This window comes from Euleptes europaea, chromosome 4, assembly GCF_029931775.1.
Source record: "Euleptes europaea isolate rEulEur1 chromosome 4, rEulEur1.hap1, whole genome shotgun sequence".
Lineage (NCBI taxonomy): Eukaryota > Metazoa > Chordata > Lepidosauria > Squamata > Sphaerodactylidae > Euleptes > Euleptes europaea.
In genome coordinates this window covers 64,531,195-64,603,283 of record NC_079315.1, presented here as the reverse complement: position 1 = coordinate 64,603,283, position 72,089 = coordinate 64,531,195, and the positions used below count along the sequence as shown (strand labels likewise).

General features: G+C 42.3%; 2 protein-coding genes across 2 annotated transcripts; both read left to right on the top strand.

Moving 5' to 3' along the window:
- The first annotated feature begins 1,622 nt into the window (after window positions 1-1,622).
- On the top strand, window positions 1,623-4,072 carry SPMIP10 (sperm microtubule inner protein 10). The gene is made up of 2 exons (XM_056848997.1): window positions 1,623-1,751; window positions 3,866-4,072. Exons 1-2 carry the CDS (start codon window positions 1,623-1,625, stop codon window positions 4,070-4,072), a joined length of 336 nt encoding a protein of 111 aa, XP_056704975.1.
- Window positions 4,073-38,218: 34,146 nt separating this feature from the next.
- Window positions 38,219-67,687, top strand: LMNB1 (lamin B1). The gene is made up of 11 exons (XM_056848076.1): window positions 38,219-38,597; window positions 56,495-56,651; window positions 56,865-56,990; window positions 57,352-57,522; window positions 58,946-59,071; window positions 59,842-60,062; window positions 63,041-63,266; window positions 63,578-63,682; window positions 64,564-64,683; window positions 66,021-66,137; window positions 67,018-67,687. The coding sequence occupies exons 1-11, from the start codon at window positions 38,233-38,235 to the stop codon at window positions 67,057-67,059; spliced, it is 1,776 nt and encodes a 591-aa protein (XP_056704054.1). The 5' UTR covers window positions 38,219-38,232; the 3' UTR covers window positions 67,060-67,687.
- Window positions 67,688-72,089: the final 4,402 nt, after the last annotated feature.

Below are 72,089 nucleotides of genomic sequence, written 5' to 3'. Positions count from 1 at the left end.
CTGAGATAGTATTTTCCACTTGGGACTTTCCTGCACGCTCAACTTACTCCTGATTTTCTTGGGACTCGATCCACAAGCATTGGAATTGGTCTGGGCACTGTTCTTCTGCATGTCTGCTCTCCCTGTTCATTTTCACAGTCATGGAGTCCATTTATCTTCTGTACATGCCTTTAATAATAGGATTTTCAAGGGACGGCGCTGTTATCATTGGTGGTGGCCCTGGTGACGTCACAGCACACACACACCTTTTTTAAAAGGAACGCTCAAATTATGAACCAGTGATTAGAGTTTCAGATTAGGATCTGGAAGATCCAGGTTTGAATCCCGACTCTAACATGGAACTCACTTGATGACCTTGGGGCAGTCACATACACCCAGCCTAACCTACCTCACAAGGTTGTTGTGAGGATAAAATGGTGGCGAGGAGAATTATGTAAGATGCTTTGGGTTTCTATCGTGAACAAATGTGGATAATAAACTAAATAAATAATAAATAAACTGAGGGAGGCAGATAAAAAGTTGGTGGATTGGTGTGAAGGAAAAAAAGGAAGCATGGAAAGGTGAGGATATGGGGGTTCCCAGGAAGAGGAAAAGGGGAAGAGGATACAGGAGAAAGTGAAGTGCCCCCCCACACACAAGTCCTTGCAGGTTCCATATTACACTACTGGTTCTGGTGGCCAGCAGCTGGAACTGAGCAGAGTTGTCCCAGGAAGAGGCCATCAGGGACAGAGAAGAAGGGAAAGTTGAAGATAGAGGCACATAAGTATAGGTTGGCTGGTGGAGGAGCAGGAGAGAAGAAAAGGGGAACAGGCTATGGGAGCTTTCAGGGAAGAGAAATGGGAAATAGTGGGGGAGGGGAACTGAAATGCCCCCCTCAAGTCCTTGTGGATCTTTCATTTGTCCCATATAAAGGTGGGTTGAGGAGGACATCTTATATCTACCATTATTATTGTGTGACATATCTTCATTTCTATATTGAGTAGACTAGTCAAAACCCAAATAAACATTGAGGAAAACTTGGAAGAAAGAAACCCCCAGAGATAATGTATTTCTTTTAATCTCACTTATGGAAAGCAAATGATTACAAATCATAAACTCAGCTGAACAATCCAGTGACAGAAACCCAAGTCAACGTTTGGCATTTCTCCCCTTGCTTCTCAATAATTATTTATTCCTGGAACAGAAAGGAGTCTGAGGTAAGCATAGAATTGATATACTTAAGAGTTTGTTGTGCAAATACTGTTTTCTCATATGAAAGATTATTGCACAAAGTAGAACCTGGTTAGATCCCACCTAGGGATAGAGTAGTTATAAGACAGTCATGCTGTTTCATCCCCGCAATTTTTCACATAAACCACTAGAGATCCTACAAGATTTGAATATCCAGCTGGCACAAGAGACTGAAAGCTTTACTTTCTGAGATTTGTAAATGTCTCCTAATGGGAACATTAAAGAAGATATTAAATTATCTGGATAAATGAGAAAGATAATTACATGAGGTATCAGATAACTAGTGGATGGATCTTTGGAGAGAAATGTTTGTATATCGCTTAGTGCATTTTTCCTCATTACTTACTAAGTTTAAATAGAATAAAGCACATGTTTGTTTCTTGTCAAAAACGATGCCATATTTTTGTCCTAGGCTTGTTCGCTGCCACGTGCCAAGATTTTCATACAGGCATGGGATGATTCCAGACCACTATGTGATGCCCTGGAAACAAGATATGAAGTTTAGAAAGATAAAGTTAAAGGTACAGGAACCAGGAATACAATTACAGTTTTGTGTAGTGTAATGGGGAGGGGTGTCTCTTTGAAAGATATGGAGTACATACAAATCCCACTGCATATGATTGAGGTTAAGGGCACTCTACTCTTTTGAAAAGCACCCCCCAAAAGAAAATCATCAATGAAACATCCACTTCAGTGCTTTCCCCTTTATCCTAAACCTCCCTTTCCCCTCCATTAGCTCTCCATTAATTATATATAAAATACAATCATATTCCTTCACTGTAACTCTTTTGCAGTTCATTATTTTTTATATATCGAAAAAGAAATCAGTATATTCATACAGAACAAATAAATACATCATCACTGTACAATTGATCTTACCATTCTTATTTACCAGCTAGCTTAAACTTCATCTGAAATACTTTCCATATGTTGTATCAGATTCTTTCACTGAACTCAACTTCTCAACATCACGTGTATTCTGATAAGTAGTAAGCTGCAGTAAAATATATATGTAACTTTTCCTAGCAAGGCTGTTTACGATAGGACGTTTGGAGGACATCGATTCATAGGGTCACCATGAGTCAGAAGCAACTTGACGGCACTTAACACACACACACAACTTTACCTGTCTTGGTTTTGAGGAATTTTCCTCTACTACCAAACATTTGCATACATACAACAATCTCACTGCCATAATAATGTGTAATACACATTGACAGTTGTTTACTTGGAATCAGTACAGCATAGTTTAGTAGGGACAATTCCAGTTTGCAGCCCAATTTAATTTGAATACTATATGATAAACCTAAAATTACCATTTTACAGAACTGCTTCATTTTACTATGCCTAATATCAAACTTGGCAATCTAACACATATCAATAGGGCAGTGAAGCCACTTTCAAAAACAACAGGCATTTCTGTGTGCTCAGGGGAGTCCCAGGAACGCAGGGAAATATTAGTTTGTAAATGAAATAGAAAAGAAATGTCCTGTCTTCCCAAAAAGACATTCCTCAGTGACAACTGAGCATATTTATTGCGCTGGAAAGTTGACAGTCAGTTTGGGAAAACGAAAAAGACTGGTGGAGGTGCATTTGGAGAGATCGAGCCTTTAACAATTTACAGTATCCTGGAGAGAAGAAATAACGGGATGTGTGTCTTGAGATGTATGTTCTCCAACTCTAATTTGCTCCCCTAGGTCCGGAATCAGATTTCAAGGGCTATGACCCCTTTGAAAAGTCCTGGAGAGATAGATTAATTAGCATAAAAAAGCACTCTTATCTTAATTCACCTTTTGTATACCCAAAGAATCTTTAAACTGTGAAAGGGGTAGAGCCCATAACATCTTATAGTTTCCTGTAATTAGATGTGAAATAAGGGTTGCCGATGTATAGCCACTTCAACACCATCCCCCTCCCCCACAATGCTCATACATATATCATAGAAATGGAGAGGTAAAAATTGACCTCCCTTCCCCCATGTTGTACCATTCATTTTCAGGCTAGATCACTGGTTCCCAACCAGGGGTCCGTGGACCCCCAGGGGTCCGCGAGAACTAAATTAAGGTCCGCAAAACAAAGTTATAAACCCATAATTAATATTTTCAATTAAAAGTTCTCTATTATAAAAATATATATTCAAATATTATTCTAAGTTTAATGTTTAACTAACAGTTATGATTAAAGTTTATTTTCAAATTCTCTGAATTTTTATTTTGAACCTTGGGGTCCCTGCACCGAACTAAAAAGTCCTAGTGGTCCCTGGTCAAAAAAAGGTTGGGAACCACTGGGCTAGATGAACGGTGTCCTGCTCAGCAGTCAGCAGCACAAGACAATTTTGCTAGTGCTAAACTTCTCTGATTCATAGCTAAATGAGCAAGAAGCTATTCATCTATCTGCAGAATTCAACAGTCTTCTTTTGTTAGGGGAGGGGATTCTCAAGTGTATATCCCCCCTTCACAATTCCCCAAAGGCTTCTAAGGTGCAGCTTAATCATTATTAGCAATGTCAGTTTGCCTTCTCCTCTTCCCTCTTTCCACATTTTTACAAGCTGTTAATGATTATTAATAGTGGTGTTATTATTAGTAAACAGGTTTTACAGAGAAGATAAACATTTTGTTTGAATTCCCTTGCCTAGCATGCTGAACTTGTTGGGCTATATTCTGGAGCTCCCGAAGACACTCTGTTTTTAGACAAAAGTGAGAGGCATTGCCATGGAGAGGACCGAAAGCAACTCCTACTGAAAGTTCCACAGCAAATGACAATTGCCGATATTCCCATCTATTCTCACCTCTCCAGATACCACAAGTCCATAGTGGGTTATGGATTCAGGCTCAAACTCTGAGTTGCAATATTTCCAGCTGGAAATGCATCCACTTCGCTGTAAATTAAAAACTCTGCTGCAAGAAAACAAGTGTGATATCGCCCCTTTTTGGAAATCAGTTAAACTTTCATCCAATCTGTGAGAGTTTCTATTTAATTAATAAGTTGTGGTTTGATTTACTTGTCTGGGAATCATCCTGTAGGTTTGGGCTAAGTCTTCTTGTGTTAGCATCCAAGCCTTGGAATCCAATTAAACTTTTGCCTCTGACAGAGAACTAACTACACATTACAGAGGCCTTGGGCTGGATCTGAGTCTGCCATGAAGCTTTCAATCAGATGTGCTGCGAGTTCACCACTAGAAACTCAATTTAATTTAAGTTTTTTTTTTAATAACTCTATTCTGACCTGCTACATAGTACAAAATATGGAGGTGGGGATGCTTTTTGTTGTGGTACTGCACGCTCTCCCCCTTTTTTTCCTGACTGAGAAGATATCAGAGTGGAAAAGAACTCCACAACTTGAGCTGCTTTGAGAACAGCATAGAACAGCATTGGGTTGAAAATGCAAGTAAAATTGGCAGCAAGCCTAAAGCTAAGGTGCTCTTAAAGGTCCAGTATAGCAAATTCCTTTACTTTGAAAGGCAATCACCAGGTGGAAAACTTTCTTGGCATAGGTGACCTGGCAAGTGCTAGACTTGTCTATGCTATAATTAAAGATGCCTAAGCTATAATTAAAGAGAAAATATGTTCATGCTAAGTTTTAAAATATCTCTGTCACTGATATAATTTGAAGAACAATTTAAATTAACACAAGAGTTGGAGAATTGAGAATATCTTACCAATATTAAATGATAGCCTTATAGTTGTGGGTGGGCCCCCTTTGTCTCCTGGCAACCAATATTTTTAGACCCAGTCCGCCACTGATAGCACTTTATAAAAATATGTTTGCCTTTATGGTTGCATCTAGCACCAACTCAGGTAACAAAACATCCTACACTGAATTCTTGTGTTCTTATGAGTCAAGCATGTAGTTACTTGTGAAGTTCATGTTTCCTGCTTAAAACTTACACATGCCAGTTTCTGGGGAAGAGGTTACTGTGATTATATCTTGAAAAGGAATCAAGTGGAAGAAAATAAGCGAAGACCATGAAAACTGGTGGAAGTGTGAGCAAGAATGTTCAGAATGCAGGGTACTAAAGTAAGCCAACAGAGAGTTGGCACATGAGAAGTCACACACAAAAAATCAAAATGCACGTTTATGTGCATCTTGGCTCGATAAACTGTATTCATGTAAAACAACTGATTGATCCCCCCCATAAATCCATTTCAGTCCTGCCAGATGTAACCCTCACAAAAAGGCAAACTCATTTTAATTACCTACGCCGAGAGTTTCTTTGAATGCTCAAAGATCTCTTTTGGTGTTTTTGTTTCTTGCTTATGCTCTCATGAATATGACTACTACTTCTTTTATTCTGCTCCCTATCACTACTAAAAGATCACCTCTGTCATGCATAGGGTTGCCAGTGGTGGTTAGGAAATACCTGGAGATTTTGGGGGCGGAGCCTGAGAAGGGCGGGACTTCAATGCCATAAATTCCAATTGCCAAAGCAGCCATTTTCTCCAGGTGAACTGATCTCTGTCACCTGGAGATCAGTTGTAATAGCAGGAGATCTCCAGCCGCTACCTGGATTTTGGCAACCCTGCTCATGCATGTTCTTGACTTAAGCTTCTCTGGCAAGGACTGTTACTTTTTGTCACATATTGTTTTTTTATAGAAGTGTCTATCTTTTATGTTGTTTTCATCCTCCTTAAGTCTCTTCTGGGTCTGTTCTTTGCTATGATGTTTATGCCCATTACTTGGTTCTCTGTTGCTCCTGCCTTGTTCATTCAAAAGTCCATTTTGTACATGTTCTGATGCACTGTTGTATTACAAGAAAGGACACATGAGCTACTTTAATCAGATCCAGTCTCTCTGTTATTGATATTAATCTTCGGCTCATTGATGTGAACTGCCTCATGAGAGTTTCCATTGAGGTATTTCAGCTGAAGACCGATGCTTTCATTAGCTGGTGTGCTGCTTTAGTAGAGTTGAATGGGTCTGGCCAAGATGGAGTGGGCTGAGGTCATTGTGATGCAGTGGGAAACACCCCCAAGTGCTTTCAAAGGAAAAGAATTAAGTTCTACTCTTTCTAGGTGGGTTGCTTCTATTTTCTTGCTGATGAGGTTGGTTCCTCTCTCAATTCTCTGTCATTCCTCTGCAGTCCAAGAGCTCCCTGCTTTTCCTCCTCTGCTTGACAGAAAAATATCCCACTATCTAGAAATCTGGCTGCTTCTGCTTCATAGTGATTGCAATGGAGGTGTGTCACAGGCCAGAAAGAACTCTTGGTTCAGGTTATACAATGAATTGTTTCTTTTTTGGCATACTGTAGCAATTTAGCCTACTTCTTAAAACCTAGGCTGGCAGCCACCTGATCATTATCCCTTCTGTTACAAGCTATCTAGCCCTTTACAACTGCATATTTTCTCACAGCAATGCCAGATTTCCCAGGAAAGTTTTAGGGCTTTGGAAACAATCTTGCCTCTATCCTATAACACTACCTTCGGTGAAGTTATTCATTCAAAGGTGGATAACCTTCAAAGGTAGATTGAACTTCCTTTATGATCAAACTTTCACTCGTAATGAGTTATTGATCTTTCTGTAGTGCTTCATACGATGGCATTTACAGTTTGGATTTTTTCCCCTTGAGTGGTCAGAGTCAATATTATATTTTTAATCTTGTGAACAAGACATCAACCATTCAGTATTATAACCTTTCTAGCCCAAATTCAGTACAGTGTGTCGAGTACATTTTTTTATTTATGCTTTGCAAAGGAGTTGCTGTTTACCGTAAAAAAGTTAAGGTTTAAATGAACATTTCAGTTTCTTTCCTTCATGCAGTAGCGTTACAAAATGGTGTTGCCCTTGCCTCTTCTCAATTTATGCTGCAATCAAACTCTAACCTTTAGTAAAGCTGAGCAGACAAATTAATAAATGGTAGAGTCTAAAATTTATCTTGAGCCATTTATGGGAATGAGAGCATGCTACAGTTAGTGAAAGCTGGCTCCTGTTCACATGGTGTAATTGGTAATTACCTAACAGGCATAATAGATTGTGATATTAATTGATTAGTTAATTGACGAACATTCGTATAATAAATTAGTGAAGACCGGCATTACCAGAGTGACCACTACAGTAGTTTGTTTGCTTGCTGCAGTCCATATTTACTTGGGATTTAATTCCACTAAACTCAGTTGGACTTATTTCCAAGCACAAGTATGCATATGTAACCCAGCACAATCCTGGTTACACAAATTCCTATTGGAGGATAAGTAGGGTTGCCAGGTCCCTCTTCGCCAACAGCAGGAGGTTTTTGGGCCAGAGCCAAAGGGAGGGATTTGGAGAGGGGAGAGACTTCAAAGCCATGGAGTCCAATTGCCAAAGCAGCCATTTTCTCCAGGGGAACTGATCTCTATTGGCTGGAGATCAGTTGTAATAGCAAGAGATCTCCAGCTAGTGCCTGGAGGGTGGCAACCCTAAGCATAGAGCAAGTTACAGTAGTCTAACCTGGATGTGAATCAATGGACAAATGTGAAATTGCTTCAAAAATCTAAGGTATCAAACATTTAATATAAACAGAACAACTTATGCAACTTGAAGTAACTAAATCATGTTGACTATAAACATGGCCACTCTAAAGTATACAAAATCTTCAGATATACCTGGAGATTCTGGGGTGGAGCCTGAGGAAGGTAGGGTTTGGAGGGGGGAGCGACCTGAATTCCATTGAGTCCAATTGCCAAAGCGGCCATTTTCTCCAGGGGAATTGATTCCTGTCTCCTGGAGATCAGTTGTATTAGTGGGAGATCTCCAGCCACCATCTGGAGGTTGGCAACCCTAAAAATTATTAATCCCCTCAGTCGAACTCTGGGCTAAAGGGATAGACAAAGATGACCCCAGTGATCTCTTCCAACGTTACGATTCTATGAAATAATTTCAAAGGGCCCTATAAATAGAGGCATGATTGCTGCAGTCATGAGGACACAGGCTTACCAGGTCCCTCTTCTTCGGCGGGGTTTTTTTGGAGTGGAGTGCTTCAGCACTTCCGGTTCACATCCGGAAGTGCTGCATTGCAAAGGGCCGTTTTCACTCAAATGGCCCCTTGTGAAGCGTTTTACATCCGGAAGTGACGCATCGCAACAGGCCTTTGCCACTCAAAGTGCAATGCAGCACTTCCGGATGTGAACCGGAAGCGACCTGTCCCTGCCTGCACAGATTGCCCGCCGACCCTCAGCTGGTCAGCGGGCAGCCAGGTGGATTGGCGGGGGTTTGCCCGCCACCACCTGGCACTTGGCAACCCTATGAGGACATCTTCCTGGGTGTAAGCCTTGTTGAATAACATAGGACTTATTTCTGAGTAAACCTGGTTAGGATTACATCTGAGAATGTTAGATTTTCTTAGGAATTCACTGTTGGGGAGTGAATTCAGTTAGACAGGAGATATAGGTACATGAGATGTTGCCTAGAGTTTTTAATCTTGTGAACAAGATTAGAGTTTTTAATCACTTTTCAGTGCCAGATTTAAGCACCTGTAACATATACATCTGACCTTTGATGTCTACATGGAATATCTCAGTGTATTTATAAGTGTTGTATCATTGCTTTGAAACTTGTATGTTTGACAAGGATCCAATTTCCTTGATTCAGCCTTCAAATTGTGGGTAGACAGCAATCCTGCAAATCGAGCATCACAATTGTCGATTGTGGGCACAGCTGCATGCATTCTCTCCACCTCAGTTACTCCCTGGCCATTTCCTTCACTGGGCATTCATTTTTCCTCTGTGCAGCTGTACACCTGTGTACCTGATTGCAAGGAGAAGTTTAGAAGAAGAAGAGTTGGTTTTTATATGCCAACTTTCTCTACCACTTAAGGGAGAATCAAACCTGCTTACAATCACCTTCCCTTCCCCTCCCAACAGACATCCTGTGAGGTAGGTGGGGCTGAGGGAGCTCTAAGAGAGTTATGACTAGCCCAAGGTCACCCAGCAGGCTTCATGTGGAGAAGTGGGGAAACAAATCCAGTTCACCAGATCAGACTCCACCGCTCCAAACCACCGCTCTTAACCACTACACCACGCTGGCTCTCAGTATGAATGGGCTTGAAAATTGTTAAAACAACCATGTATTGGTATCCCTTCAGCCAGAAAAAAAGTATTTCCATGATAAACCATGGAGAAGTGGAAAAAAATATTAAAGACTCTAATTTTAAAGCAGATATGAATAAACAATTGTACAATTCCAAGGGATTTTCTTATAGGACTTGAAAAGATGGTAAAAACCTGTTATAATCACCCAAACACAGAAATATTCCAGTTGCTCCAGAATTTCCCAAAAGAAAAGAAATAGAGCTGTACAACCACCAGTGAAGCTGCACAGCATTTTACAAATGACCATGAAAAATCGAGGTCACAATTCTATCAAGTTCATAGAGTCTACAGCCCAGCCGTATTTGTAATTTGCTGCAGAGAAGTAGAGGGGAAGAGAAGTGGCATATCTTCTCTTTCCACTGAGTGTCACTCTAACACTTAAACATTCCTTAGCAACACAGTTGTTTCTCTTTTTTTTTAAGCGCTTTGTCTAACAAATCAATCTAGTATAATTGTTTAATTTACAAGTCTCCACAGATTCATGATTCATATAATGCATGGCATCATTCTGAGTAGACTAACTTGTTCCTGCTACATAGGGGAAGCTTAACATGGGAAATCTCACCAATACTACAAAGACCTTCTGTCTTTCACACTTGTTGATGTATACATGTCCTTAGAAGACTGACATTATATACAAGGTGTGAGATAAGAGCCATGTTCTAATATACATAGAATAGATATTTTTACAAGAAGCCACATAAAACAAAAGGGCTTTTATATGTTTTTCTCGTATTATGAGATTGAATATGTTAGGATGTGTAGTATATTCCAATTTTATGTATGGCCACTGAGGAAGGCCAACATGAGGCTGAAACACATCTGGTCCTAGTTTGGTCCTAATTTGGTCATTGTATGGATATACATCGACTGTGTATGTGTTATATGTATTTATCTGTTGGGAATAGTTAGCCTACATTATAGGCCCTGTGTTTTTAACTATACTGTGCGCCATATTAAATTGTGTGTTTTTGTTGTTATTTTAGCATTGTTCAGCTCAACCCTTTTGTTTTGATTCTACTTTCAGGCTGAGTTTACTCCCCCCCCTTTTTGGGGGGGGTTGATATACAGTCTCACCAATACTACAAGCACCTTGGTCCTTATTTCATACCTATTTTTTTTATTGTGAATATTACAGAGCAGAAAACAGTAGTTTTAAATCCAATGTATGTTCTGAAACTGGGGTGCTCATAGTGATTCTTGGTCCCTGGGCAAAAGTCCACAATGGGACCCCAGAATCACGGCCACCCTCCCATGAGCCAGCCAAGCAAAGAGTGCAGAGTGAGCGGGAGCGACTGCGGCCACTGGAGGCTCGCTGCCCAAGCCCCAGACAAACAGCAGGAGGAGCCTGCTCTTCTTTTTTCCTCCCCTCCTTGGGAAGCTGTGGCTGTGGATGGTCAGGGTCCTTCCCAGCATGGAGTCCACAGCAGCTGCCCCTGTTGCCCATTGGTTACGACCATCACTGTTCTGAAAGCCATAGTAGTTAGAGTGTTAGACTAGGATGACCTATCAGCTCTGCCACGAAGCATACAGGGGCAATGTATGCAACTCTTGAGTTCCCCGGAGGAAGGATAGGCTATAAATAAATGCTGGTTGAATTATTTTTAAAACATTTTTTTTATTATAACTGCTCAATGTATACAAATTAAAAACACTAAAATGGGTTCTTACAGTCATCACACACATAATAAAATGTATAGTAAATGAAAAGGCGGGGGCAAAACACCAATTATACTACCATGACAGTTCTGAACTTACTTTCAAAGCAAATCTACATTTCACTGTCCTTCCTAACTATAGCAGAACCTCGTCGTCTCCTTTAAAAGCAAACTAAAACTCAAAGGTCAGATCCATTTTTCTGTTAACAGAAAGGGGGCAACATCTACCGATTACCCCTTCTCACTTCACACTCCCAGTTTGCCCTTCCTGCTGTTCCTCAGGCCCCCTGTTCCTCAGGGGCAGCCTTTTGGGCAGACCAGAGGGCTGCAGCAAGGTGGAGGAGGGAAGGAAAATTCCATTCTGCTGACTGAAGTCTTTCTGTTAGCAGAAAATTTAGTCCCACTTGGGAAAACATCATGCCCATAAAACAAGCAAACAAATGTGAATTTTAATTGGATATGCCTGTGCAAACCAAAACTCAGGCCTTTGTTAGGGAAGCATAGCAGTCCTTCTCCCAGATAACATGTATGGCATAAACTGGCAGGTTCTTAAGGAACTTATGTGTAAAATTATCTCCTAATAAGAATATGCAGCCTTTCTTCTAGAAAACTGGAATATGATGTTTGTAATGCTAATTTTTGAAAAAGGATCCAGAGGAGATCTGAAAATTACAGAACTGTTAGCCTACAGGTCATGATAATAGATCTTCATAACATTATTGCATTCTATCAATCAATCAACCTTTATTGTCATATACTCAGAAATATGACAAAAGCAGTACACAAAATTCACTGTCCATACATTTTCGATTTAAATATGGTTTAGACCAGGGGTGGGGAACCATTTTTCCGCCAAGGGCCATTTGGATATTCATAACATCATTCACGGGCCATACAAAATTATCAACTTAAAAATTAGCCAACCAAGCCCCAAGCATGCAGCAGCCCCAGATGACCCCCCCGACGCGGGCAAGCAGGCAGCCATCCAACTGGTGGTGCACTCACCCACCTGGTGGCACAGGATGGTCTGTTGCACCAGCCGGGCGTAGCTGTCCAACCACACGCCAGAGTTGCTCCTACTCCGCATGGTTGGGGCTGGATTCTACAGCCGGCTCCTGCTACCTCCACCTGCAGGGATGAAATGAAGACTCACTGGCTAAGAACTTGCCCTCCTGCACATTCTGGCCCTGCCCCCTTTAACCCCTCCATTGTTGCCCTCTTGTAGTACAGAGGGAATATGTTTCTCCATGGCCTGGGTGGGAAAGGGTTAACACAGTTTCTTGGGTGGTCCTAGCAGCTCCATAGCTAATGACTCTTCTACAAGAGGGGAAAAGGTTCCTTTTCTTAGTAAAACAAACTCACATCTGCCTTGAATAGAAGCTATTCCTGTCCGCGGGAAGGGGCAGATCACCAGTCTTAGATCCTTCTGAGCTAAGGATCTGCCCGGACCCACGAAGGGCCAGACCAAATGATTCCGCGGTCCTTAAACGGCCCCTGGGCCTGACGTTCCCCATCCCTGGTTTAGTCTTTAGTCCTTATATTGACAACATCCATCAAAAATTCCGCCACCTTTAAAGTGACTTCAGGAATAGTTTCATTTAACAAAAACCGGCATACAGAGAATTCTTGGCTAGATTTCATTTTATCAATAAAGAGTAGAATTGTTTTTTTTATGAGGACCGTCATGCAGGTGACAATTTATGATTATATGCTGTAGCGTATCATGTTGACTCAAGCCACATACACATAATCTTTTCTCAAAAGGAATATTTTAAACCTGCCATTTAGTACAGCCGAAGAAAGGGCATTCAGCCTGGCAAGCATAAATGCCCTCTGTTGAAGGGGTTCCTCAAGAATATCAAAGTACTGCTGTAATTCCCCATATTTAACTTGTATACCTAAATTAAGAGGGGTGCATGTTGGTGGAGTAAATGGACATATTTTTTGTTGTTCTTGGTCTAAAATTATTTTTGATAGTATTGAATGCTGATTTTTCATCTAACATTGACAGATCCTCTAAGGCAATTCCAAGGTGACCAAGTTTAGTTAAAATGGTGGAGAACCAGTTAGCTTTATAAGTGTCTTTTAGGAGGTGGGACATAAGAGTTCCTTGATTTACCCCAAAATGCATTTTAAGCCAATATTTAAAGGTTAAGATCCAAGCTCTGGCCTCCACTAAATTCTGGCCTTTTTCCAGGCATAAAGTCACATATGAAACACACTTTGGTACTCCTGGGCTTTGTCTCAATTTTTTTGCCTGAATACTCTCAACAGAATTATTTAGGGCTGATATTTCATTTTAGTGATCTAGCAACTACTGATTCAAACCAAACAAACAAACAAGCCCTTTGGTAGTAAGGAAAATGGTGGCTGTGTGTGTAAGTGCCATCAAGTCGCTTCCAACCAATGGCGACCCTATGAATCAATGCCCTATCCTTAACAGCCTTGCTCAGGTCTTGCAAACTGAGGGGCATGGCTTCCTTTATAGAGTCACATGAACACACATGAAGCTGCCTTATACTGAACCAGACCCTTGGTCCATCAAAGTTAGTATTGTCTACTCAGACCAACAACGGCCCTCCAGGGTCTCAGGCAGAGGTCTTTCACATCACCTACTTGCCTAGTCCCTTTAACTAGAGATGCTGGGGGTTGAACCTGGGACCTTCTGCATGCCAAGAAGATGCTCTGCCACTGAGCCACGGCCTCTCCCCAGTCAACCCATCTAATGTTGGGTCTTTTCTTGCTGCCTAACTTCTCCTAGCAATATTGTCTTTTCCACTGACTCTTGTCTTCTCATAATGTGACCGAAGAATGATAGCCTCAATTTAGTCATTTTAGCTTCTAGGGATATTCAGGCATGTTTTGATCTAGAACTCACTTATTTGTCTTTTTGGCAGTGAAGAAAAGGGTTAGATAGGATCTTCAAAAGTGCACATCTTAAGTTCACATGGTGTATAAAGGGGATTGTGATCTTTCCAAAAAGATTGCAGCATACCAGGGTTTGGGAAGATCCCATCAAAGGAGAAAACCCAGTAAGCAGAGAATTAGAGGACAACATTGTACAGATGCTCTAAAAAGTGCTCCAGTTTGCATGCCAAACTGCAGCAAAATCTCCATGTAGAAACAATCTACCTATCATGAATGACAAAAGGGGCTTCCATGGGAACTGCTGGAAAACAGCAGACTTGAAAAAAATAACAATGCTAATTTCTCCACGCCTACTACCCCTCTGCATATCACACCTAATCCAATCAAGCCTGCTAATGTCATTTACTTGCTTTTGACATTTACATTGCCTTTGTGTGTCTAATTCACTCTTTTCTACTTAAGGACAGATGGACTCACATTCTCGCTGTATCCGAAGAAGTGAGCTGTGGCTCATGAAAGCTTATATCCTGCCAGGAATTTTGTTAGTATTTAAGGTGCTACTGGACTCTTGCTCTTTTCCCTTGGAAAAATTTGAATGTGTGGAGCCAAGCATTGTGGAAGTGGCTCCACTTTTTGAAGACACTCTTTACCATCATCTGGAGAATTAAGTTATGTTCCACTATTTCTCTCTTATCACTCAAAATGAAATTAGAGGTATCTTCAGTGAGCCAGTGCAGTGCATCCAAGTGGAAAAGACGACTCCTGTATGCAGCTCACCCATTGCACTGGTGCTCCAAACCAACAGACCTCACAACATTCCCATAAACCTTCCATGGTCTGGAAGTCAAACTGCCTAATAGTAGAGAGTTCTTCAGAGAGAAAATCACACTAACAAGAAAATAGGAATTAATACCCAACTACATGTTTATTATGAGCTCCATGGCGCAGAGTGGTAAGCTGCAGTATTACAGTCCAAGCTCTGTTCACGACCTGAGTTCGATCCCGACAGGAGTCAGTTTCAGGTAGCCGGCTCAAGGCTGACTCAGCCTTCCATCCTTCCGAGGTCGGTCAAATGAGTACCCAGCTTTCTGGGGGTAAAGAGAAGATGACTGGGGAGGTACTGGCAAACCACCCCGTAAACAAAGTCTGCCTAGTAAATGTCCGGATGTGACCTCACCCCATGGGTCAGGAATGGCCCTGTCTTGCACAGGGGACCTTTACATGTTTATTAGCGTGCTTGTTATGTTCAAGAGGAGAGTTCATTGACAAACCTATCATGTTTGAACAAGAGAAATACCTCCCTATATTCAAACTCAAAATCTCTCTGTAGATAAGGTTATATGGAGAGTGGCAGATGTTGTTCTTGGAAGGCCTGAAGTTTTGTGGGAGAAGTGAGTTTCAAGTTAGCAATTGTTATGAGCATGTTTGCCTAGTGATGATTCATCACCAAAGAATGCTAACAAAATGTGGCCCGCAGCTTGAAAGAATTATTGTATTTTCTTTGCATTCATCAGGTGAATCAGTCACACAATCTCTTGTTGGTTTTCCAAGAAGCAGAAAATAAATCCCATAAGAATGCATCTCTGCAGAGCGATGCTAAATTCCTGTTCGGCCAGGCTGTCCTAATATAACAAGTCTATTTCCTTTTCCATACATAGGTAATTTCACCTTGCTGCTTAGATTATTTGGGTTGATTCACACAACTGCCCTGCCTGTGGTTCCTTTTTGCTGGTATTATGTAATGCTTGGTGAATGAGAAAGTACAGTACTTCAGATATAATCCCTGTCTGCATGGGAGGCAATAAATACCAGCTGCTACATCCTGCCTGTGCAGGCACAGAAAATACTTTAATCCATAACAGATATTTTATCAATCTTCCGTATTAGTTGTTTTCTTTAGCATTTGCAGTACATTGCGCAACATCCTTGAAAATAATAAAAAAATAAAATGCGCTTTTTATTGTAAAAATGGAGACCAGAGTGGATTGCAAATTAATTTTCTTCCTGTTCGGGTAATAATGCTTTCCATGGCTCATGCATATATGTTTCTGGTTGTCTTTTTTCTTTTCTTTAGAGGTTTCCTATTAGAATACATCCTGTGTACATTTAATGATTATTTATAAAACTGCATGAATATGGTGTGATGCGCCATCCTCTTCCTTGCTTTCTTCTTTTTCTGACACGGATATTTGATATTTATTGAGAATTTATTGAGAAGTGCATGAAGTAACAAAGAAAAAGGATAAAAAACTATTTTTTACACAATGCCATGTAATAGTGATTTTTATGTGGGGTATTCCTTTCCACAGCGAGAATATTTATATAGCTGCACCAGTTATCTAGCAGAAAGAAAAAACAATGCTACTGTAGAAAGAAATTGCAAGATTTATCATGTATTTGTTTTGCAAAATGATAGACATGTGAAGGTCTTCCTAATAGCCTCAGGCAGACCATTCCATCATGTGGGAGCAATGAAAATGCGCACAAACGGACAGTTTCCAATGTTACCTGTTTGCAGGGTAGTGTCTCCAGAAGGCTTTGCTCTGATGAATGAAGCTGTTGCAGCACAACAAGGGCTGTTGATTCGGTTCGTTCCAAACCGAAAAACAGCTGAATTTCCCCCGATTCGGCGATTTTCAGTTCGGATGGAACCGAATTTTTAAAATGGTGGGAAAACAACAAGCCAAATTCGGTGAGTTCGGGGCGCACCAAATAAATTCGGCAAATTCGTGGGCTCAGAATCAGCAGCATAACCGTCAGTTAGTAAGCAACATTCTCCCGCAGCCAATGGTGGCCAAGCTGGGTCTTCTCCTGGCCAATTTGAGCAGGGATTCTCACTTTTGAAATGGCCAGGAGAAGAGTCTAAAAACTCCTGTCCCTCCCTTCCGGTCCCGACTGTATTCATTGCCTTCCAATTTGGTGGCGGTGCTGCTGAGAGATCTGATTCCTGACTGGGCCGAGCTGCTGGTGCTTACCGGAATAGGACTGGATTTACTTCTCCTCCGTGCCGCTGCTGGAAGACATCCACACAGTTTGATTTTGAGTTTTTTTCTCTATACCTTTTCTCCTGTGTGTGTGTGTGGGGGGGGGGGGAAGCAGAGTCTGTGTGTGTGTGGGGGGAAGCAGTCTCTGTGGGTGGGGGGGAAGCCAAAGGGGGCTTTTGCCCGTTCTGCCGAGGGGGGTGTGCCCGCTCGCCTCTTTGGGAGCGTGTGTTCTGCTTTTAAAGTTTAAAGTTGAGTCTGTGAGGCGGCTAGCGAGTCTCTCTCCACTCAGCACCCGGGCCGCACCTTCTCCTCCTTGGTTTTTTTCCCGTTTGGGGTTGAGCCGAGCCGTACTGGTTTGAGGGGGGAGGGCTTTGCCCGTTCTGCCTGGGGGTGTGTGCCCGCTCGCCTCTGCGGGAGTGTGCATTCTGCTTTTAAAGTTTTAAAGTTTAAAGTTGAGTCTATGCGGCGGCTAGCGAGTCTCTCTTTGCTCAGCACCCATGCCTCCTCCTCCTTGGTTTTTCCCCATTTGGGGTTGAGCTGAGCCATACTGGTTTGAGGGGGGGGGGAGAATTTGCACATATCCTCTGTGGGGAAATGCTTTACTCCTGATAGAGGGACAAATCATTTGTCTCTCCCAGAAGGTATAGGAGTCCTCACCTCACATGCTACTCTTAAAACACAAAATGAGGAATTCCCAGTATTGTGCAAATCTACCCTGTGGAGAGTTTATCGAGTCCTGAGACAGCAGGATGAGAAAACTATGTTGTGCTTATGCAGGAAGGTAGGCTTGGAGTTACTGAGACCATGGTACCTGAGACATATTGGAAGAAACATATGGCAGGTAGTATCCATGGCAACAATAGCAACATTAGAAAATAAAGGAAATGCATGTAGTGGCCTGTGTTCTGGTTTTATACCCCCATGGTATCATTAAGATTTTGAATTTTTGGAGCAATAATTTTTATACTCCAGCAAGAGGAATAACCAGGGGATAAACTATGGATCAAATAACCACCCTTATGGTTACAACGCAAAAAAAGTTCCTAAGCAACAAACAAGTTGCAATATGGCTGGAAGAGAGAACTGTACATACTTGGCAGCATACTGGGCAAATGTGGATGTATATGTCTTCAAAATATAAATACTACTTGATCAGAAATTGCCCAGAGGCTCTGAGGTTAAAGGAGAAAGGGCTTTGAGAAACATTTTAGGAGTAGGCAGTCATGATAGGAAAATAGCATCTTATTAAGCTGAGCATTTGCTTTCTCTGATCCTTTTCAAGCTAGTAAATCTCTACTTTCGACAGAGAAACAGAATGTACAACACAACTGCTACCCTATATTCAAGCAGATGATAAACGGACTAAACAAACTTATCTGACAGTCAATTCAACTCCAAGGCAGTTTCAAATACTTGTGCCTATTTGTTCAATTCATGCTCAGCAGCCACAGTAGGTATTGTATCACAGCAACATCCTTTATTTTAGTAAACATAAAGGCCAAACTCCACGGTCAGATGCAGGTCAACATTCCTGAAAATCTTGATGGATGGTACTGTTGCTATCAAATTTTGATTTTGTCTGCCCCCCACCCCCCTATCTCAAAACCATGGACTTCTGCTTGCTGGTCATGAGGGACTAAGAAACAGGGCTCCTTAGGGTTGCTGGCTTTGGGTTGGGAAATACCTGGAGACTTGGGAGTGTGGAGCATGGTGAGGGTGGAGTTTGTGGAGGGGAGGGACCTCAGCAGGGTATAGTGCCATAGAGTCCACCCTCCAAAGCAGCCATTTTCTCCAGGGGAACTGATCTTGGTCATCTGGAGACCAATTGCAATAGTGGGAGATCTTCAGGTACCATTTGGAGGTTGGCAACCTTAGAGCTCCTGGTCATTAGCACTGCAAATGACCAAGAGCTAGCAGAAGTGATAGTATTGCACTCAATCTTATCCGACCTACTATGGCAGTTCTAGAGAGATGTTGAACTTTGCAAGCACCTATCAGACCATTAACTCAGGCATCTCAATAATTTGAGCATTTAATCATAAAAATAACCCTGCTGTGTCAGCTGTCTTCCTCAGAATAAGTGAAGCATTTTAGCATTTTCCACTAAAAGGTTGTCAGTTCATTTGGACTCTTGAATTTCTCAACAAAACCCATCACAACGAAGTAAATCAGGCTTTTACCAGACAATGTCCTCTGCAACTAAACACTGTTGCCATCAAAGCCTCCACATTGTTGCCTTCTCTCTGTCCTCTTCCTACATTATCTCTTCTTTGCCTGTTATATGGGGCCCAGACACCGATACAAAGGCTGAGAGTTAGCAAAGAAGAGGCAGGATTGGGCTAATTCTGCATAATCTTATCACATGCACACTGGAAACAAAGGCAGCTTCAGAGAGAAATAAACTCACGTTTTATTTAGCCTCAGACTATTGATCAGGACCTCTCAATAATTAATTAAGGTAAATTTAGACACAAAGGACTCTTCTGTATTAACATCCCTGCTTGCGAAGTTTAAGTTCTAGACTCTCCTTAACATTCAATTCACTGTGATCCAACAAGGACTAGTTGAAAATCTCAAAATCCCAGTTCAATTAGATAACCGCATTCAACAAACCTCCTCCCCACCAGGACCTGGGAATTTTCTCCTTCACATATTCACATATTCCCAGGTTCACATCCCCACTCTGCCATGGAAACTTGCATGGGGACCTTGGGCCAGTCATACACTCTCAACAGGGCAGTCTTGACAGCATTATAGGCCCCTGGGCAAAGCAGTGCACTGGGGCCCTTACCTACACAACCATTCACAGGAATAAAAATGTAAATGCTCGATAAAATTAAAGATATTTATCGGTACTTCCAACAAAATCAGTGTTTAGTTAACCACATGCTAAATACGCATTGTCCAATAAAAAATATGTATAGTTTAGTATAGTATTTATTTATTCATTGACAGCAACTAACAGCATACATAGATTAGCATGGCCCCCTGTGCTTGCAGGGCCCCCGGGCAACTGCCCAGCGTGCCCATGCGTTAAGATGGCCCTGACTCTCAATCTAACCTACCTCACAGGGTTGTGGCGAGAATATAATGGGAGGAGAATGCTGCTTTGAGTACCCACTGGGGAGAAAGGTAGGGTATGATCTAAATAAATATATACTTTTGCTGATTTCACCTCTGAGTGTAGTTTATAAAAAAAAAATTCCCATTTCTGGAACACAATACATGCAAAGTTGCTGCATTTCCCTTTGGATGTGTTTTTTAGACTACTGGCTTCCCATTTATTTGGGACCCTTGCCTAAGGATTTAAATCCATGTCTGGAACCTTCCCAGATAGGTAACTATAAGTCACTTCTTCACTTACTTACTCTACTTTCTAACTCTATGTATTATCTTACTCTTACTGCATTGTTTATGATATTCCATGGCCAGTGCTTTTTGTGCGATGTTTCTGTTTTATATTCTAATCCTAGTTCTGTTGCCTCATGCTATTTGATTGTGTTGTTTTATACTATGTTATCTGCCTTCAAGAATGGTGGGATATAAATTAAGTAAATAAATACTTCTCTTGCTTCTCCCTTCTTGGATGATACACATCGTACAGTGTGTGTGTGCATGCACATTTAGAATGTGGGCAGTATAGTGTAGTTGTACTGCATTAATGTACACTTGATATTGTTGTGACTTCTTTCCTGTGTTAAATATTCCATTCAATAAACTACCTAGTCTCTCTCCGCCCCCCCATTCAAGATCTTAGTATTTCTGGATAAACTGGCAAAAATGGATTTTACTGTTTTAGTTAGTGAATTATAGAAATAAGTTTACTTACTTTTCTATTATTACTGTTAACAATTTTCAAAACTGTTTAGACATTTCTGCAGAAGTCAGGTGATGGGTCACTTTTTAAGGTGGGTGGAGGGCCAAAAGGGTATTTTTGCTTTGTTGAATTTTAAAACTTTGTATAATTATAATTGATACTCTTTTGTATTTTCTTTTTAATTTTTGTTATTATTGTATTTGTTTATTTTGTTTTATATTATAAAAATAAAAAAAATACAATTAAAAAAAAGATCTTAGTATTTCTTTTAAACTGGCATTTGTATCTTTATCAAATGATCCCTTGATTGCTGCATGTTTTTGCCATTACCCAGACTGGACATATAACTAGGTATAAAACCTAAGCTTCACTGCTTTAAAGAAGTAGAAATATCTGGAGATCTGATCATACTCTTCCACTTGTCATATAGTTTGGCTCCCAATAATTTTCCTGTATGTCCATTTTTGTCATTTCATAAAAGGCAACCATTTAACTGGTAGTAATGAGGAGTCTGTGTTTGTAAAAGTACAAATTTCCTAATGTCAACAGGTTGGAGAGGAAAAACGACAACTTCATTTTGAATGGTTTGTCTTTCTTACAAAGAACAGGAGGAAGGGGGGAGATTATTTAATTTTTTTCAAAAAAATTACACTAAAGAGATGCATATTTTATGTCTAGCTAATCAAAACAGAGTGGAATTAATATTTTTGGATTATATATTAAATGTGAAACTAAGCAGTTCCAACGTGGTTCACTAAAGAGATGCCATAAAAATTGATTTTTTAAATTATCAACCTTTTATGAAGGAAGAACTAAAAATGCAAAATTAGGATATCAACATTTGACATGCAAATAAACTTTATGCCAATACAGGTTGAATTTAAATTAAATTATTTTTTTAAATTTCTTCGGCAAAGCATTCACTGGTGATAGATAAAACATTAGGACTAATTAGATGTGATGATTTCAGACTCATGTTTTATATGGGGGGCAGGGAGGCAATGTTATATGGAGTGAGCAAGGCTATGATCCCTTCTAATGCATATGCTTCTCCACAGAAGTGACCCTCCCCTTCAGTTTTTCTCCCAGCCAGGCTCCAAAGTCTGAGAGAAAATCTGAAGGGGACAGAAGGTTTCAGGAGGCTAAACACTGGGTTGGGCTTCAGTGACCCCTTTTTATTTGGCTATCTTTTGAATTCCCTCCCTCACTCCACTTAAATCTGTTAAGCATAACTTCCATTCTAACACACAAATTGTGCTGCTGTCATTTCTAGTTGGAGTGTTTTGTAGGAGCTTATAATATCTATATATCTAATTCTCAAGTGTGTTCCTTATCTGTGGATACTTAAACCCGCAGATGGGGGCACACTTATCCCAAACAGATGTTTCTTCAAACTTGGGGTACTCCCCATGCAAGTTGCCAAAAAGGCCAAGGGAACAGCCAGCAGAACTGCTAGGGTTGCCAACCTCCAGGTATTAGCTGGAGATCACCTGCTATTACAACTGATCTCCAGCCAATAGAGATCAGTTCACCTGGAGAAAATGGCTGCTTTGGCAATTGAACTCTATGGCATTGAAGTCCCTCCCCCTCCCCAAACCCCACCCTTTTCAGGCTCTGCCCCAAAAACCTCCCGCCGGTGGCAAAGAGAGACCTAGCAACCCTAAGAACCACTGAAGTGGCAAAGGTGGCGGGGTGGGCAGAGAGAGTGATGATGAGGTAGAAAGCGAGAGAAAGGGTGATGGGGTAGCAGGGCAGAAAGAGAAAGTGATGGGGTGAAGGAGCAGAAAGAGTGATGGGGTGATGGGAAAGAAAGAGAGAGAGAGTGGTGGGGGCAGAAAGAGAAAGATAGATTGATGAGGTGAGGGCAGAAAGAGGAGTGATGGTGGATGGACAGGGGGCGGGGAGAAGTGAAGGAAAGTAAACTGACTCTGCAACTGTAAAAATTAAGAAGGGCCTCCTCAGGTATTTTTCCAGAAATCCAAAGAACAGGAGGAAACTATTGATTAAATACCTGTAATTAAAACAAAAAAAGATTGTTGGGATTAACAATTTAAACTAATTGTACCTAACTTTAGGTTTAACCTGCCTGTCTATATTTCCTGAATTTCTGCTAAAGGCAATAGATTACTCAAGGAAGCTTTCCAATTGGAAACTGCCCTTAACTATGAATAATACCACCTTCAGGGGTACTAAACATCCAGGGGGCTGTAAATGGCAGGTGCTGCTTCCTCCTTAGAAGTGGTCGATGGCTTCTGTTCTAGCAGTTAAATAGCTGCATTAGCTTTATGCACTTCTTAATTAAAAAGCAAATAGCTTTTAGAAAAACTGTGTCTATGGGACTAAGAAATCTAGTACTAATGTGAAGTAGGGTACTAATAACCCATAATGTTGAAATTAAGAACATAACAGGGACTAACATATCCATTTTTAATTAAAAGATTATGGTATTATGAGATGCTAGCACACTGCCAAAAAATTTAACCTTAGAAAAAAATCATAATCCTTGGGTATACTACAAAAATGTTTACTGTTTCATGGATGTAATAAATAACATTAGTGGAAACTCCAGTAGAAACCTACGTTTTATGCATTCCCATTTTACTATCAGAACTATATGGCTGTCAGCAGTGCTAAATGTACATACATAGCAAGCAGCCACAGTCCTACAATGGACTAGCTTTAATTCATCCTTGGGTTGCCTAGGATTAGGTTGCCAGGTCCCTCTTCGCCACCAGCAGGAGGTTTTGGGGGCAGAGCCTGAGGAGGGCAGGTTTTGGGGAGGGGCTTTAATCCCATAAAGTCCAAATGCCAAAATGGCCATTTTCTCCAGGTGAACTGATCTCTATTGGCTGGAGATGAGTTGTAATAGCAGGCAATATCTAGCTAGTACCTGGAGGTTGGCAACCCTACCTAGGATTGGGAAACACCTACTGCTATTTCTTGTGTTGGCCACCATTTGCCACTTTAGTATTATGGTAATAACTATCACAGCTACAACTTTGAAAGTAAGAGCTGTGAAAATATTGTCGAAGGCTTTCACGGTCAGAGTTCATTGGTTCTCGTTGGTTATCCGGGCTGTGTAAGACCACGGTTACACAGCCCGGATAACCTACGAGAACCAATAAGAGCTGTGAAGTTCAGTAGGAATTACTCCAAAATAAATGTGCATAGGACTGTTACCTTAGTATATGAAGTGCCATAGTATATGAAGTTCCCTTACTACCCCCACAAATCTAATCATGTCAAGGCCATACCAGTCCAGTATATTTATAAACAAGTATCGCCACTGCATTTTTGTACTATGAATTATTTTCATTAAATTATTATATACATGCACTCTTTAGAAAAAAAACACTGCAAAACAAAGACCACAGCAACTTAGATGTACACATCTGAGAGGCCTACCACAAGCCAACAGCAGGGGATAGGGGGATTTTTGCCAGATCCAGGTTGGGAAACTTCTGGAGATTTGGGGATGGAGCCTGTGAGGGACAGGGACCTCAATGGGGTAAATGCCATAGAGCCCACCTTCCAAGGCATCCATTTTCTCCAGACGAACTGATCTCTGTAGATGAGCTGTAATTCCGGGGGATCCCCAGGTCCCACCTGGAGGCTAACATCCCTACCACAAGTATTTCTCACTAAGAACAATGCATAGCAATGCTTAAAATAACCATCTTCTTCTTTTAGTTCTCTGTCTTGAACAACAATTATACTAAATATAAATCCTGATATCTAATCAAGGCTTCTGCTGGTCTGGGGACCTTCTCCCCCCTCCCCTCCCGAAATGGCTGCCCAGTCATTGCCCCTCCTGGTGAGGTCAGCAACTTATCTTCCTTTGTGCAAAAAGTCCTTCTTTTTTGCAGTTTAAACTGTAATCAGTTTTCCATTGATTTCAATTAATTTTCTTCATAACTAACAATTTATATTTATAGAAATCCATAACCCCCACTACTGGTTTATCTTTAAAACTATCTATCCTAGACCACGCTTAAAACACTCAGTTGACTGTAGAACTTTCTGATTAAGGACAGGGAAATATTCTAGCACTTTAGTTGAAATATTATCAAGACAAACTTAACAATGTTCCTTCGTATCTTGGACCTTTTTGCTTTCTGTAGTGGCTGCCTCTTCTGGTAAGCTAAGCTAGTGTGGATACTGAGCAGGCAGACCTCCCCTTCGGTAATAAAAATGCAGTGTGGGTGGGTGGCCATGACTATTCATGCAGGCAGTCAGCCAATAGCACAACCAAGTATCTGGGTCTTTAGACAGGGCAATGCCCACTACTGAGGCCTTAGCTTGCCACCAGAGACAGCCCTCTCAGCTCTTAAAATAGAGTCTTCTGGGACAACATACTGTTTAGCTCTAACCAATTGCAGCTTGAGTACAACAGCTGTCATGAGTAACCAGGCAGATCCTGATACAAGGGCTAGGACCAGAAAGGGACCAAGAGAATTTCCTGTTGATCTGCAAAGCAGATTTCCATGTCCAACATCATGCTTTTCTCTGTAGAAAGGCCAGACTTATGGTGTCTATTAGCAGTTTTGTACAGAATATGAGACAGATGCTCAAAAAGAGGACCGGTGTAATAGATAGGCTGAGCAGGCACCAAATGCCACATTGTGTGTGTGTGTGTGTGTGTGTGTGTGTGCCCTCAAGTCACACCTTGTATTCTGGTAATAACTATCACAGCTATGCCTTTCAAAGTAGGCACAACAAACCTGGCACAATGCATGCAGTTAAAACTGTGCAAATAGCTCAGCAGACCCACCAGCAGGCCCATCAGAGCTTTTGGACACTCAAGCTGTTTGGCAAACTTTAGCTCATGGTCCAGGGTTTAAACCCTACTTGGGTATGGAATGCACTTCCCTTTGTTCTTACCAGAACTGTGTTTAGCTGCCTTCTTCAAAGGAAAATCATGCCTATGCTATTGTTCAAGCTGTGTTTCCACCCTGAGCTCAATTAATAGATAGTCAGTATAAATACAAGATGATACCAAGAATAATAATTGCAGTGGACTATAACCCTGTGCCGTTATAATGGCATCCATCTGGACTGTTCCATTCTATTACAGTTCTAACCTCTTTGTAAAAATGATTTCCTTAACATTTCTGTTTTGCACATTGGACAGAATGATAGAAGTGTGGGAACCTTCTAGATCTCCTCAAGCAGGCCATTCCTTAAGGTGGGAGCCACCAAAGAGAATAAGTATGAAGAAGAATGATGCCCCAGGGACACAGAAAAAGCCTTTGATAATATTTCATGGCCGTTTTTTCTTACAATCACTCAACTACGGAGGGAAATCTTTAACTCGGAATCTAAGCATCTATTCTAAACAAAAAGCAAGGATTTTGCTAAATGGGAAATTAACAGAAATGATATTCATTGATAAAGGAAGAAGGCAAGGCTGCCCATTATCGCCTTTGTTGTTCAATATTGTCTTGGAAGTGCTGGCAAATATAATAAGGCAAGATCCAATCATCCATGGATTACAATTAGAAGGAGAGGAATATAAATTGAAATGTTATACTGATGATGTGGTGTTAACCATCGTGAATCCTCAGGAATCAATGAGGTACCTAATGGATATAATAGAAAAATTAGGATTTTATTCAGGTTACAAAATAAAGAGAAGGCGAAAATAATTTTAAAGTACCTGTCAAAACAAAAGGAAGACACGACTGGACTGATTTCAGGGTGTAGTGACAGAAGAAGCCATAAAATATTTGGGCATTAAAATAGCTGGCCATAACAAGACCCTCTTTAATGATAATTATAGAGTAACGTAGACCAATATAGAAAATGATTTGGTAAGATGGTCAAAGTTAAAAATGTCATGGCTGGGAAGGATCTCAGCTATTAAAATGAATATCTTGCCCAAAGTTAATTTTCTATTCCAAATGCTTCCGATCTACATAGAATAAAAGACTTTTGTCTGGGATGGCCAAAAAAAACCAAAAAACTAGAATCAGATTTAAAATACTGCAAGACGAGAAAAGTATTACCAAATTTGAAACTGTACTATCATGCGGCTGGTTTGTTTAGACAATATTTCAGTGCTCCTGCCTGGATTCTGTTTCTACAAAGACATGGTCTATTCTGTCCAATATTTCTTTCTCCAAAGGTTTGGTATCCCTCCCCTGCACGGCATACATAGCTTAGTTAGTAGTGTATCAGTCTTTTTATCTGAGGACTCAGGGTTCAAATTCTGTGCAGGATACTATTATTTTACATGGGAGGCTGGTCCCTGTACATTTGTTAACTGCAGTCATGGCAATGGGTGGCAGAAACTCCAGTGGTGATTGCAGCAACTGGAGAGGGGAAGGCCAACTTCAACCTGCATCATTTGCCCACTGTAATTCCCCATCCTAGGCTACTATTTGCCCTGATTGTGAAAACACATAAATCAGGCGTGTATTTTGAGCAAAAAGCGGTGGTGGTGGTGGAATTGCATAGGTAAAGAGTGTGACAGAAAGGGTTAACCACCCCTTCCCAACACCATGGTCTTGATTTTATTCTTCCCTTATCTACTACTACCAACAGAAATGTTAAGAGACGAGAGAAGTTATTTTATCTAGTTGCAAAAGGAGGCAAAGCCACAAAGGTGAACATATGGTTCTTTTATGCCATCTGTCCCCAACTTTCTAATAATTTAGTTATTAGTTATTATTACCTAAAAGAGGTCTTTGGTCTCATTCACACATAACCAGTACAACATGGCTATTTCCCCTTATCTACACCCAAACAATGCCAGCAATGTTTGGATGACAGAATCTCATGGACAGGAGAGATGATGTGGAATGTTCTCAGATCATTGCCACCAGACAATGGATGTGTCGAAAGGTTGTGTGAAAGCACTATATACATCTGTTCCATGTAATTCCATCAAGCAAATGCTGCTGATGCTGCAGCTGCAGCAACAACATGATATCACTCATTTATGAAATAGCCTCAGTGCTTTTGTATAACAGGCAAGCTATTAATGCTTAAAACATCTTTATAAATGCCTACATCGTGAGGATCCACATTACTGACATAAAGTGATCAGTTTCGTAATCGAGAGGTCCATTATCCCCACCATGACTTGCCTTTCCTCATACCAACTGAAGACTAGACAAACAATCACGACTGAGAACTGGTGGTTCCAGTTTATCAAATTTGGAAGTGTTGTTTACACCAGGGCTATTTACAGGTTTTCCCCACTGTTTATAGCTCTCCTGCTTTTACTTTCTTGCTAAGCTAGTTTCAGCTATGATACTGCCTGCTTGACTGGGGAAGGCACTGGAAAACTACCCCGCAAACAAAGTCTGCCTTGGAAACGTAGGTATGTGACGTCACCCCATGGGTCAGGAATGACCCGGTGCTTGCACAGGGGACCTTTACCTTACCTACTGCCTGCTACTAACCGTAGTGTGCAAACAAGAGAGATTAAAAAGTCCATACTCATGTTGTGCCTCAGCAGTAGCCAACATGCTTTTTGGGGTTGAAGATTCATTTAAATAATTAAGCTTTCTTTCAACATAATGTGTTTAGTACTGGAATAAAAATCATCTGATCTCTTTTGATTTGTTTTCTATAGAAATATGAAGTCTTGAAGAAGTTGAACAGGCACTGTTTACATTTCTCTTCTGACTGGAAAATGAAATGATTACAATATATACAGCACTGAGTTTAGACATTTTTGCATATAAAGCAAAAATACTTCTCTACAATTTATGTGTAATGACACACACATAATAGAGAATGGAGAGGTAGGAAAATTGTCCTTGCTGTGGAAGCTGCATAAAACTATGTATATGTATAAGGGCAGTTCCATGTACAGTGCACTGCAGTAGTCTAGTTTCTAAATTACTGAAGTATGGATCAGTGTGGCCAGATTGGCTGGAAGACAACTAATCTACTCTTCCTAGACAATTCAACCTTCTTGGTCTCCGAGAAGTAGGTCTGCATCAGGGCAGTGCAGTCAGATATGTCAACTTGATAAACATTTGATTTTTTCAGGATCATATCAGTTCAGCATATGAGAAAATGTGAAAGGCATTCCTGATATTTTACAATTCTGATATTTCATTCGCAATAAATATTGGAAATCAGGAGGACTTTCAGCAGTTTCACAGCCTACTTGGAGTTTGTTTGTTCTTTGTTTTCCTGGTTCCCTGGGAGGGGGGAAGAGGTCCCACAACCAATCTGATCCCAGGAAAGGATCAGGAGAGCTTCTCATGGCCAAATAAGGAATCCTTTTCAGCAGGGATGGGGAAAAGGGATTAGGAAGAAAATATAAGCTTGCTCCCTGACCTGGATAGCCCAGGCTAGCCTGATCATGTCAGATCTCAGTAGCGAAGCAGGGTTGGCCCTGGTTAGTACTTGGATGAAAGATCACCAAGGAATACCAGGGGTGTTATGCAGAGGAAGGCAAGGGCAAACCTCCTTTGTTAGTCTCTTGCCTTGAAAACCCTACTGGGTTGCCGTTGCTGCAGCTTGACAGCACTTAACACACACACACAAGCTTGCTGCCTGGATGAGGCTGAAACAATATCTTAAGACACTTGTTTTCCTCAGACATGGTGTGTCCCCCCCCCCCGCCCCCAAGGAAACAGTGGAGACAAGGATGGCTGGGGGCACCCATCTCAGGGGGTTGTAAAATTTGAGTCCTTGGTCCAATTCTCTTCAAACATGGGGGTGGGGTCTTTAGTAGACAGAAGACTAAGTTAAATGCAAATTTGGTGACATTTGCTTAAAAATAGCTACTCTGTAAAGCCAATTTTATTTCCCCATAGGAAATGAGGGAAAGAAGAACAAGAAGAGTTGGATTTTATATGCCGACTTTCTCTACCACTTAAGGGAGACTCAAACCAGCTTACAATCACTTTCCCTTCCCCTCCTCACAACAGACACCCTGTGAGGTAGGTGGAGCTGAGAAAGAGTGACTTGCCCAAGGTTACCCAGCTGGCTTCATGTGTAGGAGTGGGGAAACAAATCCAGTTCACCAGATCAGAGTCCACCGCTCTTAACCACTACATCACTCTGGCTCTCAGGGGCATGTTACTTATTTATGAAAACAGAATTGTTCTCATTCTGATACAATAGCAATACTCCTGTTATTTAATGAAACAATAAGCATGCCTTTCCCAGTATTCTGATGTGGAAATAAAATGATAATTTTATAAGAGTACACTGCATCACCATTTATGTGAACTGTTTGGCAACTATTATCTAGCAATTTTACACTTAGGATATTCATGAACCACTGTTTGTTCATCTAATTAAAAAGGAAAATGTCCTTCTTTAAAATGTTTTGTTAGTTTTACCTGCATGCTCATAACACCTCCTGAATGTCTCAGATATGTACTATTACTTATTTTGGTTCTCGTAGGTTATCCGGGCTGTGTAACCGTGGTCTTGGTATTTTCTTTCCTGACGTTTCACCAGCAGCTGTGGCCGGCATCTTCAGAGGAGTAACACTGAAGGACAGTATCATGGAATAAGGTGGTACCTACACTGGTGGTGGAGCAAACACGCTAATATCTGGGCACCGCCAGACCCCACTGCCAGGGCTTTCCCAGAAGGGAAAGCTCATGCTGACGTGGGGGGTGTTCCCAGGGTGCTCCCGGAGGAGAAGCTGCCGTTTCACTCCCACTTCCAGCGTCACTCCCACCTGCCATGGATCTGCCCCCCCTTCAGGATTGGGCTGGCCCACAGGGGTATAAACAACAAAGTCATCTCTGTACTCCAATTCAGTTTAAAGGTCTTTTGGATAAGACTAAACAGTTGGGGATGGGAAAATTTTTAGTGGCAAAATAGCCCAACAGGAAACGGAGCCTTGTGTACTCACCGTGACGGCTCCTTCTGTTCTGGGTTGAAGGCCATCTTGATCCGTGGGTATTACTATCACGTGCCCAGGGAGGCAGGACCAAATATTTTTTGTTCAGCTTCCTGTCTCCCTGGGCGGGAAAACCCAGTTTACGGACTCGCCGAGCTAAGGAGACAGGTAAGTGCACAGAAAGCAAACAACAGCAATGCACTTATACTAAAACATTGAGCTCCTTCAAACGAGAAGAGAAAACTTTAACATAACAGCAATGACAAAGAGAGAACTATGACAATGGCGGACATAGGGAGTATCATAACTGGATACATAAACTATTGTGAACCCCTGCTTTAGTACTGTAAGCTTAGGGATAATAGGGTCTTGGACCTGAGAAGGGTGGGCAAGATGGCCTTCAACCCAGAACAGAAGGAGCCGTCACGGTGAGTACACAAGGCTCCGTTCTCGGTTCTGGGTGGAAGGCCATCTTGATCCGTGGGATATCCAAGAGCTATACCCCGGGGTGGGACTCAGGGTCATTCCAAGACCTGCTGCAAGACTCTCCTCCCAAAGGCGGCATCCGCAGAAGCCCTAGAGTCAATTTTATAATGTTTGATGAAGGTAGAGGCCGTTGACCAGGTGGCTGCTCTACATATTTCTTCCAATGAAGCCTGGCTATTAAAGGCTGCCGATGTGGCCGCACTACGCACAGAGTGCGCTGTGATTCCAGTTGGAGGAGGTATTTTAGAAGCCCTATAGGCTTCCACGATGCACTGTTTGACTGTCGCACTTATAGCGGAATTGGACATTTTCCCTCCCTTGTTTGGATTGGTTAGGGAAATGAAAAGTGCATCGGATTTCCTAATGTCGGCAGTGCGAGAAAGGTAAACCTTTAGCAGTCTGCGTAAATCTAGTTTGTGCCATTCCTTTTCCTTAGGATGAACTGGGTGAGGGCAAAAGGAAGGTAAGTGTATTTCCTGGGACCTGTGGAAAAGGGAGTTAACCTTTGGAATAAAGGTGGGGTCAGTTCTCAACACGACCTTATCTTTGTGAAATACACAGAAGCCCTCTCTGGAAGAGAGGGCTCTAAGTTCAGAAACTCTCCTGGCAGAGGTCAAAGCAGTGAGGAAAATAGCCTTCATTCTTAAAATTCTAAGAGGCACTTCCTTTAAGGGTTCAAAGGGTGGCTTAGTAAGCGCAGAAAGAACCACATTGAGGCGCCACGTGGGAAAACGATGTACCGTCGGTGGTCTGGTTTGTGTTACCCCTTTCAAAAAGGTAATGATGTGTGGATGCCTAGATAAAGGTGACCCTTCTATCTCTGTTAAGACCGTGGTCAATGCCGCCACCTGTCTATGCAAGGTGGAGGCTGAAAGACCCATCACCAATCCCTCCTGAAGAAATTCCAAAACCTTAGGGATTCCCGGAGATAAGGGGTTAACCGACTTTCGTTTGCACCAGAGCACAAAGGCTCTCCAGGAGGTATTGTAGATCCTCCTAGTAGACGGCTTTCTAGCTTCCAGCATTGTGTCTACCACTGCAGAAGAATAGCCCTTCTCTAGGAGAGATCCCCGCTCAATTTCCACGCGGTTAAGCGCAGCCATTGAGGTTCCTGGTGGAATATGGGGCCTTGATGTAATAACTCTGGGATGGTTGGGAGTTCCCATGGGGTCTGAATGGACATTCTTTGGAGGCTGGGAAACCTTGGTCTCCTCGGCCATAGGGGCGCTATAAGTATGACCGTGGCTCTCTCCTTCCTGATTTTCCGTAACACTCTCGGAATGATGAGGATTGGAGGGAATGCAAATAGGAGCTCCCGTGGCCAGGAGCCAGCAGGGCATCCATGTCCTCTGCTTCCCGATGAAAGTACCGAGTAAAGAACCTGGGGAGAAGATGGTTGCTCCCCGAGGCAAAGAGATCCACCTTGGGCTGCCCGAACCTCTCCTGAATCAGACTGAAGATGGAGTCGTCGAGGGACCATTCCCCTTCGTCTAGGACTTGTCGGCTCAGCCAATCAGCCTGCGAATTGAGAACTCCACTGATATGTTCTGCGGAGAGAGATAAGAGATTTGACTCCGCCCAAAGGAGAATCCCCTTTGCCTCTTTGTGGAGACCCGGAGACCTCGAGCCCCCCTGTTTGTTTACATACGCCTTGGCCGAGATGTTGTCCGTCCGGACCAAGACGTGTTTGTGTCGAATGGTGTGATGGAAATGGAGCAACGCTAAATGTATGGCCCTCAGCTCCAGTCTGTTTATGTGGAGCTTCCTCTCCTTTTCGGACCAGGACCCCTGTGCTACGAGAGAGTGACAGGTCGCCCCCCATCCCTCCAGGCTGGCATCTGTGAAGATCTGAACTTGATCCTCTACTATGAAATGCAGACCCTTGCAGAGGTTGCTGCGCTTGAGCCACCATGTCAGGGACTGTCGGAAGGCCAGTGGCAGAGGAATTACTCTGTCCCTGCTCTGCGTAATGAGATCCTGGTATGGACGCAGTAGCATCTGGAGATCCCTTGAGTGGAATCTGGCCCATGGAACAGAAATTATACAGGCTACCATTTTTCCCAATAATTTGGCTAGGTTCATGATCCTGCCCCGAGTGGAGCAAATGGTAGACTTGACCATAGTTTGGATTTTGGTTATTTTGTCCTGGGGTAGAATCACCAGGTTGTTGTGTGTGTCTATTATGACACCCAGATGTTCCAACCTTTGTGAAGGAGTAAGATGGCTTTTTTCCAGGTTCACCAGAAAGCCGTGTGAAGTCAAAACATGGATCACCCTGGAGGTGTGAGAGAGCGCCTGTTCTTTGGACTCTGAACTGATCAAGAGATCGTCGAGATACGGAAACACCGTTATCCCCTCCTGGCGAAGCAGCGCTACCAGCGTCACCAAAATTTTGGAAAAGACGCGGGGAGCGGAGGTCAGCCCGAAGGGGAGGGCCCTGAACTGATAGTGTAGGCCACTGTAACAGAACCGAAGAAATCTGCGGTGAGAATGATGGATGGGTATGTGGAGGTAAGCCTCCTTCAGATCCAGGGAAGTGAGGTACTGGTCCAATTGCAGAGCTTCTAGAATGGAGCGGAGGGTCTCCATATGAAACCTTCTGTAGCGCACGCTCCTGTTTAGGTGTTTCAGGTCTAAAATAGCTCTCCAGTCCCCATTTTTCTTGGGGACTGTAAAGAAAATTGAATATACCCCACTTCCCTGTTCGTCCTGGGGAACTGACACTATGGCCTGAATCTGTAGAAGGTGTGAAATAGCCTCCACTGTTCTCTGGTGTTTCTCTGGCCGTATGGATCTCGGGGAATTTACAAATTTGTCCCGGGGTATACTGGTGAAGTCTATGAGGTAACCCGATTGAATGACTTGGGACACCCAGGCATCTGTGCAGGATCTTCTCCACACGTCGTGGAAAAGAAGGAGCCTGCCCCCTATCTCCGTTAGGTTGGCGTCACTGTTTTGGGTTCTTGGAGAACTTGTCTCCCTTGGTGTTTGAAAACTGCTGATGTCCCTGGGGGGGACGAAAAAATTTACCACCTCCCCTGCGAGAAGATCCCCTGTAACTATTGTTACCCCAGGAGCCTCTTCTTTGATCTGTTCTAAAGGGAGCAAGAGTATGAGAAGATCTAAAGTTGGGATAAGAGGAAGAAGGCCTCCCATCCCTCTTGTAAGACCTGGGAAGAACCTTTTTCTTGTCCTTATTTTCTACTAGAATTTTTTCTAGCCTTTCCCCAAAAAGCTTTCCCCCTGTATAGGGGTAAGACATGGTCAGTGTCTTGTTCTTGACCTCGTTCTGCCACGGACGGATCCAAAGTGCCCGTCTTATGGCGATGTTGGAGGACGTGGCTCTAGCAGCAAAGGACATGGCATCTAAGGAGGCGTCTGCCATAAAGGCTGATGCTTTGAGGAGCCTATTGAGTCCCTCAGTAAGCTTGCGATTGTCCCCAGTGTACAATTGAATGATTTTTCTGAGCCAGACTATAGAGGCTCTTGCCATGATTGAGGTTGCCGCTGAGGCCTGAATAGCCAGGGTGGAAGCCTCGTGTACTTTTTTGGAAAGGGTCTCCGCTTTCCTGTCGATGGGATCCCTGATGCTTCCCATCCCGTCCTCTGCCGGCAAATCCGGAGAATGGACCGCTGCCACAGGGGCATCTATAAGAGGGAGCTGGAACAAAGACATAGCTTGTGGCACCATGGTGTAAAGCCTCTTAATGCTTGCAGAGAACTGCCTGTTAGCTAGCGGCTTATCAAATTCAGTTTGTACTTGAGATTCAAAAAATTCAGGAAAAGGAATCTCCCAAACACGAGGCTTGGTGCTGGGGAAGAACTCCCTAGTGCCTTTCTTTTTTGTTTTTGGCTTGGGGTCAGAGGCACGGTCTGGGTCCTCATTGAGGTCCAGAGCAATTAAGGCTTTATTCAAGAGGGCCTGAAAATCTTCCGCCAGAAACAGGCGGGGGTGCTGTTCCTCTAATAGGACTGGAGTGTCCTCATCGGAGTCGTATTCGCCTTCCTCTCTATTCTCCTGATCAGAAGCTAGAGACATATAGTCATCAGAGACTTGGTAAGGCTGAGCAATGGGATGTGACTTTAGGGCTGCTTTGGTGCGCCATTGAGTGCTTGGCTGACTCCCTTGCACTCCCCCCCCTGCAGATTAGAAGGACGAGTCTGGGAAAGGTCCGCCCCCTGTAGCAACAGGGCCATGGAATCCCTGAAAATAGACATCATTTCGGCTTGCCTATCCAACACCCCATTAAATAAGTTCAAAACCTCCCTCCTGGTAACCGGAGCCTCAGGCTCGTCGTTGCATACGTTACCCTCATGTTGAGGATTGAAATCAGTAGAGGTGCCTTCCAGATTCGGGTTCCCCGGGGCTGGGCCCGCGGTTCGCGCCCGATCGCGCCCGTCTGCAATTTTGGCGCCATTTTGGAGCGGCTCCTCAGAGCGCGCTCTCTTTGCCGCGGCCGCTCCTTCAGAGCTGGGGGCCGCGCGGCCGCCAGTCCGGCCGCTAGAGAGATCTTTCCTCCTCCGCCCTGTTGAAGCAACGAGGGCTGGATCCTGATCACCCTCGGACAGGAGGTCCGAATCAGAGTCCCTCCTGCCGTCCGCCATCTTGCCCGAAGGGCGAAGAGGAAGAAAGTGAAAGTCCGGGAGGGGGGGGAGAAGGTCGGGAGATTGAATAAAGTGGGACGCAGCCGCGTCTCGAATCGGCAGGAGAGGAAAGGGAAAGAACACACAGAGTCTCTCAGGAGGAGAGAAGGAAAGAGAAAGAAATAAAAAAGGTAAGAAAATTCCTCACAAGACGGAGCTCAAGCAAGTCGCTGCCACCCTACACAAGGCAGGACGGAAACTGGGTTTTCCCGCCCAGGGAGACAGGAAGCTGAACAAAAAATATTTGGTCCTGCCTCCCTGGGCACGTGATAGTAATACCCACGGATCAAGATGGCCTTCCACCCAGAACCGAGAACAGTTACATAGTCTCATTCTAACTTCCCGCTCACATCTCTATTTTTCGATCACAACCCTAGTGGTGGCATTCTTTTTTTTTTAAATTGTAACTATGTAGCTCCACCCCTCAGAGGAAAGAACAAGGGCAAAGGCAGCTGTTGCCCGACAGGAGCATCTAGCAAATCATGCATCTGAGGAAGTGGGCTGAGAAATCCACAAAAATTATGTTAGAATAAAAACATAGTTTTTAAGGTGCCACACAACTCATTTTATTTTACGTTAGCAAATTAGGTATAAAAGTTTGTGAGGACCTTGACCATAAAACATAGGTCTACAAGCAAATCTCAAGCCAATCAATACCATTCACACATGCTTTTATGAAGATTTTAACGCACAATATACTTTATGCAACTCCTATATAATTCAGTTTTTGAATTTTATAGGTTTTTACACCGTGAACCTGGGGGATGGAATTGGCTTATTTAATGAACTTTTTATATAGCACCATGTTGTAAGGCACATTATAAACATTTATTTACTTATTATACAAGAGTGACATAGCAGAAGAGCCAGTCCTGAGTATAACCGAGTCTGCAACCATGTGCAGGAAACCTTCTAGCTTCCAGTAGCTCCTTCTCTCCATCTGAAACTTTCGCCTTTGGGAAATTTCCTCCAGCCAGAGTCCAGCACAGATATGTGTTTGTGTGGCAGTGACTTATAGCGGTCCCAGCAAGGGGCATTGAAGGCAAGTGAGAAGCAGAGGTGGTTTGCCAGTTGCCTTCCTCTGCAGAGTCTTCCTTGGTGGTCTCCCTTCCAAGTACCGACCTTGCTTAGTGTAGACATCTGACCAGATTGGGCTACACCGTGCGGTCTTCCCTCCTCCTGCGCCCGCGCAGATTTAGGCAGTTAAATCCACCTATGAGAGCCACTAATCTGGTGAACCAGGTTGGTTTCCCCACTCCTACACATGAAGCCAGCCGGGTGACCTTGGGCTAGTCACAGCTCTTAGAGCTCTCTCGGCCCCACCTGCCTTGCAGGGTGTCTGTGGTGGGAAGGGAAAGGTGATTGTGAGCCGGTTTGATTCTTCCTTAAGTGGTCGAGAAAGCCGGCATATAAAAGCCACCTCTTCTACTTCTTCATCTATACCTACAGGACTAAAGGGGCAACGCCAAACACATCGGATTTAGGAGTCACACTGAACAGAATGGTAGTTCCTTCCCAGCCCCCTGGCAAAGGGCCGGGCTGCCAATGCAGGCGCGAATCGTGGCCTTTGTCTTATTCGCCAGCAAGCCCCAAACAAAAGGCCTCGATCTTCTTTCGCTCCCTTATTTCGCATTCGATGGCGGGATGGTGTCTGTATTCTGCGCAAAGCGCTGTCGGTATCCAAGATATAATTTTTAACCCGCCACGGTCTTGGACAAACGTTGCTGAACCCAGCGAGGGATGATGTCTCGCTCTCTCCGTGACCGGAACAAACCCCATTTCCCTGTGCTTCAAGCCCAGCCAGGCCAGTTGTGTCCAGAAAGGCAGGGCCAACCGCACAAGCCCGCTCAAGGACGGCAAAAGGCGGTGTAACGCCACCCCCAGAGCACAGAGGAAGGAAGCAGCCCCTTCCCCCCCCCCTGCTGCGATGAAGCGACGCACGGCAGCACCTCCACCGCCAACTCACAGGCGAGCGGATGGGCAGTGATGGGGGGGCGGGGGCGGGAGAGCGCGCGCAGCGACTGCGCTGACAGTTGCCGTTGGCGGGTTTTGAATTTAGCGTCTAGGTTGCCGTAAAGGGGGAAGCGCCACGCGCTTCGCGTTCCTATTGGCTGAACCTGGGTCACGCGGGAGGGCCTCTGTGTCAGTGTCGTGGGGGAGGGACGGGGAGGGAGGCCTCGTTCTGAGCGCGCGACGGCCATATTGGCTCTGTGCAGAGCCCGCCTGTTTTGTTTTGTTTTGCCTGGGGAGAAGCGGCTGGAGGAGGAATACGCGCGCGCGGGGGGCTGGCTCCTTTGAACAGCGGAGACCATCCGGAGTTTATTTCCCCCCACACACCCCTTAAAAAAAGGTTTTCTTTTGCTTTTATTTTGCACCTGTGGGGGTTGCTTAATTTGTTTCCCCCCTTCCTGGCTCCTTTCCCGGGACTTTCGAGTTCATTCATTCGCGTTGCTTCGTTGAGCCTTTGCAACTTTCTCTTTTGCCGTTCCTCCTGCGGCCAAACGAGAGCGCGTTTTTGATTGGCGTTGGCGCGTCCTCTGCACCGAAGCCCCCCCCAACCACCACCACCACCGCCGCCCGCCTCCTTTTCCTGCCGCCCTCCTTTTCCCGCCCCGCAACCCCCTCCTCTTGTCCTCCTGTCTCCCCGCGCCTTGTTCGCGCCATGGCCGCTGCGGTGGCGGCCTCCACGCCGGTGGGGCAGCGGACCCGGAGCAGCGCCGCTTCCACCCCTCTGAGCCCCACGCGCATCACCCGGCTGCGAGAGAAGGAGGAGCTGCAGCACCTCAACGACCGCCTGGCCGTCTACATCGACAAGGTGCGGAGCCTGGAGACCGAGAACAGCGCGCTCCACCTCCAGGTCACCGAGCGCGAGGAGGTGCGCGGCCGGGAGCTCAGCGGCCTCAAGGCGCTCTACGAGGCCGAGCTGGCCGATGCCCGCCGCACCTTGGACGACACGGCCCGCGAGAGGGCCCGGCTGCAGATCGAGCTGGGCAGGGTCCGCGCCGAGCACGACCAGCTCCTGGGCAGGTGAGTCGTTGCACGCCCCTGCGGGGGAAGGCCGCCGCAAGGCCGAGGCAGGGCACCCTGGAAGAAGCGCGCTGCTTCCCCTTCGTTTCCTTAAGGCTCCCTTCTGCTACGCTGCTTCTTCATTTAGGAGGAAAGGGCCAGAGTCCAGGAGCACCTTCAAGACTGACAAAAATATTTTCTGGTAGGGTAGGAGCTTTCGTGAGCCACTGTGGCTCACGAACGCTCCTACCCTACCAGAAAATATTTTGGTTACTCTTTAAGGTGCTACTGGACTCTGGCCCTTTTCTACTACTGCAGACAAACTAACACGGCGACCCACTGTGGGTATCTGAAGAAGTGAGCTGTGGCTCACGAAAGCTCATACCCTGCCAGAAAATGTTTTTGTTAGTCTTTAAGGTGCTACTGGACTCTTGCTCTTTTCTACTACTGCAGACAGACTAACACGGCGACCCGCTGTGAATTATCTTAATTTAGGAGTGTAATTGCTGGGTTTGGCTGTGGGGTGAGGCTTGGTGGAGTTCAGTTTCCTTGCTGTAACTGGCACAAGAGTCCCCCATCAGATTTCGCCGTACGGTAGGTGGTTCGCTGCTTAAAATCGCCCGCTCTGCTTACCAAAAGGAGCTTTCCATCTCGGCTCGCGATGGCTCCCCTTAATTATGTGGATAAAAAGTCTGATTTTTATAGGTGATGCGGCACTTCCAAGCTTATCTGTTCCCCAACCCAAGAAAAAATACGTTACATTGCGCATCTGATACCTGATAGGAGGTCTTCTCCTGACCCTGTTTTGTAGGGTTTAGATGTTGAGAGATGCTGAAAGCTTTCTAGACACTATTTTCATGCCCTCATTATTCTTAGAATCCACTGTATAGCAGTGTTTAGGATAAAATAGACTGAGACCATGAAAGCCATCCTTCCCGGTTTCTTTGTCTGCTTCTTACTTGACTATCTACTCCCACATAATGATGTCCATGCTGTTAGGGCACTGACGAGGGCAGACGATATTTCAAATATAGTTGGAGAACTGTAGTTGGTTTTGATCTGTTGAACTTTTCCCCGCAAGATAACAAATTCCCCCCTCTCCCATGTTTTCCCTTGTGGCTCTGGCAAGGAATAGAAAGACTATTAGAAAATATTGTCTCCTCCCCCTTTTCCCCATTCATTTTTTGTAGCAGGATGTATGCTGGTCTGATTCCAGCTGCTGCCATGTGCAGCTGTGGCTGGCGTGTTTCAATGAATGAGAAGGTCCCTGCTCTTTCCTATGGCAGCCCCGTATCTTTTTCTCATGACGGCCTTTTGGGAGGAGTAACAATGTTAGTGCAGTGTATGGCTTAGTGCCGGGCAGCACTCAAGCACATGCTCTATTCATATGTTTTATGGTGCTGACAAGCACTTCTGATAGTAACAACTTTAGATAGCTCTCAAGGACTGCTGCTGGATTTAAATTTTCATCTCTTTGTTTAAAAAGTGGTATTAAAATGATTTCTGAACACTTCTAAAATAAAGGGAGGTGCTTTCCTATCTTTGTTTTTGTTGTTTTACAGTGTTTTGAGATGTATTGTTTAAACCACTTCCACAGTCATTGTCAGTCTTACTGTTAAACTGGCTATTGAAAGAGACTGCATTAAGATAGTTTTTTTTGTATTATGATAAAAATAGTTTGCCAAGTATTGTGGTGGCTTACTGGGCACACAGGTGTGCAGGACTGAAATACAAAATTGACGTGTGAGTTGGGGTGGGGTCGTGTTTCAGAGCTGCCTACCTGGAGAAATGAGTGTAGTTAAGGTAGAGTGCTGCTGAATATAACTTTTTCTAACTAATAACAGAATTAGTTGATGTGGTTTCACTTTAGGGCAAGGTAGATGGCGCCTGTACCCACTGCTTGTACGGGTATCATTCTTGCTACTTTGGGATATTGTTGGTTCTATGACTTGTGCTAGCTGGCCTCCCTTGGAATGCGGGTACTTGCACTTAATAGCATTATGTTTTTATTCATTGACACAAAGCGTGAACAATTAATACCTATATTGATGCCATGAAAGCTGCTGTACAGTTCTGTGTGCTGCCAATTTGCCTCTGCTTTGACATTTGGTACCTGCAAATAGGAGTCTTGGAGAAGCTTACAAATGTGGCATTTATTTCCTGTTCCCCCCTATCATTTTATATGAGGTTTATGGTCACTGTCAATATATTGGTAAAACAGTTATCAGCGTTTCCATAAAATTAAGTTGTAAGAATTCTCTTCCAGATAGAATCATAGAGTTGGAAGGGACCACCAGGGTCCTCTAGTCTAGTCCAACCCCCTGCACAACGTAGGAAATTAACAACTACCTCCCCCTCACATCCCCAATGACCCCAACCCTCCCCCGCAATTCAGGATCCCACAATCAAAGCACTCCCAACAGATGGCCATCCAGCCTCTGCTTAAAGACCTCCAAAGACGGGGACTCCACCACCCTCCAAGGCAGTGCATTTCACCATCGAACAGCCCTGACCGTCAGAAGGTTCTTCCTAATGTTTAGGTGGAATCATTTTTCTATTAGTTTAAATCCATTACTCCGTGTCCTAGTCTCTGGAGCAACAGAGAACAAGCTATTTCCCTCATCAACATGACATCCCTTCAAATATTTAAACGTGGCTATCATGTCTCCCCTCAACCTTCTTTTCTCCAAACTAAACAAACCCAACTCCCTAAGTCTCTCCTCATAGGCATGGATTCCATGTCACCCCTCAACCTTCTCTTCTCCAAACTAAACAAACCCAACTCCCTAAGTCTCTCTTCATAGGGAATGGATTCCAGACCTCTGACCATTCTGGTCGCCCTCCTCTGGACATGCTCCAGCTTGTCAACATCCTTCTTAAATTGTGGAGCCCAAAACTGGACACAGTATTCCAAGTGAGGTCTGACCAATGCAGAATACAGTGGTAGTATTACTTCCCTTGATCTAGACACAATACTCCTATTGATGCAGCCCAGAATTGCATTGGCCTTCTTAGCCGCCATATCACACTGTTGACTCATGTTCAGTTTGTGGTCCACTAAGACTCCCAGATCTCTTTCACATGTACTGTTGTCAAGCCAACTATCACCCATCCTGTACCTGTGCCTTATGTTGTTTCTGCCTAGGTGAAGTACCTTACACTTCTCCCTATTGAAATCCATTTTATTACTTATGGCCCATCTCTCCAGTCTATCAAGGTCATTCTGAACTCTGACCCTATCCTCCGGGGTATTAACTACCCCTCCTAACTTGGTGTCATCTGCAAATTTGATTAGCATGCTCTCTATTCCATCAGCCAAGTCATCTATAAAAATATTAAATAGTACCGGTCCCAGGACAGACCTCTGTGGTACCCCACTAGTCACTCCTTTCCAGGATGAAGTTGTGCCATTAATGAGCACCCTTTGGGTTCGGTTGGTCAACCAATTACCAATCCACCTAACAGTAGCAGTGTCCAGCCCACATTTTACTAGCTTTGTTTCAAGAAGATCATGGGGGACTTTATCAAAGGCTTTACTGAAATCAAGGTACACTACATCTACAGCATTCCCTTCATCTACCATACTTGTCAGTCTATCAAAAAAAGATATGAGATTAGTTTGGCATGACCTGTTTTTGAGAAACCCATGTTGACTGTCAGTGATCACGGCATTTCTTTCTAACTGCTTACAGACTTTCTGTTTAATTATCTGCTCTCTTATTTTACCTGGTATTGATGTCAGGCTGACTGGGCGATAATTGTTTGGGATTTCTTTCCTCCCCTTTTTAAAGATGGGAACCACATTAGCCCTCCTCCAGTCTGCTGGAACCTCTCCTGTTCTCCATGAATTCTCAAAGATTATTGCCAGTGGTTCTAAAATCACTTCAGCCAGTTCTTTCAACATCCTTGGATGCAGTTCTTCCGGCCCCGGAGACTTGAATTCATCAAGAGTAGCCAGGTATTCCCGTACTATCTCAGATTCTATGCTATGCTGTAATTCCCCTATTGCATCCTCTGCACCATTATTCCCAGGATGAGGACTATTCCCCTTTTGAGAGAAGACTGATACAAAAAAGGAGTTAAATAATTCTGCCTTTTCTGCCTCCCCTGTTAATAACTCAACATCCTCTCCACGTGATCGTTACCTTGATCTTCCTTTTGTTATGGACATAACTAAAAAACCTTTTTTTTTTGTTTTTAACTTCCCTGGCTAGTCGGAGCTCATTTGCACTTTAGCCTTCCTGACTTTCTCCCTACATGTGTTGGCTACTTGTTTGAATTCCTCTTTGTTGATTTCTCCCTTTTTCCATTTCTTGTACATGCCCTTCTTAAATCCTATCTCAACCAAAAGTTCTCTAGACATCCACCCTGGTTTCTTCAAACATCTACCTTTTTTTCTCCTTGTGGGAATTGATTTAAATTGCACCTTCAATATCTCCCTTTTAAGAATTTCCCATCCTTCATGTACTCCCTTCTCATTCAGTATTCTCACCCACAGGATCATACCCAGTAGTTCCCTAAATTTATTGAAATCAGCTTTCCTAAAGTCTAGAATACATGTTTGACTATTTCTTGCTTCTCCTTTCTGCTGTATAACAAACTCCAGGAGAACATGGTCACTCCCACCTAAAGATCCCACTCCTTCTACCCCATAAACCAAGTCATCATTATCGGTTAAGATCAGATCCAAAATGGCTGTTTCCCCTTGTCGCAAATATATATATACGAATCCAAAAAAATGTACTGTTGCATTGTGTTCCTTAACAATTGGTATTTCTCTTTGTCTTAACAGTGAAATAGTGGGCAGGTGTTTCATATTCCTTGAATAACATTTGGTAAGGCAGATATAATTGCTTCATTGGCTGGATCTTTGCCCCTGGCTGTGTTAGATTTAAGGCATTGTGGGGGAAAATGCCCTTTACTGTTAGATTTGTGATGTCACTCTTTGTGAATTCATGTATATCTTTCTTGATTTAGCTTGCTCCTTTGAACTGCTAACCATGTTTTAAACATACTATATAAAAATTCAGAGATGTGGCGCCATAGCATTCAAAGCTCCACTCTTGTTTTATACTTCCTTGTCCTCTTACTACAACATATATCTTCTGTAAGTGCTCTTGTGTTGTGCATTCATTTTTATTTTAAAGTGCCTGTTCAGCAACATTTGGGATTGTACCATTTCTGATGCGTCAGCTTTAAACGTTGGGAAAAGTTCTATGAAATGTTGGTCACAACCACAAATAATACCTTTTAGCGTGTCTAGTATGAGGTGTTTAGAACATAAAATCTGTGTTTGAGAGGAAGAATAACCTGTCTTACTGCTGCAGCTTAAGGGTTTTGTTGTGCATAGAAATGGTGATGATCCAGGTACGTGACTTTTTGATTGTTACGAACATGAGCACTCTCTATTGTACCTGTTAATATAATTATAAAAGATAGTTGAACAAACAATATATTTGCATTTTAGTAACGAATATATAAATTTATGGTTTCACTTGCATGTTGGTGTGGGGAAGCAGCATTGACTTTGGGGTCTATTGTACAGAAAGTGGCAGTGTTGGTTGATGCTGTAGTATTTGGTTCCAAAGATCCTTGCTTGTAGCTTGGCTCTCAGTTGTAGAAATGCTAGTTCACTCTTTTGGTAGTACGAGTTACTGTTTTTTTCTGTATGTTTCTCTGTAGCAGTTACTTGAAGTGGAATGCTGTGAATACAGTTTGTTAGGATAATATACAGCTGTCTGAATAGGAATTTATTGACAAACTAAATCCATAAGTGTAACTATATTAAGTCTATAGTATCATTAAGAATGGGAATTATGTGGAGTATGGCTATTTCCCCTGTTCTGCTTCACTCCGTAGGTTACTGATTAGTTCCCAGATCAGTTCAATGCAGAGCTTTTGGTTATTACTTGAAAAGCTCTTCATGGACTAGGGCAGTGATGGTGAACCTTTTAGAGACCGAGTGCCCAAACTGCAACCCAAAACCCACTTATTTATCACCAAGTGCCAATACGGCAATTTAACCTGAATACTGAGGTTTTAAAATATTATCGAAGGCTTTCACGGTCAGAGTTCATTGGTTCTTGTAGGTTATCCGGGCTGTGTAACCGTGGTCTTGGTATTTTCTTTCCTGACGTTTCGCCAGCAGCTGTGGCAGGCATCTTCAGAGGATGCTGCGTTTGTATGCACCTCTGCAGGAGTATATCGTATACTTTGCAGCTGTGGACAAGTTTACATCGGGACCACAAAACGCAGCATACAAACAAGGATAAAAGAACATGAAAGATACTGCAGACTTGGCCAGCCTGAGAAATCAGCAGTGGCTGAACATGGACTGACACAAACAGGACACAGGGTCTTATTCCAAGACACTGAAAGACTGGACAATTCTACCAACTATTTTGCACAGTGAAGCCATTGAAATTCATAAACATCAGCACAACTTTAACAGAAAAGAAGAGAGTTTAAGAATGAATAAGGCTTAGCTTCCTGTCCTGAAAACCTTCAGACTAACAAAGACTACAGTCAACAATAGCCATGGAGATTAGCTTTGGATTTCACTCATTAACAGATCACTTCAGGATACAATGGTTCCATATTAATAGACCACACCCTCATTAGCACATTATCTTGATACTTACAGGACAATGATTAGCACATTACCTTTGATACTTTTTGCAGGACAATGATTCAGCTCAACCCAACCCCTTTCTGAGTATATGTTACTCTTCCTACACACTTGACACTGAGAGACACTGTCCTTCAGTGTTACTCCTCTGAAGATGCCTGCCACAGCTGCTGGCGAAACGTCAGGAAAGAAAATACCAAGACCACGGTTACACAGCCCGGATAACCTACAAGAACCACTGAGGTTTTAGTTTAGAAAAAACAACTCATACGTTAACATCTTTTGCGTTAAAAGAAAAACACAATAACAGGGCTTTCAATGATACAAACAACTTTTTATTGAAAGGTAAAAGTTTGCATTTGGCATGCATCTCTCTAGGTCTCATCCTCTGCTCAGCCACCGGACATTATTGTACAAATGTAAACAATTATACTGTGCCTGAACCTCTTTAAGAAGTGCTTGAAACTGTCAACAATTCAGAGCACGAGCCATGATGTTTCACCATTTTTGTGACATCTTTGAGGACATCGTCAATTTTTTTGAACAATTAATGTGATTTTTGCTGCTGTGTGCATGCTGATAATTTGTCTACCCTTGGCTCATACTGTGTAAGTTTGAGAGCAACACATGCAGCACTCAGGTCATCTGTTAGCCTGTTTCTGGTGTGAGATTTGATAATTCAAAGCTGAAAACAGCTGCTCACAAGCATAAGATGATCCAAACAAAGTAAGGAAAGTAATCCCAAGTGCTTTCATTGACTTAAAATTATTTGGCAGAGAATTCCACACTTTAAGGATTTCATTTTCAGAACTAACTGTACTGTCCTTTGGCATCCCTTCTATCTTCTCAGGTGTTTCACGCAGGTCATAGAATTTATTTTTCCAGATAGAGCTTTCTTGAATTTCTGTTAGCTCCATTTCCAGATTTTCTAAATCTAACCAATGTAGGCAGGAAAGAAGTTCTTCAAATTTGGCTTTATCTGGAGAAGTAAGAAAACACAGGGTTGTCTCCATCTTAGGGAACTGTAAAAATCTGTTACTAAAATTCAACTTTGCAGCTGCTACAATGCTAGGATATTCCTTGTAGATTTCCTGATGGCTTGTAGGATTGTCTGCAAATGTTGTAGAATTTTCTAAATGCTTTTTTAGACGGGCGGGGCCCCAGACAAACTGAAGACGGGCGGGAGCCCCGACAAACAGCTGAGCTGCCCCGCAGCTCAGCTGAGAGGGGGGCATGGCAAGGTGCTCGGCCACAGCCTCCCGGTCCAAACTGAAGACTGGCGGGGTGCCCCGACAAACAGCTGAGCTGCAGCTGCAGCTCAGCTGAGAGAGAGGGAGGGGCTTGCCCCGGTGCAAGGAGAGGGAGGGTGCCAGTGCAGGCTTGGGGAACATGGGCTTGGGGAGAAGGAGCACGTCCCTCAGCGCCCTCACCACGGCAACACGGCACAGCCCTAGGCAGACGCGACAGGTCCCCGCATGCCCACAGAGAGGGCTCGGCGTGCCGGCTGCGACACGCATGCCATAGGTTTGCCAACATGGGACTAGGGCCTACATATATGCAGACCCAGCTCTCTCAGTATGCTCTGCCAGGACAGATTCACTAATCTGTGCAAAGCCTTCTGAAGGTGTCACCTTGTAAATAGATAAGATTGATAGCTGTGCTTACATGAAACATCTCTGTGGTGGCTCTTGCCTGGTGGCATGGTGTGCCTGGTGAAAACAGGAAGGTTGTTATGCTTTTATCATTTGCAAAATATATGACGGAATTGTTCAGGACATCATTTTTATAAAGCGTGGAAGTTAAATGGAAATGGAATTATTCAAGAGGACTCTTTTAAAAGGAATAAGATGTTAGTTTTAATGTTAAAATTTAGAGTTTCTCCCTCTTTGGTAATGTTTGTTAGATGTGTTATATTTCTGTGTTGGCTGCTTCCTGAATGGCGTACAGGGACATGCATTTTGTGACCCCTTGCTTTAAAACTAACAGATTGCATGTGTAAAGGTTGTTTTGTGCATGGGGGGATCTAGCCTAGCCTCCTTCCTGCTGTGGTAGCTTTCTGTGTAAAGGGTTCTGAAGAGCTTTCAAAGATATGGTCCAAATCAAGGAGAGCTGTTGAATTAGTCTTCTGAACCCTTTACACAAGGTCTTGGCTTCTAAGGAATAAGAGTGTATTATGAACTTCACTTTTTGAGTGCATTCCCCCCCAAACATGGTTAACTGAGATGCCTTCTTTAGGAGGTGATGGCAAAAAAGGTTCTCTTACCATCATTGCCACTATGTAGTGTTGACAGCATAGCACATGCTTAAGAAGCTTGTTTGTATCTAGGCCTCTGGAAGCAAATATCAAATACTTGGGAGACTTGTCGTGATGCATTGAACACTTTGCCAATAATATAACTCACAGATGATCCAAGTTCAGTGCTACATTACCTATAGAAATTCTGAAAGTTAATCAAGCTTCCATAAATTCCTTTATGAAAAATCTCTGGATCCATCTGACTTGAATTTGCCCTTTTGAGAAGGGGGCTTTGAAAAAGGTGGCTGACCATGCATTTCTCAAGGAAATGATCTTGATTCCTTTCAGCCTGATGTTGACTGAGGTCCTTTGGCTCCCTTGATGGATTATATATGCCAGTCCTCCAAAAGGGGAAGTACATCTCTGTTAGTTTCCCTAGATCTCTCAGTGACTCTCAATACCATCAGCCATGGTATTCTGGTAGAGATTCTTGCGTACTTCAGTGGACCCTGTTGCCATATCAGAGGCTCATGGGCCTCCAAAAACAAATCAGGGTCAACAACAGTTATCACCTCAGGAAAGACCAATTTTGGTGGGCAACTAAGAAACACTTGGTTGTTGGCAAACCTGTTCAAGTGGCCGCAGATCACAACAGATGCCAGTCTGACAGGTTGGGGAGCCCATTGTGCAGTGGGCCATGTACAGGGGACTTGGTCCCATCACGAAGCTTCCCTCAGCATCAATCGTTTGGAACTGTGTGCAATTCAGCTGGCACTTTTTCATTTCCAAGACCATCTGTCTCAAAACATTTGCATACAAACACCACTACCAAGGCACGTGTGAATTGTCCTGGAGGCACCAAAGCCAGGAAGCTACAGCAGGAAATAATCATCCTCATGTCCTGGGTAGAGCAATATCTAGCCTCTGTCGGAATGGTACACATCAGTGGCATAGCAAATATTCAAGAAAATTGGCTAGACCTGGGAGAGTGGTCCCTCAGCCAGGAAACATTCCAACCCCAGTTCAACATTTCAACCTACCTTGCATAGATTTCTTTGCTTCCACAATCAATGCCAAAACAGCCAGATTATTCTCCTTCTGAGGAGGAGGGCATCTTGAAACATTGGGTGATTCCCATTGATTGCTCAGGGAGGCAGGATCAAATTTCAACTTCCTGTCTCCTGGGCTGAAATCGCCCCTTCCTTAGTTCTTTTCCTGTCTAGCACAAGGAGAGCAGCCGCAAAGCAGCTCTCTGCTGCAGATTAGTTTCATTTTTACTTTAGAAAGGTCACTTTGTTTTCTACTTTTGTTCTCTGCTGCAAATTGCTTTTTTCATAATTTTGGAAACCTACCTTACTCTATCCTTTCTTAAAAATTCTTTCATTCCTAATCCCATCTCTGAGCAGGCTTTCACCCTCTCTCCCCTCAACCTTGTCCTCCTCTGCCATTTCTCTTTCCCTCTTAGTATTTTTCCTCCCACCAAAACAAAATGGTGGATCAGCAGCACAGAAGACAGATTAAACTCCGAAGGAGACCTGGATGGGTCCACTTACGGCCTAGCCGCAGAGGAGCAACAAAACCTCCAACAGCCATTTTCAGGCAAAAAGGGACGAGGAGAGCCAGGGCAAGGAGTGATGAAACCTCCTGCAACCGTTTTCATGACATAATGGAGGAGGAGAGCCAATTCCAGGGGCGATGAAACCTCCCACAGCCATTTTCACGGCAAAATGGAAGAGAGCGGGGGTGAGCTGATCACAGCCAAAGGAAAGAGCACAGATGTGGCAACTGGTAAAGGCCTGGCAAATAAAGCATCCCCTGGCTAAAAGCTTGGTCCTATGTGGCCTTGAGAGTACACCGGCTCTCCAGAGGGCAGCCTTTGGAAGCAGATTGCTCCAGCTGAGTTTTTCATCGAATGGTAACATACCTCCCATCCTCCAGCAGTGGCCACCGGGAGGGGGGGGGGGAATCCAGCCTGGCATGCCAATTACTGTGACTGTATAAATGCCCTAGAGAAGGGGTTGAAGTTTCTCAACTACCCTCCCCCCTCCATGTTCATTAGGGGAATGCAGAGTTCTTCCCCATGTCCCCCTGCAAGAACTTTCTGATCAGGAAAGCGTAAGGATGGGACCTCATGCTTATCAAGGCGAATTCCATTGATACGGATCCAGTAAAGCGTCTATGAAGTGTATCCCTCTGGGCATCTACTCCAGCCATATAGCGCAGTATGCTCCCTTCCCCCCCCACCCCTCATGATAAGGTAAGGGAGGAAAGAAAAGTTCCTTCAAAGGGACGAACCGGCAAATTGAGGTGTAATAATCAGTCTCTATGTAGAGAAGTACAATTTCCTGCTAGACATGGCCCTTAAGGCTCGGTCAGGTCATCTCTCCCTACCCCAGCAATGACCGGAATAGGGGATACACAGTGGCCAAACAGCAGGAGTCCCTCTTGGGGACCCTCTTCCCTAAGGACAGCTGTCTGCCAACATATTCGCTCTGATAGAACCGGAGGAGCTTACCCAACATGGAAGTAGCTATGTCAGCACACCAGAGATGAGGGCAAGATTAAGATCTTGGCTTCTGTCACTTCCTGACCCCAATAATCAAAATTTGTCATCTCTCAGAGCTCCATTCTCCACCAGGCCTGCTTCCTCGGCTTATTTCTGTATGAAGTGATCAAAACTGTGGAAAGCACAATAGGCGCAGCCTTTGCCTCCTTTTTCTCTCTATTAAGACAAAGGGGATTGATACAATGTTCTAGACCCCAACTGCACCAATACATCCATAGTGCAGAAATCCTTCCATAGGGAGACTTGGTGGGTTGATCACTACAGACCTATGCCCAAGTGTAGTCTTGACCTCCCTCATCCTCTCAAAGACTTTTGTCTACACAACTCAATTCACAGCAACCACGGCAGATTTCCATGGTTCAGTTTTGGGCCCTGCCTTTGGCCTCCTTAGCATCCAGGATTTTCCCCCAGGCGCTTATGTCTATTGTAGCCCAGTGGCCTGAGTGCCGATCTTTTGATCCAGCCCACCCAGATCCTAGAGGATCTCGGGAAAATTGCTAAGGGCTTAAGATTTCATACATAAGGTGGGTTCATTAGGCCTCTTGCATACCAGACCACTACAATGATCTCTCAGAACCTATCATTAGCTGGCTCTGACAAGAGGGTTAAGAGATCACATTTACCACTCCTGTTAAACAGAACCTGTCCTGGTGGGCCATCCCACCAACCTGACCAGGGGTGAGCAGCACTCCCATTACTCTTTAATTCAAATATTGTTACTGTCGAGGGCAGGCTAACCAACCTGGGTGGACCAGGCTAGCTCAAGCCTCTCGCACCTTAGGAGCTAAGCAGGGATTTGTGCCCTTGTTGATATTCTGCCCTTGTCAGAATAGACTGGTGCCATCTGGAACTAGGCTGGTTTTATCTGACAGGGTGGAGATTAAGCAGCAAGCACTGTGCACAGGGTTTCTCCGATCAGGTTGTTCAAACCATGAATGGTGGCCTGGAGCTTCCAAAATTTACAACAGTTCTTGGAAGGCCCTTGTCAGGCAGTGCAAGAAGAAACATTTGCAACCAGACACCTTGGGTCTTCCTCAGATATTATCTTTCCTACAGGATGGAATTTCTCAAGGTCTAAGAGCAAGTACTCTTCATTGCCAGGAGCACCATATTCCCATTAGTTTGTGGTGTACCACATTCCAGACACTCAGCAGTGAAGAGATTTCTGAGGGGAGTCACATTATGTCAGCCTTCTCCAGTGCACAGGTTTCCTTCTTGGAGACTCCAAGGCTTCAGGCTCTGATTAATCCTCCATTCGAGCCTCTGAGATAAGTTTTCCCTGAAGTTCTTTACCCTGAAGGTACTTTTTGTGGTAGCAGTTACAACAGCAAGGTTGGTCTCAGAGATAGGTGCTCTTTCAATCAGAAAGGGTTTATGTATTTTCCACAACATGGTGGTCCTGTGCACATACCCCACCTTCACACCTAAGGTCAACACATCTTTTCTTATTACACAAGAAGTATGTTTGCTATCCCTCTGTACTATGGCAGGAGCAGGGTATTGTAATAAACTGGAGCTTTGAAGGCACACTTGGAGTGCCTCTGAATTATAGTCCAAATACACAGATAAACCTTGACCTGTCTCCAGTCCTAAATTCAGGAAATGGGTGGAGAGGTGCATATTCACAGGATATGTAATACTTTATGATTTTATTATGAAAACGTAGGATGTAGCTTAGATAAAAATACATACACATGGCTCTCCAACTGAGGTGATTGTCTGGAAGCCAAGGAGGAGTGAAGTATTATGAAGGCAGCTAGTTTTAAAGTGATGGATTTATCGGGGAAGTTAATGTTAGGAATAATCTTGTATAAGTGCACAATTTTGGATGAATGTTTATCCAGATAAAGAAGGTAATTTAAGAAGCCTCGTATGTATAGCAATAGGGATTGCCTCCTTCATACATTTTTAATATTCATTATGTAGCTCATAGTACTGTAGAAAGGAAAACACAATTGCATTGTTTTATTTATTTTATTGACTTTAATAGACTGTCTTTCAGCTAAAAACTCCCTCAGAGCAACTAAAATAAAACAAAACATGCTCAGTAATTTAATTTAAATTATACTGTAAAAAGAACAGTCAAGAATGCTAAAACTAATAGGACCATACCATGTCCATTTAGTTCAGCTGAAAAGTCTTCCAGAACAGAAATGTCTTCAGTTTTCTACCTTAAGTTAAATGCATGAATTATGATTATGATCAAAATAAACCATACAAAGTTGTAGGAGAGACTGGTGAAGTTTCATATTATTTATACTTAACCAATTTCTAATAAATGCTCAAATTAGACCTAGATTCTATGTTTTAAGGTTGTTGTTGCTTGAAATCAAAGAGGTGTTGCTTGCAAACTGCTAACAGAGGAGTACATGGTAAGCACAATGCAGTGTTGTTTTTTTAAGTATTCATTTGTGCTTTGCAACAAAAGGTGAAGCCAGTGTATTCTTCAGCATGTGTTACTCTTTGCCATGCAGCATTTAAAAAATTTACTTTGGGATGTGTTCCATATGAAACACGAAGTCATGTATAGTCTGATTTACTAATAATAGTACAGTGTAAATGTATTTTTGAAAGTTCTGATGTGGCAATTCAATGTGTACACTGTATTTTGGAATAGTAGATTGCATTTATTACAGCCATAGAACTCCTGAAAGCAAAGCTGTGGAAATTAAAAGTTGAAACTAGTAGTTCTCTAGTGTTATACAAACTAACAAATATGTATGTTACAAAATCATCCAGTGCTGGGAATGCTTAAAATGATGGTTTTCTTAACAGAAATCTTAATTGCTACTTCCCATTTCAGAAAGAAATACTGGTAAAATAGCATTACAAATTCCTTCATCATGGCCTGTTCATTGAGACAATGTCTTGATAGATTCAACAAGTGTTAATGGTTCAGCTGGTGCACAGGGCAACTGTTCAGAGATTGTTAGAAGGCAAGTGAAGTTGAAACAGGTGTCCCAAGTTGCACATTGTTATGCTGAAATGTGGTGGAAGGCCTCAACAAGAAAGTTAGCGTAACATGGCTTAAAGGAACAGTGGGCTCCTTAGTTGGGGAACGCTAGGATGGTGAAGTCATGTGTTCCATGTGCTTGGGGGAAATGCTCATGCAAGCATGCCTGTTTTCAGCCTGTAGGTTTGTAAGTTAATATTCTTGCATTCACATTTACTTGTACTATGACTGGATGTAGCCCTTCCTTTGATTATTTAGTTTATTTGTACCCCACTTTCTCCCCAAAGCAGCTTATTGTATTCCTCTCCTCCATTTTATCCTCACAGCAGCCCTGTCAGGTAGGTTAGTGAATGTTACTGGTCCAAGGTCATCCAGCAAGCTTCTATGGCAGAGTAGGGATTTGAACCAGGGTCTCCCAGATCACTGTAACCACAATGCCACACTGGCTTTTTATTTCACTTGTATTGTCGATCAAAGCTGAACTCATGACAACTATTCAGTCATAAGATTTCACTGAATCAAGACATTAATTCTGAACTTGCTGGGCTGGGATTGAAAGGCACCATTTTGCAGTGGTTCCAGTCCTACCTGGAGGGTAGGTTTCAGAAAGTGGTGCTGGCGGACTGCTGCTCAGCCCATTGGCTTTTGTCCTGTGGGGTCCCACACAATCCCATTTCTCCCCTATGCTCTTTAACATCTACATGAAACTGCTGGGTGAGGTCATCTGGAGATTTGGGCTGGGCTGTCAGCAACATGCAGATGACACTCAGCTCTATCTCGTGCTTCCAACTGATCCCAGGAGGATGTAGAAACCCCGAACCAGTTCCTGGAGGCAGTTTTGTAGTGGATGTCAGCTAATAAACTGAAGCATAATCCTGACAAGATGGAAGTTCTACTGGTGAGCGGAAGGTTTGACTTAGGGTTTAAGGTATCATCCATTTTGGATGGGATTGCATTCCCCTTGAAGAAACAGGTCTGTAGTCTGGGGGTGCTCTTAAATCCAGGCCTACTCCTGGTTAAGCAGGTGACAGGTGTGTCCAACAAATTGGTAGGTTCTAGATCAAATCAAGCCTGAACTCTCCTTACAAGCTAAAATGAGTAAACTGAAGTATTGTACTTTGGTCACATTATGAGAACACAAGAATCAATGGAAAAGTCAACAATTCTAGGAAAAGTGGAAGGCAGCAGGAAAAGAGGTAGATCTAGTATGAGATGGATTAACTCTATAAAGGAAGCCATGACCCTGCGTTTGCAAGACCTGAGCAAGGCTGATAACAATAGGATGTTTTGGAGGACGTTTATTCATAGGGTCGCCATTGGTCGAAAGTGACTTGATGGCGCTTAACACAGATGTGTCCAGGAGTGCCTTGTACTAGTTTTGGCTGGTTAACCAGCTGCAGCTGTTCCTGGGGAGAAAAGAACTGGCCATTGTGGTGCATGTCCTGGTTGCATCTAGGTTAGACTACTGCAATGCTGTCTACATGTGTCAGAATTCCAGAGGTGCCCACAGTCTTAAAAAGGTTGGGAACCTTGACATAGAAGTTTACAGAATAACTTAATTTTTAGGGACAGCTTTTAAGAAACAAAATACATTATCTAGTGCCTCGGTTCAGCCAGTTGTGCTGTAGCTTTGCTAAAACTGCTAATCTTCCTGAAGCTTCCTAGTGTTTCAAAGTTCTTTTTTTGTACAATTTCTATTTCCTTGCATCGGTTTTCCCAAAGTTTTAGTCTGAAGTTTTTAATTCTTAGCATAGAAGTAGAAATATCAGCATTTGCTCTTTCCACTCTGTCCTGGAGTAAGACTTGAACTGGTCATACGATCTCATGGCGTGTTTCCTCTAGTGATGGTTGCAATTTTTATTCACGGACCTGCTTTCCTTCCTCAAGTAGGATCTGTTCTTGGGAAACAAAATAGTGGGCAGTTGCAACACCGCCTGACAGTGTAGCAGTAGAAACGATACAGCTCACAGGAAGGAACTAGTTGCCATATGAGTGCAAACCCATCGCTTGTATACTTGCAAAAGTAGTAATTCTGGTTGGAAACCCTCTAGTCGCTTATAACTGTGACAGGATGATATCTGACTTCCTGTAGATTTTAATAAGGCCTACCTTGGTGATCCCATCAGGAAGAGTTCTCAGTGTTTAATATCTCAGGTGAAGGGGCCAGTAGGTCCCATTATTAAACTGTCTAAGGTAGGGTAATACCAGTATGTGTACATTCATTGAAGTACTGTACAAACATGCAGAAGTACCAGATCTTATAGGTCTCTAGCTCATTTGCTGCCACCATAGTCTTTACCCTTGGTGAATACATAAATCTATCCCATTGCAACCGGTATGTGGCTGGTTCTTGTGAAAGGGACAGAATGTTATTAGAAGGGAATTTTGGCTTTTACTTAAAATAAAAACTGCCATAAGGCCTAGAAAGTTGCAGTGTATGACTGAAAATGCATGGGATATACTAATTGAAATGTCAGCAACCGGATGTCTGTTTAGCAGTTGGATGTGTGACTTCTGTGTCTTGCATTCCTTCTTGCTCTCTTACCTATTGTTAGTAAAGATAGACTAGATTACACAAATTAATTCTCCCTGGATTATTTGTACAGATCACAGAACGTGGGGTGGTAGTACAGAATTTGGATAGTTTAAATGTAGAATTCTAAATTATCCACAGCTTTGACAAAGCTTTGCAACACTCCCACACCACACTGTTTGAAGTCCTCCATAGTCCTTTCTGCTTAGCTAGTCATCTGAGACTGGAGAAAAATTCCTTACAATTCATTGGTAGTGTATAGTTAATGCTTGGGTGCTAGTATCAATACTGTGGAATTACTGGTTTAGGCTAATAAAAGCAGTTGAGCGTGTGGAATGCTGTTCTGTTCAGGATTTGCGTTCACCAAAAACCCTTAATCAGCAATTCACTCTTTGGGTTTTTCTGTTTGTAATCAAGGCTATGCTTAATCTTAGCTTCTCTCTGATCTTAATTATCAGTTGTGTCCTGTTTGGGCAGAAAGTGTTTGCACTGTAAAAATATCATTAATGGTTCATATGCTGAAATGACCAGTTACCAACTTCAATGAATTCAAACTGGTGAGCGAAGCTCATGTCAGGAATATTTTACCCTTTCTTTAGTCCCTTGTGTTCCCTCCTAACCTCCCCCACCCCAAAAAAACCCTAATCCTAAAGTTTGAGAGGCCTTTAGGAGAGTGTGGAATTTGGAACTCAGTTTGTGCAAACATGGGGGTGGGGGGAGAGAGATTTCTGCCACTCTTTGTGTTCCATTCTACTCTGTCCCCCCATGATCTTCTGGTCTCATGTAGTGGGAGTGTGTGCAGGGGGTAGGAAAAAGGTTTCCACTTGCAATGAGTTGGATACAATTCATAGTCTTTTATCACGTGCTCAGTTGCAGTCCTTTGACAGACATATCCGGGGCTTTTTCCCCTTCCAAAAGGTAATTCGCAGTGCATGCCTGTTGCAGTATTAAGTATTCCATTTGTGATTAGGCACTTAATTAAACTTCTGTGATTTATTTTAGTTACACAAAAAAAGAATCTGATCTGAATGGAACCGTGGCTAAACTTCGGGAATTTGAAGCAGCTTTAAATGCTAAAGAAGCAGCACTTGCCACAGCACTTGGTGATAAGAAAAGTCTAGAGGGGGATGTTGAGGATTTGAAAGATCAGATTGCTCAGGTAAGGCATGAGCACTTCTCGTGGGCATGCAGTAATATTTGATATAAAGGCGTACGTAGGACGGGGACAGAAAACCATGGTATATGCCACTTTATATGCACAATTTGGAAGAGACTAGAATTTCAGATATTTGAAGTGCTGTAACTCGTCAGTTGTATTACTTAATTGTGATATTATGCCACATTTATACTTTGTCATACTATTTCTTTAAAGCTTGAAGCTGCTTTAGCAGCTGCTAAGAAACAGCTGGTAGATGAAACGTTGATGAAGGTGGATCTCGAAAATCGCTGTCAAAGTTTGATTGAAGACTTGGAGTTCCGGAAAAATATGTATGAAGAGGTAACTGTTCGGGTTCCAAAGTAATATCTCAGAGCAAACTTGTGGTAAGATAATGCTTTAACAACCACTTGGTTGGTATAGCCTAAATTTGTTACTAAATGTTTGCCTCTTTATTTAAGGGAGGGATCCTTTCTAAGTCTGCACTGCTACATTTAAGATTCTTTAGAAAAGTGAAGCAATAGTAAATATACTTAAGAGAAGTTTTCTCCTACTTGGCAAAACATAAATGAGTCTCAAGGTCCAGTTAGAAAGTCAATGGATTATGTCTTGACTAAAAAAAGGCAAAAATCTGACACGTTTTGTTAATGCTGTCTTAAATTTCTTAGTGAAATGTTTTCACCACAATTTGCATTGTTTGTAGGAAATCAATGAGACTAGAAGAAAGCACGAGACCCGTCTGGTAGAGGTGGATTCTGGGTGTCAAATAGAATATGAACACAAACTGGCCCAAGCCCTTCAGGAAATGAGAGAGCTGCATGATGTACAAGTGAAACTGTACAAGGATGAACTTGAAGAGACTTATCATGCCAAGGTATTTATACTTGCTCTCAACTATCTTAAAATTCTAGTAGCTGTGTTGGAAATCTTTGCATTGTAATGGGAATAGATCTTGAGTCTAATCTAACTCGGTTCAGATTTTGACCCACATATAAGCTGTCGGTGCCCAAAATGTAACATATACAGTCCAAATAAAAAGATTGTGTAGTGGTGATGAGAAGAAGTAACTAGTGAAGGAAGTGCGCTCCTGAAAATTCAGGAAATATTGCGGCGTGTTAAATTTGAGTGAGAAATTGAAAGGGATATCTTGTAGTTCTGCCTTCATTACATCACTTTGACTTGTTTCTTAGTTAGGCAAATTCAAAATGTATTTAAACATGGGTATTTACATGTTGCTTAGTGCAGCTAAAGCAGCTGATGCTGTTAGTATACATCTGCTAACAGTTTCCCATTGCCCATGTCCTCTGAATGCTACTCAGTGGGGGAAAATGCTGCCAAATAGCACAGGTTTTTTGGGCCCCAAAGCTCTTCCAATGACTGTAAGCTTTTCCTTCATATTGGTGTGTGTGTGTGTGTGTGTGTATATATATATATATATATATAATGTGTTTGTGTGTGTGGTTATAAACGACCCTGGACATTGTGGAAAGGTGGAATATAAACATAGTTAAAACACAGATTAACATGCATCAAGTTAACACTGCAAGGTGTGTGACATATATCTCCACTAGCTGCTGATCAGAGCTACTTCCACCAAAGATAGCAACAATTCTGTTCTGCCTCTTTTACAGAAGAGGGTATAGCAGCTGGCCGTTTCGTATCTTGTGAACATTTGTCTTGCCAAGAGCCAGTCATTCAACAGTCAAAGCAATTTCCTGCTTACTGCATTTTCTCCGGCTATTGAGACCCAGAATACTTTTTTAAAAAAGTAATAACTGTTAAGAACGCAGTGTGTGCTGCCTTTTGGATCTGCCCTTGATTGCATTAGTTTTGAAATTGATGTATACTGCAGGCATACATGAGAAGGAGTAATATTCCATTCCAACTTACTAAGATCACTGATCATTTAGTATGAATGTATTAGGATGTTGCTTTTGATTAATCTCAAGTTGATGCTTAAAGTTATATTTGATGGTTTTCTTTGCTTATGAGATTTTACCATATTGGGTTGATTTATAGGTAGTTATAAAGTAGCCTCTGGCATGCCTAAGGCCTTGCTCGTCATGAAAAATTATTTACATATTTTCTGAAATTGAAGAGTTTCCTTCCAGGGAAGTTAATCACTTACGTTTCAGCTTTCAGTTCGCTGTAAGAGCCTGTATGACGGGTTTCCTGTATTACATGAATTTTGTGTGTTACTCAATGACAGTGCAGGGTTGTAAAGTAGAAGTGCATGCTTATATATTTGCTGGCAAGTTAAACGTGAGGGTTTTTTTTCCTGTGTCTGTGACCTGTAGCTTGAAAATGCGAGGCTATCCTCTGAAACAAGTTGTTCTGCAGCCAACGCAATAAAAGAAGAACTCATGGAAAGTCGCATGCGCATTGATAGCCTCTCGTCCCAGCTGGCTAATCTGCAGAAAGAGGTAAGACACCTATGATCCTGAGTTTGTCACTACACAAAGTTTATAAAAGTTTTCCTTTTTGCGCTCTGATAATATTCTTAATTTTGCATCACTAAATATGTCAGTTTTTCTCTTTGGTGTTCAGTCTAGAATCAAATCATGACAGCCAGTATGTGGAAGAGAACCTGATATTTTGTGAATCAATTTTAGCTTTTAACGTTCTTTTAAAATGGTTTTCTAGCTCTTAATACTTTGAAGATATACTTGAAAATAATTAAGTAGGCAGTAGTGATTTGTCAGAAAGGGGTGATTGGATATCGTTTCAGTGGTCCAAGGTAGGGCTTTGGGTTCTCACAGAATCCCCTAGCCCTTCCCCATAACTAGCAGAACCAGCTTGAATTATGTGTGTTTATTTAATTTGCATAACAGTAGTGCCATGGAACCTAAATTCTCATAGTACAGAGGACACAATACTGATATTGAAGAAGCTACATTTTAGTTGCCCATTTAGGCTTGTCTTAATGCAGTATAGTGCAAAATAATAAATGAGAGAACATCTGAAGTCTGGGAATTATGAAAACATGTCTCTGTTCCGGATATGAGCCTGTTGTGCAATTGTTCGATGACTTGCTTGATTTATTCTTGCCCAACGTAGGAAGAGTGTGTTTCTTCCACTTGAGTGTCCATAGGCAGCTGTTTTGCCATCTTTAAAATGCATTTTTAACTGTAATCTCATTATTGTGTTAGTTTTTAGAACTCACAGCTGAGGCTTTTTTCTCTTTTAATTTTAGGCTAGAGGATGGCTAGAGAGGGTTCAAGAACTGGAGGATACTCTGGCTAAAGAAAGGGATAATTTCCGCAGAACACTGTCTGACAGAGAGAGAGAAATGGCGGAAATAAGAGATCAGATGCAACAGCAGTTGAGTGACTATGAACAACTGCTCGATGTAAAATTGGCTCTGGATATGGAAATCAATGCATACAGAAAGCTTTTGGAAGGTGAAGAAGAAAGGTAAGGTTAGTTGTTGAGGTTTTGAAGTGGGGAATGCTGTAAATAATACTGAAGAGCATGTAGTCAGGCCATCTGCCCAGCTTTCTGTAGACTGATACAATCCACAGAGTGAGACGAGGAGGAAGGCTTTTAATTGCAACATTAGGGATAAAAAACCTTTCAGCTAAGATCCCAGGCTTTCTTGATGAATCCGGGCAGGGCTAGATCATTAGTAGCTCCTCTTACTGCTGCTTTCACTACTTGACGTGTGCTGGGCAGTTTGAGGTAGAGCTACTGGCAGAAGAACAGACTGCCAGGACAAACTTTTATCTTGAATCTTTTATTAGCAATTAAAAATTGTGAATGGGCACTCAGGGCAATCCCAGGGTTCCTCGTATTGGGTAGAAAATCAATACCACATTTATGTCCACATGCCTGATCTGAAAAGTATACCAATAGGTTGACAATTTGATACTTCATTATAGGGTGGGCCTGTGAATCATCCTCAATATAGCCCTTAGTCTAAAAAGAATTAACACTAAAAATCCATGGTGGTACTTGCTTTACCAAAGTGATTTTCTCCCTACCTCCCTCTGACCAATTAAAAAGATCTCATCACCTTCAAGTGGGAAGTACAAGGGTCTCTCCACCTCACTGCCTGAGAAATCTGAGCTGATTTCCTGAGTCCATTTAGCCCAGGGACACCCTGGCTTACTCATGGGTGTTCACATGCCTACTGGGTGTTGATGGTCCCTTCAACAGCATGTTTTCCTTCCTTGCTTTTGTCTCCCTTTTCACTCTCCCAAGAGCCCTCCCCTCTTTCAGTCAGCATTGTTCTTTCCTTGTCTCTTTCACTGCTTCTGATATCACTAGATGAACTGGGTGGGGTACAAGCCAGGCTGCCTAAAGCACTCTATAAACAGCACTGCAGACTATCACAGAACCACAAAAGAAACTGCGCACAGTCACAGTAAAGACAATCTCTGTAATAGCACACGTGTGAATCAGACAATAAGTCCATCAATGTCAGTATTGTCTACTCAGACCAGCAGCAGCTCTCCAGGGTCTCAGGCAGAGGTCTTTCACATAAACTACTGCCTGGTCCTTTTAGCTGGAGATGCCGGGGATTGAACCTGGGACCTTGTGCAAGCAAAGCAGAGGCTCTTCCACTGAGCCACAGCCCCTCCCTGATGGGCTGACGTCTGTCTTGTATTGTATGCTGTTTGTGTGGTTTTATTGGGTTCTGTATTTAGTTGCTTTTACTCAATTGGTGTGCTGAATTTACAAAGTAAGAACGCTTACTAAGAATGTCTTCACAATTTTGCATAGCTAGTCTTCATTAACTGCATCCATTGTAAGAATCTGAGCTACCATCAAGTTCTCCATTGGAAAATAAGCCAGTACTTCAGTATTGGGCCACAGTATACCTTCTGCCTATGCCTGCTATATATATAGCTAGGGTCTTTTCCCAAACAGAAAAGTACAAGAGGAGGGTCAAATGAGGGAGAATAAATTCCATTCCTTCCTTTTCCAGTTTCTTTATCTCTGTTTGGCTGCCATACCTCTCCACAGAGTTCTTCCCTGTCCCCCCCCCCCCAAAATGTTTTGTTCTCTGGCACCATTTTAGTTAGTAGATCAATTTCCCCACTAAGATTTTTATTGTTCTCTACATAAGTGAGTAAATATACCAACCAACAAACCTTGTGTAATTGCCATCTACCACATCAGCAAGATAAAGTAAGAGGAAGAAAGAGTTGCCTGTGTAGGCAGCTGTGAGTAAAAATTAAACAAAATCAACAACAAAAAGGAGAGCAAGAATGGAGGAAGAGAGGTGAAAGGCAGCAGTACTGATCTAGGTAAAAAAAGGAGTGGGGAAATCTTGCCTGGTGGAGGTGAAGAGCTCATAAGTTTCTTGTCTGTTGTATGCAGTTCTCTCCCTTAGCGCAAAGATCTAATGTATTGCTGATCCAGTCATGCTCAGAAGGAGGAATACAAGATTTGCAGTGTTGCAAAATAATTCGCTTGGCAACCAGTGCTGCAAAAAGGCTGGTTTTTTAAATTATGGCATTTTTCTGCAAACCTGTGTTTTTCATCTACACAAGGGACCATACTTAGCTAATAGATATTTGTCACAACCTTAGTCTGTTTCATTGATTCTTAACATTCAATCCACCATCACCCCACCTGTTACACAATGCTATCATCAAATGCCCTCCATGCAATGGTGTGGGGGCTGATGGGAAACTGCGGCATAAAAGCAGCACTTCAGACAAGTTCACTTCATTTATATAGGTATGCTTTTTGATATCTGCAAACGATGCACAGGTGTGTCATTGAAAATATCCCTGAGATCCTTGAACGATAGCCATCAGCCAAGTTCTTAATGTTAAATTCCATTCTTATTTGCTGTGTGCCACTTTCCTAAGAGAAATTTGGAATTTTATCTTTGATGTGGAGTAAGAAACAACTCTACTGACTATCAAGCTGTTGCAGGTGGGGAGAAAGGGGTTGCTTAAAATCCCGTATGGCCTTCGTTTAGAATTTCGGGTCTACGCAATTTCCTTATGCATAAGTTTTGTAATAAACATTTTATTCCTGACCCAAAATTTTAAACTCTGATTTTTGGTTGTCTGAGGTTAGCCCAATACAATACACCAACTTTCTTCAAATTAAGATAGAGGCTTGTGAGGTATTTCTCCAAAATACAGCTTGTGATTGTGCTTCAACAATTACATGAGGTGGATTACTCAGGTGTGGATTTTACTTTTTGAAAAGGTATTGCAGAAATGGTACAAAGGGACAGTTGTTGGAATGTTGAAGTGTCGTACATCTTAACACTGATAAATGTAAGGAGATTGCAGAAGCCACATTACAGAGAACTGATAAGCACAGTGAACTGTGATTTTAAGTAATGAGCAGTATTCACAAAATGTAAGTTATGGAGCTGGATAGAAGCACATTTTTAAGTGTTACTTGTCTCTGAATTTCATGTTCATCAGATTGAAGCTTACTCCCAGCCCATCCTCTCGTGTGACAGTTTCTCGGGCATCATCGAGCCGTAGCGTGCGCACAACCAGGGGAAAGCGGAAGAGAGTTGACGTGGAAGAATCAGAGGCCAGTAGTAGTGTTAGCATCTCTCATTCAGCTTCTGCCACTGGAAATGTGTGCATTGACGAAATAGATGTAGATGGGAAGTTTATCCGTTTGAAGAACACTTCTGATCAGGTATGTGGTCAGTGGTCATGACCTTGCTACCAGGATTATGTCCCATCTTTCAGGGTGGTTATGAGGAGAAGAGAGTGTGGGAATGGTCATGTGCACTGCCCTGAACTCCTTGGAAAACAAATAGGTGATACTATTCTGGGTGATGGGAGAAGAAATGGTGAACAATAAAATGCAGTAACATTCTCCTGAAGGTGGTCACTTGCCTGTAGTGACTGAAAAATCAACAGTCTTCAAATTCTTTTGCAGTAAGATGTTCCATACCTGTTTATGGCTACAGCTGTAAGGCCTCTCTATGTTTGTCTTTTGCTTAGGACCAACCATTGGGAGGCTGGGAGATGATTAGAAAAATAGGAGACAGTTCTGTTGCTTATAAATATACCTCAAGATATGTGCTGAAGGCAGGCCAGACTGTTACGGTAAGTAAAATATTTGTAGCTAAAGCAAAATGATTAGTGGGCTGAGCAAATGTATGGGTTGCTAATACAGTGGATGCTTGCCTAGTTCATGCTACAGTAGCTCTCTGTGTACTTTGATTGCTGTTAAAAAATTTCAACAGGAAAGCTATGCATTTGTGGTTAAAACTAAATTTTACCATGACAAATGCATGTTCCCAAATCTGTTCTCTGTTGAAAACAAATATGGGGGCCAGAGGACACTTATGTGGGAGGTTTATCTGGAGAGAGAGGTCTTGTGCCTTCTGAGTACCCTACACGCTCCATAACACGCACAGACATTTCCCCTCACTTTTGAGGAGGAAAAAAGTGCGTGTTATGGAGCGAAAAATACGGTAGTATGATAGAAATGTAAAATTTCCAGACTGAGGCCATGGGGGGTGCTTTCTGTATGTTTTCCCCCTTAAAATGAGTAGGAGTGGAGGGAATTGGAATATATGCAGTAGTTTTCAGCCTTTCATTTTATGTTGAAGTAGTCAAATAAGTGCATCATGTAGAACAGAGAACAATAGGCACAGAGTCCATTCTGGAAGGACTTCTGAGTTTGTATCTAGGTCAGAACCACAGGATCCTTGTGGGGTGGATCTCTGTCCTGTCTCTTTTGAAGTACCCGTATAGTAGTTGTGATTGAAGTTACTCCAAAAAATAACTATTAACCTCTTGTATTTGCTTAAAAAATAAGCCTGCCACAAATGCATATGGTTGTGGATCAGCCGCTTTAATGTTTAGATTTCATGCAAACTATTTGCTTCCCAACAACTTGTACGTGGAGGGTGTGCATGCTTTCATAGGTATTCTATGGAAGATGCATCTTAATCCTGTGTGATTTGTTCTTTCTTTCCTAGGTCTGGGCTGCTAATGCTGGAGTAACAGCCAGTCCTCCTTCTAACCTGATCTGGAAGAACCAGAACTCTTGGGGCACTGGCAAGGATGTAAAAGTTGTACTGAAAAACTCTCAGGGAGAGGTAATGTGGGGAAACTTTGCCCAGATACACCTAACCCAAACTGATTATAAACTAGTTGTTGTTTTCTTGAGCGTATGGTTTTGTAGCTATCCTAAATCTTTTGCACAATGTGGATGGGTTGTAAATTGACAGCAATAGTAAAGCCAACTCATGACTGCAAAAAGAGCCTTTTTCCACTATAGTATATTTTTAAATTTTTAGAAACTAATTTTAAAAAAAGATATAAAATATAAAATAAAAACATTGGTCCTTTTCATAAAAGAAGGAAAAACGTATTTTACATAAAGTACACTATACAGTATTTGATAAACACAGTAATAATGTTAAACAGTATTATAAAGTAAATTGTGAAAATTTCAGTGGTGATTACTATTATAACTCTAAACATAAATTTCTAAAAGTATTTCCCAGATATTGACAATTAAGTTCATATGGTATCATCTATCCATAATATATTTAGATGTTTATTTTTTTCTTTTAAGACCTTTTCAAAACAATATAACAAAAAGATGGTTAGTTATTCATATATATCATTTCAACAACCTCCTCCTCTGCTCCCCATTTCTAAAGAATAATATGAGTAGTATGCTTTCCATTTGTCTTGAAATTCTTTGGTTGGTCTATTATTCATACAGTTCGTTAATTTTGCCATTGCTGCGTATTCTGCTAATTTGCTTTCCAAATCTTCTGGGCGTGGGCACTCTTCTGCTTTCCATTTTGTTGCAAATATAACTATGGTCACCATTATCATATATCTAAACAATTCTTCCAAGATTTTTGGAATATTTTTGGGCAAAATGCCCAATAGCATGCTTTTGGCTTCCATAGCAAACTTAATTTTTAAGATTTTCTGGATTTCAGGATGTATTTCTTGCAATTTTTTTGTCTTTTGCCCATTCACCATATATGATAAAGCATTCTGTCCACCTCTTTGCATTTCCAATATTTCCCATTACAGTTCTTGTCCATCTTCTCAATGTCCTTTGGGGCAATATACCACCAATAAAACATCTTATACCAATTTCCTCTTAATGTTTGACTTGCTGTACATTTTATATCTTTAGTCCATAAGGTTTCCCATTGTTGGAGAGATATGTCTTACTCAAAATTTTGCATCCATCTAACCATACTTGTTTTAACTTCAAATTGAATTAATAGCGTATAAAATTATACTAGTAAATGTTCTTTTTGCTGTGTTAGCACCTTTTTGAATTCAGTCAACTCCGTTATTACACCTCTTGCTGTGTGAATGTCCTATTGCACAAAGGGCCTTGATGTGTGCTTGACCGTGTTTACATTGCAGAATTCAGGTAATAGAATACCTGTGTCCATTACAGGAAGTTGCTCAGAGAAGCACCGTCTTCAAAACAACTTTACTTGAAGCTGAAGAGGTGGAGGAAGTAGAAGAAGAACCAGCTGAAGCCATAGAGGAGGAAGATCTGTTTCACCAGCAGGTATCTTGATGAACAAGGAATGATACATGTAGCATACATTTTCCTAATGGTGATTTTGGCAGGAAAGTGTGACGGGTTAGCGTAACTGAGTTTTTATTGGTATTGTGCACTTAACAACTGCTATGTTTTTCTTAAAGCTCAGACTTTACACAACTTCGACTGTAGCATTTTCCTTTAAACTTATGTGGTGGCGCAGTGTGATTACTATGCAAGGTTTGCGAGTACTGAACATCACATCTTTGTGGAAAGGGCTGTGGCAAATAATTTTCTTAACAGTGTTAATTCTGAGTTGTATTTTACCTTCTGCAATTAACCAGACTTGTTGGTTTGAAAAAAATGAAAGTGGTTACAGTGATGTCTCTGGAACTGCTGCTAATCTACTTGTTGGTTCTTAAAGAATAGTCATGAAGCTTTTCAGACTTGTAGTGATTGAAGTCTGGATGGGGCTTTCCTGAGTGAAAAACAGTGATCAAAGCAGTTTATTAGACTTTTAAGATAGCTATCCTGGGCACATGAAGATGTGTTCAACAGTTTCAGCAAGATTCTGGCCTGTAATTAATGAATGTTGTCATCCATAGTATGTACATTAATTCAGTGTCTCCCAGTCATCAGAACTACTCTTTCATAAACCTGTCACCTGGGTAAATCAGTGTAAGGCTGAGAACATCTGTTTTATAGAAGGCTTTAAATATTTGTAATAAGCACATGAATTTGTTCACATCTTGCTCTTACAATGGAAGTTCTGTTAATGGGCAAGAAGATATATTTTTTTTCTCCGGAGGCTTTCCATAATACTGTTCAGTGTATCAAACTTTACATTTGCTTAGATGAACACAGTAGGAACATTTTCATGAAGCTACCTTTCCTCTATTTGAAACAGGGAGACCCACGAGCAGCCAACAGAAGCTGTGCAATCATGTAAACTCCAGTCATCTGTATTCTTCAATTATGTTAATCCCTTCCTGTGGAGGAGAACCTTCTTGGAAGCACAACATATTTTTGTATTTTCCCCTGGTGAATTTTAAACTGTGTCTGGCCTTAATTTCCTTTGTCACAGAGAAGGAGGCTTTTGTAAGTGAAACCATATATATAGCTTTTGAAATGTGAAATATTGACACTGAATAATGTACTGTTTTTGAAAATGGCCCTCATGCTTTTATGCTGGTCCTTTTTAAACATCCTAATTCAAGGAATAAACTAATTATGTTGGGGTTTGGTTGTTAGTCTAGCTACCTACTCTTGTCCTCTTTACAGTTTTAGGTGCTTTTTGGAGTGGGAAGGACATAACATATTCAACAAAACCTTTTTCTACTGAAAACTTTTGTATTTTAGCAATTAAATCACACAAATTTTACTGAAGCATTGTCTACCAGTCGCATCATAGAAGATGAAGGAAGTAACAAAATTCATTTGCTAGTTTTACTTCACTTAGATTCTTAACCAGGAAAGGGGGCTTCTGTTTAATGTGTTGGATGTGTTTTTAAATTCTAGTGTAACTTGCATAATTTTTTCCATGTCAAAATTAACAAATAAAAGCTGTCTTAAGAAAACCTGTGTGTTACTTTGAAAACAAAACTTCTGTTGGAATTGTCAGATGTTGTTGGTGAAATGGACTGTTAACATGCTAACTGGAGTATTTATTTTCTTTGTGCTTCCCTATAGTTGGATTTTGCTTTATTTTATTATGATACTATTGGTTAGTGGAAATAGAAACAATAACAGTTGGAATGGCCCATAGCCTACCCACCCCAGAGAAAGATAAAACCAGTAGTCTTCCAGAAATTCAGCAAGGTGGAGAGAATAAAAGGAAAACAGAATGGAATATGGGAGAGAGAAGAAGCGATGGGGAAGGACAACAGAAGAAGCACCCTTGCCCCAAACTTAGCTTTTGTTCTCTGATGGCAAAGAGAAAAAATTAAGTATTTTTTTCTGTACACCTGCCTAATTTATTCCAGTATCTGTAACAAGAAACAAGTTTTGCTTTCATCAGATGTCTCAAATGAGCCTATTTAGCCCTTGTAACTCAAGTGATCTCATCATAGGGTTTTCAAGGTAAAGGTTGGTCAGAAGTGGTTTACCAGAAGACAAGAGTCAGTAGAAAAGACAACCATGCTAGGAAAAGTTGAAGGCAGCAGGAAAAGAGGAAGACCCAACAAGAGATGGATTGACTCTATAAAGGAAGCCACGGCCCTCAATTTGCAGGATCTGAGCAGGGCTGTTAAGGATAGGACACTTTGGAGGACATTGATTCATAGGGTTGCCATGAGTCGGAGATGACTTGACGGCACTTAACACACACACAACTCAGTGGTAGCCAGAAAGAATAGTGCCAGCCCAACTGCATCTCATATGTGTTGAGCATATGTTAAATAGGAAGTTAGAGATTTGTATTACAACTCCAAAGCAACATTTTAATGGGTATCTTGCGTTGGTCTTTCTGTGTATGCATGGATGGGTTTGGAGGGCTGTGACAGGCATCTCTTGCTGTGGGAATGCCATTTATGTTGTTTGCAGGTGAAGTAGATGGCTCACCAAGCCAAGAAGCAGGTTTTCAACACTGGTGCTATGAATTGTGTTTCCACTTGCTGTTCATGTGCATTCATTGACCTGACTTAACCAGAAACATGTTTTTGTTTAATATTGGTTTAGGCTTTGATATGAGTCTAATTATTGCCTTTTCCTTTTTGGCTATAGGTCAGCCCTTATATATTGCCCGTAGACCTGCTTCCTTAGACAGAGGGCAAACCTTTATGGGTTTGTTCAAAGTTGAGACAGTATAATGACGCCCCTCTGTTCATTTGCTTTCTTCTGTATGTGAGTGGGAGAAAAAAGAAATGGTAGTAATTCAATTGCTCATATGAGTAAAACATTCTGTCTGGAAAGATGTTTCCTTCTCAAGCTGGCTGACTTTTTGTCTTGATTCAAGACGCCTTGCTCCATTAATACCGGAGACACCATCCAGAGGTAAGATCTAACTTAATTGTTCAAGAACAGCCAAAGTGGGTATCCAGCCCAAAAGGTTTGTCTGCTTCATGGTGACAGTGACGCCTTCTACCACAAGATGGGAGTGTTGCTAACATAATGTTCATTGAGGATGCAGGGGGAAATTGAGTCCACTCTTGTGCTGTGTCAATTGTGGCTGTACTTCATAATGGAGAAACAAGTTCATAAAATGTACATATATTTGAACTAAAAAAGGTTCAATGTCTGCTTAATGCCTTTAAGGAAGACACTGCGTTTAAACACATTATTATTAAAATTACTCATTGCTACCCAAGAGTGTATACAGCAGCCCTTGTAATAGTACACCGCCCAAAAAGTCTTCCCACTCACTTCTTTGATCCCTCTTCATGATATATTGATGTAGGAAGAAGCGATATTTGAGCTACATTTTCTTTGAAGTACTGTACCTGTTTGACAGGCTCTTCTCTCCCCCCCCCCCCACCCCTTGTTATACAGCTTTCTCCTTAGAACAGCTGCTATAGGGCATTGTGGCTATTGGGTGGAGAAGGTGCAGTACATCTGATTTCTTTAAGGTTTTGGTTAATCTTCCCAAAGTATATTCCCTGCTGAAATCTTTCAGTCGAAGTTGCATTGTAAAGGCACAATACATAGTCAAATTTATATGGCCTTGAATTTTAAATATGGGGCTGGATCCACCAGAAGAGTTTACCGAAGATGCTGGCAGAGTGGATCTTTCCCTGCCTTCCCTGTCCCCAAACATCCTGCCACTTGCTCTGCTAATACTCTTGAAGGATGAAAAGAACATGAAGGAAACCTGTGCTCTACCAACATCTTCTGTGAACTCTCTTGCTGGGTTCAACTCATGTTTTTCCCCCCATGAAGCAACAGTTACGGTTGTCTTATGTAGATGTACTGTAAGTGGCTCTTAAATTACTTCTACACTTTGCTTATCAGATTTGATTAGAGACATGGAGGTGAATGTCAAGGTTCCCCCCTCTTTTAAACCACCCCTAGAAAATGAAGATACAAAACAGGCAGAGAGGGGAAGGGACTAATGCTTTTCTTAGTAACCTCATTCACTGGCAGATTATTCTTGCTGGGATACTAACTCTAGTCTATATGCTTACTGAAAGGGGAGCTTGTAAGAAATTGTTTATTGAGCTGAAATACATTAAGCAAATGTTAACATATTAATGTCTGGTTTCAAGGTTTATAGCTGAATTTAGATTTATGGAAAATAGGAAAGGTTGATGAAATGGTAACTACTGCATCCTCAGATTTTAAATCACCCGGATTAGGATTTCCTAAATATATCTTCAAGGTAAATGACCTCTTCTAAAACACAGCTCCCTCAGAAGTTGCGTTGCTTCATGATCCAGGAGAAATGCTTAGTGCACAATTGAAATTAGCATTGTACATCTCCCTGGTGAAAGCAGAACTGATCTTGATATGGAGCCTAGTAAATGGTGCCGCTTAGAGGCATGTACAACAAAATGGCATTCCTGGTAAGGATAGCTCGAAAGTATAACTGAACTATAAGCTGAAAGTTTTAGTATAAGCTTTCTAATCAGCACAATAGTGTTGATAACAGGATATCTTAACCGCAAGGGTAAGAGTTCAGAAAGCAACAAAACTAAGTTTTTAAGCTGGAAAGAGTTCTATGGTTCATGAAGCAGGAGAAGCCTAATATGCCTTATGAAAAAGTAAAATTCAGTTATGTGGCAGTACATATATATTCCCTGAAACTAGAACAAGATTCTAAATTAAACGGGAGGTCCCTGTTATCTAACTACTCTGTATAAGTTTAAGATAAAATTCAACAGATCCTGGGTGTGTTTCAGGGCAGAGTTGGTCAGGGTTGATTCTTTGCTCCCTGGATGTGAGGGCAATCTGGCTGCGACATCTGTCACCCCATAGATCGCCAGGGTTGGTTTGGATTATCTGGTTGGCTAGGCGGGTGTCCCCTACCTCCCTCACTACATGTGTGTCCCTCTCGAAGCTGCATGCTTGGTGGAAGAGGACGACCAACCCAGAGTGTACTGTTTTCTTTGGTCAAGGGTATGCGATAGCTGCAAACCCCTACTAGAACCTCCAAGCAAGGTCAAGGTCCATTTGTGGGAAATCTTTGCTCCCTGTATTGTATATAACTGGAAAGTTCCTTTCCCATAAAACTTGGAGCTCTTTCACTTGCTGCCTGAACAGTAGGCTGCCCTGTCTTTGCCCCCACAGTAGCCATTTCAGTTTTATGAAGCATGTTGAAGTGACTGATCAAAAACTTAGATCATGTAATATCAGCTAGCCTGGTCAACAGCTAGCTTGAGTCAACAGTGGCTTCCCTTTGTTTTGTGAAAAGTCTCCTTATTTTGTAACTCAGTTTTCTTCTAGAAAAATCTTTTTAGATCCACAAACTAAACTGGGTACGAAGATCCAGGTTTTAAATGCCATGTGACTAAAGGTAGCATGCTCTACCCCCCCAATTTTCTACTCACAGACTGAACCTAAGTGGCCTCCTAAATGCAGCTATTTCATGAGATGTCAGGGAGACAGGATAAAGAGTAACTTTTATTCACTACCCGGGGGAGGAGGAGGAGAAGAAGAGCTGGTTTTTATACCCCGCTTTTCTCTACTGTGAGGAGTCTCAGTGGCTTACAATCACCCCTTTCCCCACAACAGGCACCTTGTGAGGTTGGTGGGTCTGAGAGTGCTCTGAGAGCTGTGACTAGCCCAAGCTTACTCAGCAGGCTTCATGTGGAGGAGTGGGGAATCAAACTCGGTTCTCCAGATTAGAGCCCAGAGCTCTTAACCACTGCACCATGCTGGGTTTGTGGAGAAATAAAAATATTAATAAAGAGGCATAAAATTGTTTATAAGCGATATAGCTTTTGCTGGGCTCAATAAGTTATGTTTCAGCTGTCAACTCCTGGATGCAGAGGACAGTTAACAGCCAAGCTCTTATTCTTGACATGAATATTGGCCTTCCCTCTGCCT

Bases quoted from the DNA above. Each gene is read 5' to 3' on its own strand.
- SPMIP10 (XM_056848997.1), top strand. From the start codon at position 1,623: ATGCCATATTTTTGTCCTAGGCTTGTTCGCTGCCACGTGCCAAGATTT. The intron at 1,752-3,865 runs GTACAGGAACCA...TCCCTTGCCTAG, and splicing joins TTAGAAAGATAAAGTTAAAG to CATGCTGAACTTGTTGGGCT.
- LMNB1 (XM_056848076.1), top strand. From the start codon at position 38,233: ATGGCCGCTGCGGTGGCGGCCTCCACGCCGGTGGGGCAGCGGACCCGG. The intron at 38,598-56,494 runs GTGAGTCGTTGC...GATTTATTTTAG, and splicing joins CACGACCAGCTCCTGGGCAG to TTACACAAAAAAAGAATCTG. The intron at 57,523-58,945 runs GTATTTATACTT...TGTGACCTGTAG, and splicing joins AAGAGACTTATCATGCCAAG to CTTGAAAATGCGAGGCTATC.